At 43.7% G+C, this 60,948-nt stretch overlaps 5 protein-coding genes across 14 annotated transcripts in view; 4 read left to right on the top strand and 1 right to left on the bottom strand.

The window, feature by feature from the left end:
• si:zfos-80g12.1 (sestrin-3) overlaps positions 1-13,765 on the top strand; it is a 17,281-nt gene extending 3,516 nt beyond the window's left edge. The window contains exons 1-9 of one of the 4 annotated variants that reach the window (XM_029119438.2): positions 4,695-5,311; positions 8,877-9,077; positions 9,375-9,557; positions 9,647-9,877; positions 9,968-10,055; positions 10,211-10,335; positions 10,537-10,703; positions 10,897-11,041; positions 11,580-13,765. In XM_029119438.2, coding sequence (XP_028975271.2) covers positions 8,880-9,077; positions 9,375-9,557; positions 9,647-9,877; positions 9,968-10,055; positions 10,211-10,335; positions 10,537-10,703; positions 10,897-11,041; positions 11,580-11,669 — 1,227 coding nt within the window. In that variant the 5' untranslated portion in view covers positions 4,695-5,311; positions 8,877-8,879 and the 3' untranslated portion in view covers positions 11,670-13,765. Of the gene's footprint in view, positions 1-4,694; positions 5,312-5,379; positions 6,694-8,876; positions 9,078-9,374; positions 9,558-9,646; positions 9,878-9,967; positions 10,056-10,210; positions 10,336-10,536; positions 10,704-10,896; positions 11,042-11,579 lie in introns of those variants that run through there. The other 3 variants (XM_029119434.2, XM_029119436.2, XM_029119437.2) reach the window with 3 other exon arrangements.
• A 1,038-nt stretch (positions 13,766-14,803) lies between these two features.
• Positions 14,804-23,109, bottom strand: foxo4 (forkhead box O4). The gene is made up of 2 exons (XM_010902525.4): positions 20,830-23,109; positions 14,804-20,652 (listed from the first exon to the last, which is right to left on the bottom strand). Exons 1-2 carry the CDS (start codon positions 21,259-21,261, stop codon positions 19,231-19,233), a joined length of 1,854 nt encoding a protein of 617 aa, XP_010900827.2. The 5' UTR covers positions 21,262-23,109; the 3' UTR covers positions 14,804-19,230.
• A 2,363-nt stretch (positions 23,110-25,472) lies between these two features.
• snx12 (sorting nexin 12) lies at positions 25,473-34,347 on the top strand. 5 transcript variants are annotated; one of them, XM_010902571.3, is made up of 6 exons: positions 25,473-25,716; positions 26,557-26,652; positions 28,348-28,472; positions 28,633-28,723; positions 32,691-32,701; positions 33,676-34,344. In XM_010902571.3, exons 1-5 carry the CDS (start codon positions 25,552-25,554, stop codon positions 32,694-32,696), a joined length of 483 nt encoding a protein of 160 aa, XP_010900873.1. In that variant the 5' UTR covers positions 25,473-25,551; the 3' UTR covers positions 32,697-32,701; positions 33,676-34,344.
• A 1,306-nt stretch (positions 34,348-35,653) lies between these two features.
• slc7a3b (solute carrier family 7 member 3b) lies at positions 35,654-48,708 on the top strand. 3 transcript variants are annotated; one of them, XM_010902608.4, is made up of 12 exons: positions 35,654-35,903; positions 41,497-41,947; positions 42,327-42,488; positions 42,803-42,974; positions 44,812-44,930; positions 45,028-45,250; positions 45,577-45,716; positions 45,836-45,938; positions 46,145-46,353; positions 46,624-46,790; positions 47,226-47,334; positions 47,600-48,708. In XM_010902608.4, exons 2-12 carry the CDS (start codon positions 41,578-41,580, stop codon positions 47,737-47,739), a joined length of 1,914 nt encoding a protein of 637 aa, XP_010900910.1. In that variant the 5' UTR covers positions 35,654-35,903; positions 41,497-41,577; the 3' UTR covers positions 47,740-48,708. The 3 variants fall into 3 exon arrangements, with proteins under 3 accessions (XP_010900910.1, XP_010900929.1, XP_010900886.1); XM_010902627.3 differs by having other exon boundaries at positions 41,557-41,947; XM_010902584.4 differs by lacking the exon at positions 35,654-35,903 and having other exon boundaries at positions 40,772-41,947.
• A 1,569-nt stretch (positions 48,709-50,277) lies between these two features.
• Positions 50,278-58,706, top strand: ubl3b (ubiquitin-like 3b). The gene is made up of 5 exons (XM_010902639.5): positions 50,278-51,378; positions 53,983-54,091; positions 55,931-56,017; positions 56,598-56,675; positions 56,895-58,706. The coding sequence occupies exons 1-5, from the start codon at positions 51,352-51,354 to the stop codon at positions 56,945-56,947; spliced, it is 354 nt and encodes a 117-aa protein (XP_010900941.1). The 5' UTR covers positions 50,278-51,351; the 3' UTR covers positions 56,948-58,706.
• The last annotated feature ends 2,242 nt before the right edge of the window (positions 58,707-60,948 follow it).

Below are 60,948 nucleotides of genomic sequence, written 5' to 3' on the forward strand. Positions count from 1 at the left end.
CCTGTTTCAATTCGGCCTGATATTTATTTTTATTGGAACATGTCCAGGCATGTCGTAGAGGAATCTCCCTATTAGAATACCAACATGTCTGTCTGGATGAATGTATGTATTAATTGAAACTCTAGGCCCAACATGATGCCGTTGTGATCAATTTGAAGTGCGGCAGCAACACACTTTGCATACGGGATTAACTCCGCGAGAAGGATTACTGACAGGTCGACACACAGGGCGAAATGGTGCCTGGCCCGATGAGGTGCTGAACCTATTTTTCTTCACCGTGGCTCTGAGAGCCTGTTTTTCTGGGTCAGTCTTGCAGTGGGGTGTCGTCAGGCTTGGTTATCGGGCCCCGCTGAAATGTGATATATATTTACAGGGGCAGGGAGTCTTGAAGGCTTGAAGCGTCCTGGGGGGGAACAGTGTTCTGTCCTGACATGGTGGGAAGTGTTGTCCTTTCAGCTCAGACGGTTCGACGCATGCGAGACCTACCTACTATGGTTTCATGGGCACAGCAGGGTGTTAGTTAGTTTTGGAGAAGCCGGCCGCCACACAACTCAGCGTTTCGTTAAATTTTGTTCTCAAGAAGTTCCTCCAAATTCCTTTGGAGGCTTGGCTGAACTGAGTTCCTGAAGATGGAATCGGTAGTAAAGAGAATGATGCTACCCGTATAGAGCAATATGATGTTTAGTTGATTCAAGCAGAGCTTCTTAGACTGCTGTTCTTTCGCGCATGTGGTGGTGTGAGAGCGTTGGTGTATGACTGGAAAACCGTTTTGGCTGTTTGCATTAACATTGTTGTTTTATAGCTAACAGATGTAACAGATTCATCAGTAAGGAATCAGTTTTAGAGAGACTGTCCTTGTCTCTTTGTCTCTCTCTCTCTCTCTTTGTGTCTCTCTCTCTTTGTCTGTTTGTGTGTGTGTATCTCTCTCTCTCTTTGTCCCTCTCTGTCTCTGTGTCTCTCTGTCTCCCTCTCATGTTTTGCCTATTAAAGCCTGGTGGAACTCTGCCACATAGAGTTGGGTCAGATCCACAGACGTGCTGTCAGACACAGAGCATGTCGCTCTCTCATTTCTATTAGAGTATCTTCTATTAGAGCCCCAAACAGATAAATAAGAGTATTTAAATATGTATTTATTATTTGTAATTATTTAAAATAAATCTTATTTTTGAAAGTGTTTTCCAATGCTTTTCAAAGAAAAATTGGAATCTTTCCATATATGTGTATGAATAGATATTCTATGTATTTGTTAGATCATTGAACAAATAACTAAAGGGGCTGGACCTGCACCCCTCTAAACCGCTGAGGGTTGGGGCTTGTGTTGCCGCCCCACAGTTCCTGGACAGAGAGATGGATGTGATGACAGAAAATGAGACACAGAAGCCAAGTAAGACCGTCCAGATCACACCCCAGGAAAACACAGCCACTGATTGGTTCAGGAGGCCTCTTTACCAGTCAGCCTGCTATATAAGATAGTATCCACGCATCAGGGGGCTGACTCAACACCTTGCCTCTCGCTATATCCAGGAACAATAGAAAGCTTGTTAAAAACCTTGAAGCAGTTGACGGTGTGGCAATGAGCCGTAGATGCCACACCGTCTCGAGTCCCGGCCTGAAACTAGCCGGGTGCGCGTGTCTGAGATGGCTGTCCGGACTGCCGTCATCCATGGGATGTCCTCCACCCTGAGCCCCCACCAACAGCAGGCATGAGCCCCCACCAACAGCAGCTCTAGCCAACACAGAGCTGTTGATAAGTACAACAACGTGTCCCGGCGTCCTCTGCTGTCCCGGAGGGACGTTTTGGCATTTGAGGGCAAATATTTTCAGTTGTTTGAAATGTGACATTGTCCTCTTTAGTGAGCCTCTTATTCTGTAAATGAAGTGAAGTGTGACTTAGCTGGACATACGTTTTTATTTAAAACAAGTACTAAGTACAGTCGCCCCCCCCCCCCCCAGACACTTTACAATTTGACAGGGCCCCCCCCCGACACTTTACTATTTGACAGGCCCCCCCCCCCCCCCCAGACACTTTACTATTTGACAGGCCCCCCCCCCCCTCCAGACACTTTACTATTTGACAGGGCCCCCCCCCCCTCCAGACACTTTACTATTTGACAGGGCCCCCCCCCCAGACACTTTACTATTTGACAGGGCCCCCCCCCCCCCAGACACTTTACAATTTGACAGGGCCCCCCCCCAGACACTTTACTATTTGACAGGGCCCCCCCCCCAGACACTTTACTATTTGACAGGGCCCCCCCCCCCAGACACTTTACTATTTGACAGGGCCCCCCTCCCCCTCCAGACACTTTACTATTTGACAGCCCCCCCCCCCCAGACACTTTACTATTTGACAGGGGCCCCCCCAGACACTTTACTATTTGACAGCCCCCCCCTCCAGACACTTTACTATTTGACAGCCCCCCCCTCCAGACACTTTACTATTTGACAGCCCCCCCCTCCAGACACTTTACTATTTGACAGGCCCCCCCCCCCCTCCAGACACTTTACTATTTGACAGCCCCCCCCCCCAGACACTTTACTATTTGACAGGGGCCCCCCCAGACACTTTACTATTTGACAGCCCCCCCCTCCAGACACTTTACTATTTGACAGCCCCCCCCCCAGACACTTTACTATTTGACAGGGGCCCCCCCAGACACTTTACTATTTGACAGCCCCCCCCTCCAGACACTTTACTATTTGACAGCCCCCCCCTCCAGACACTTTACTATTTGACAGCCCCCCCCCCCCAGACACTTTACTATTTGACAGGCCCCCCCCCCCCCTCCAGACACTTTACTATTTGCCCCCCCCCCCCCCCCAGACACTTTACTATTTGACAGGGGCCCCCCCAGACACTTTACTATTTGACAGCCCCCCCCTCCAGACACTTTACTATTTGACAGCCCCCCCCCCCAGACACTTTACTATTTGACAGGGGCCCCCCCAGACACTTTACTATTTGACAGCCCCCCCCTCCAGACACTTTACTATTTGACAGCCCCCCCCTCCAGACACTTTACTATTTGACACCCCCCCCCCCCCCAGACACTTTACTATTTGACAGGGGCCCCCCCAGACACTTTACTATTTGACAGGGGCCCCCCCCAGACACTTTACTATTTGACAGGGGCCCCCCCAGACACTTTACTATTTGACAGCCCCCCCCCTCCAGACACTTTACTATTTGACAGCCCCCCCTCCAGACACTTTACTATTTGGCAGCCTCCCCTCCAGACACTTTACTATTTGACAGGGCCCCCCCCCCCCCAGACACTTTACTATTTGACAGGGCCCCCCCCAGACACTTTACTATTTGACAGGGCCCCCCCCAGACACTTTACTATTTGACAGCCACCCCTCCAGACACTTTACTATTTGACAGGGCCCTCCCCCCCTCCAGACACTTTACTATTTGACAGGGGAGCCCCCCCCATCAGGGGGTTGAGTTCCTTGAAAGTAAGTAAGTGGGTCAGGGTCTGTGCGCTACGGTCGTTTAAATAATCATGTGGAGAAAATTTGTGCACCCCTAACTTTACCATCACATAAACTGGACAAAATTAGAATTGGGTGCCAGAAGACAGATACAAATGTTCAAAACGGAGTACCTTGGGAGGGTCCAGCCCACCACAAATATAAGAAACTTGGCTCTTTCCAGTGGGAGTTTTTATGTTTTCAAATGACTGCCTGCTCACTGTCATGGCACCTCTTAGGGTTAACCCCGTTCAGTTGACTAGTCGTCGTTTGATCTAGATTATCTTGCTCGACTTCGATATATATATATTATTTTTTTTGTCAGCGGTTGCATGGCAACGCAACACCTGTCCGATTCCCGGCTTCGCAGAGTCGCGTCAGCCAGTCCAGATGGCTTAGTCCATCACAAAAAAAGATGTGCTGCTGAAATTCTATATGGTTGTGTTATGTAACACCAATGGTGTGACACTAATAAAAATAATCTAATTTTATAACTTGTTTTCTAGGGATACTCAATAACATGATTGGCCGATACCAATATTCATATAGCACAATCTGCCAGTAGCAGTGTTTTGTCATTTCTGTACCTGTGCTCTGGCAAAAATGGAAAAAGAATTTGCTTCTAATGATGCTTTGAATTTCAACAAATGGGAAAGTTATGTCGGGCGACAAGGTGGCCTAGTGGTTAATATCCAAAAGGTCCAAGATTCAAATCCCCCTAACGCCAAGGTGTCCCTGAGCACGACCGCTAACGTGATTTGCTTTTCAGGTTGTCACTGTAGATAGGAAATGGTAACAACACCTACCAGGTTAAATAATGGTGAAGTCTAAAATATTTTTCTATATGTTATAATAGCAAATGACTGTCACAATGATATTCAATTAATAGAACAATTATAATAAAATGCATACTCATTCTGTAATTGTACGTTTTACAGTACCTGAATATAAATGTAGTAAATAAGGTATTAGATTTCCTCAACCAAACTGCATCAGAAAATAACTATAAAACAACAGGACACACAACAATTTTTTTGTAATAAAATGACTGGAGCAGATTACTAGAGGTCTACACAGACAAAAGCACAATCTTTTGGAAATAATCAGCGATTTTAAAGCAAATGGTCGATATTGATTGTAATGCTTTGGACTATATTGCCCGATACAGATTGTTATCCGATACATCGTCCTTAGTGGTTTTCTGTATTGGTATTTATAATGAGGCTAATTACAAATATCCCTTTTATTTAACCACTTTCAATTTTTGCGCTTAAACAAGATGGCAACAAGATGGCAACGATTTTGCCTACCTACTCATGTAGCGTTTGTAAATGTTGTTTTTATTTCAAATACTTCAGTCTAAATATCAAGGAAATCTGTAGCACAGAAGCATTTTAATTACAGTCGCGAGCAACACAATAGAGGTTTAATGCAAACTCTACAAACGGTGGTTTATGATGAGCTTGAAAACAGTGAGTTAGCCGGCTTTATTTTCCATTACTGAGGCCTGGGAACTGCAGACTCTTGTGCCGGAGACAAAACAAATGGAAGAGAATCACACCGCGGACAATGATGCAAATCGGTTTGGAGGAGTTGTTTACAAATACTAAATGCCTAGGTGCCTGTACGCGGTAGTCTTAAAAAAGACTTTACTGTTCAGTGTTAGATAAGCTACTGTTTGACAAACTCTGCCTGCCTACGTTTGAACCTAATTTTCATTTGTACTTGGATTTCACTTTTCATACAGTTCAGTTACAACCAGGAACTTTTTGTACCGTATCAGCGTTTGGCAACTTCAGGAGGAAGATTGCTAGTGACATTATGGAAACTGAATCTGGTAAGGCCAGCAGCTGCAGTGACTGAGGTTGGGAACCGGTTTTGCATTACAATACCTTGCTCATAGCCTTCTGTAGCCTCTTGTTTAAAATAGTATTGTGAATGTCTATGTTGTTTAGCATCTGACTTATTACTTACAATTGCTAAATGACTGCTTTATTTAATCTTGATTTTAGCTTCCCCAAACTAGCAACCTAGCCTTTGTTAAATCGTAGCTGTAACCGCACTAGCTAGCTTGGTCAGTTGATTAGAAGTGAGGTCCAGGATCAATGAGAGCCAAGCTCCTGACTTCAACACCTAGCCCGTCCCATTCATGTGGTCGGTTTCCTTGTCTCCATGGGGGAGACGCATTTCTGAAATCCTGTGTGACCATAAGCACAATTTTTAGCTGGTAACGCAGTTCAGGATGGTGTTGTTGAAGCGTAAGAATGTGTAAGATAACCCGTGTCTGTACCCAAGGCTGTTCATGTAATCCTGTGTCATCTATGACAAACACTCAATCTTGTATTCCAGTTAGGAGCATGACACATTTTATTTATATGTCGCAGATGAACAGTGTTTAGTCACTACAGTCAAGAATGAGGGCTGTTTGGATTTTAACATGGATATTACCAATTTAATTTAGTAGGTAGTAAAATTCAACCTTGTTGTTTTTGTGGCCAGTGATGAAGTAATGGCTTTTGGGGTCTGCTGACGGCACAGTTGCAAGACGTAGTCGTAATGGTGCATCTTCAGGAAAACATGTTTAATGTTCTACAGAAGAAACTGCTATCGAGAGCAAACATCTTTGTTTTCCAGTCCTACACTGGTGTATCCCTCAGTCATCCAAGCATTATTATCCAGTTATAGATACCACAGCAGATGGGAGGTCAGGCTGACTTGTACCCCTTTTGACATGTTTCAGAGGCATGATGTTCAGGCCCTCATTAGGACATCTTCAGGCCTGTCCTACAAGAAGCAACGCATGATACTCAATGCCAGAAGTGACGTCTGTACTGTCTTTTAAAAAGTGTCTCTTGGGAAACAGTTTAAATTAAGTTTGAAGGGTCCCCCCTACCCACAGTAACACTTAAAGGGCGTAACTAGACAATACCATTTTTTTAATGTTCAACTTCACTTGTTGAGTTAATGGGTTCTCAAGAATTAATGGGTACCGCCTTTTTTTGGGTGATAACCTTTCCAGGCATGGTTTTCTGTACAACTGAGCAGGCATCAGTTCAACATTTGAATCCTGGTCAGTGGATGCTGTGTTGTCTGTAAGGTGTGGTACAGAGAAGAGTTTTGTGAATGTCAAAGTTGCAAAACATTTTCAATGGCTCCATTCTACAACAGAGTTGTCTTAATGGTAGACACACGATACCCTCTCTGGGCCTGACCAAACGGGTAAGTTGACCTCCGCTAACGCTCCACTTCTCCACATGTCCCAACATATATATTGTCCTTTTCAGTGTTCGTTTATGAAAACAGACCTAAACTCTTAAATTCAGACCATATGCCTTTCAACAAATGTTTATGAACCCCCTGAAAAATGCATTTGTTGTAATTAATATGCAACTGCATATCAATGAATCTGAATTTGATATTTCCTCATGATGGCCACTGCAGTTTTCCCCATAAATGATAACTTGGTATCACTTATCAATTAAGGAGCGTGTAAATCAAAACTGAACGGGTTAGCTGTATAATATGCCACTAATACTAAGGAATTGCTGTTTCTTCTCTCGTTAATGTTATTGCGCTTGTCCACGAGGAACAACTTTATGGTTTTAAATGACCAACAGTCAATATAATGTATAAAGTTGTCAGTAAACCATGAGAAACTAAATGTCTTGAGCTACTGCAGTGCTAGCTAGCTGAAGGGGTAGTCAGTGGCTACTTACGAGAGACCAGACAGAAGAAATTCAAGACTCTTAATTTTAGCACATGGAAATGTTAGCTTACATCAGTTAGAGGTGACGTAGAGGCACTTACTGGCCGAATTTTAATGTTGCACAATGTCTTTGCTGTTGCTAATTGGCACCACAGCTAGATTGCTGCTGTTGATAAATGTGCTGTCTACAAGTTAATTGGTGGTCGAGTGGCCAATTTAATGTATTTTGTTTATTTATTTACAATGAAATACTGTTAACTTAAGCCTACTTTTTCACTCATTTTGAATGTGCCATATGTAGCTTGGCCTGCTTTCAGTCACTTCTTAAACCTTTTCTGTTTTCTGATGAAAAATGGTTGTTAAATCTTCAAAATTACTGAGGCCGTGACCGCCATCGGCATTGAAACCCCTGGGCCAAAACTGTTCCAGCACATTGGAGAGGTGTTCGTTTTATATTACAGCACCGCCTGCTGGTTAACGTTTGCTTTTATGAAATGCAAAAATGAAACCGTGCTGGGATGCTAACGCGGTGCTCCAATGCCAATGGAGGGTTCCATAGGGTGTTTGAACTCAACAACCCCCGCCAATATAAGTGGGTGTGTTGTACAGATATACCATAACCTTGGTATGAGTGGGGTGTAAGTTTACACCGTGGGGGGGTGGGGTGGGGGGGGTTGGTGGTGGTGGTAACTGAAAACCCGGACTTCGCCCGAGGAGGCTGCCCAAACATTTGGCCCCAGCATGGCATGGCTGCTTGCACTTCACACGCCATGCAACCAGGTTGAGACCCACAATCTGCCTCTCTCTCTGGGCTGACACGTTTTCCTAGAAACTGTTGTATGAAAGTGGGAAAGGTGATGGATGTCTTTAGCCCACGTAGCGCCTCAATCTTTTGGCGTTGTTGCTCTTGGCATGGAGCTTAGCTTTCCCCCAGCCGGTCTCCTCTGTGTCTCTGTGTAGTTTTGGACTTCTCTCCTTCATTACTGTGGTTCTTCCCTGAAAGAGGCCTCATTCAATTCCAGCCTTGGCTTGCAGTTCCCCTTTTTTCTGCTCAGTTCCACTTCCTCTCATATCCCTACATACTTAAACCCGGGGCGCTTTGACCATGTTGTGAATTTGCAGACATCTTAAAATTAAGGTACAATTTAAATTCAAGGTCTCAGATGTTTCTGGACTGGGGAACACTTTGGATTGGCAAGTAGCTATAACGTTTCTGGACCAGTAACCAAAAGGTTGCTAGAGCCGGAAAGGTGTGTGTGTGTGTGTGTGTGTGTGTGTGTGTGTGTGTGTGTGTGTGTGTGTGTGTGTGTGTGTGGGGGGGGGGGGGGGGGCATTTATCCCCAATACAGTGCTGTAAATCAGAACATAACGTCATTGGCCTAGGCTGGACAAGTGGTCTAGTCATTTAAACCACAGCTTTAAATTATTGCAGGCCTCACGTCAAGGCAGCTGGCTTTGCGAGAATTCATAGCAATGTTAGTTCGCAGCGACTAACAACAGTAGCTAGCTAGCTGGCTAACTCCGGTGAAAGATATTTAACTTTGTGTACTGCACTGATTAGTGGACTCCTTTTTACACAAAGTAGCGAAGAGCGGCCGTCTCATCCCCTCCCGCCAGATGCCCTCTGCAACAGGGGCCGTTGAAACGCCCGAATCCCCCGGCGCCTACATCTGACCCTCCTCTTCCTCTGGTCCAGGTGATGAAGGTGAATGCCGAGAAGGAGCGTGCGTCGCTGCGGCTTGTGGCGGTCCTGGCCAACACAGGGTGCGTGGACGCGGTGTGCCAGCAGATGGCGTCCTACCCACAGTACCTGGAGAGCTTCCTCCACCTTCAGCACTACATCCTCCAGATGGACGGGCCCCTCCCCCTCCCTTACCGACACTACATCGCCATCATGGTGAGCGCCGAAACACAGACCGGCGGTGTGCACCGACATGTGGTCCACCCACACGGACACACACATAACTCAACCCACACACACACACACACACACACACCTCAACCCACCCACACACACTGATAAGAGCACAGTGGAGAATTCTGTTGCTGCTGTAGTGTCTCTATTTAGGTCATGTCTCTCACACATCTCCTGTCGCCCCCCCCCCCCCCCCCCCCCCAACACCACTCATACCCCCCCACACACACACCCATACACCCCTCTTTCCCATGTCCCTCCCCCCATGTCTCCCCCAAGGCTGCAGCGCGGCATCACTGTGGTTACCTGGTATCCCTGCACTCAGCCCAGTTTCTCAAGTCAGGGGGGGACCCTCAGTGGCTGAAGGGCCTGGAGGACGCCCCGCTTCGCCTGCGACACCTCGACCAGCTCAACAAGGTCCTGGCCCACCAGCCCTGGCTCACGGCCCACTCACACATCCAGGTAGAGCCCAGGTTCAGCGGGCCGTGATTGGCCGTTAAATCCCTGGTTTAGCAGACCGCCCCACTGTCTTCTCTGTCCCCCCCCCCCAGGCGTTGCTGAAGATGGGGGAGCAGTGCTGGTCTCTGGCTGAGCTGGTCCAGGCTGTGGTGCTGTTAGCCCACTGCCACTCTCTCGCTAGCTTCGTGTTTGGCTCGGGGGCTGACTCTGACCCCGCCCCCCTCCCCAGGGCACCCAATGGCACTCCCCCGGGCTACAGCCTCTCTGACGCTGCCAACGGCAACCTCACCGCGCCCCTGGAACACGGCACGCGTCGCAGACGGGTAGGTGTGTCCTCAGAATAGACCATTGCCTGACCAACGTGTTTCTGTTCTGCTGGACGAGGTCACATGCTGTGTCGTCTCTCGTCCCAGCAGTCTCTGAGCTCCAGCAGCGAGGGGGTGTGTCTGAAGGACCTGAGGGAGGGGGGTCTCGTAAACACAAAGACTGTCCAGCAAACAGGTACACTCTCTCACACACACACACACACACACACACACCCAGACCTAGCTGTCCCCACTCACCTACACCTCAGCTGTGAGGCCCACAGAGCCGAATGAGTGTTGGCCGCCTGGTGCCCGCGTCGATCAATTTTAACCCTCTCCCTGTCATCTCAGAGTTGGAAGACGAAGAGGAGCTGATCAAATCTGCGGACCCCTCTCGTTTCATAACTGACCCAGAGTTTGGCTACCAGGAGTTTGCCCGGAGAGAGGAAGACCACTATCAAGTGTTCTGGGTGCAGGTAAAAACTGTCTGTTGTACGGTGTGATGACCCATTTGACCCTTTCTGTGGGAGGTGACTGGCGCCATCTGCTGTACAGTGAACAGACTGCAGCATGGTTCTGCGCTAGCTACAGTTAGCTGAGCTAATACAGGAACCCCTCTCAGAATGGTTCAGGTCTGTTTTCACGTCTGTCTGATGGGCTGTGTGTTGTCTGTTCAGGACTACTCCTGGGACGACCACGGCTTCTCACTGGTCAACCGGCTCTACTCGGACATTGGGCACAAGCTGGACGAGCGTTTCCGCAGGGTTATGGACCTCCCGTCGACCCACAGTCCAGACCTGAAAAGAGCGATCTGGAACTACATTCACTGCATGTTGGGGATCAGGTGAGGCACACTGCCAGTTTACATACAGGCACCAGCCCCAAAGGTTTGACCTATGGCGGGTTTGACCTATGGCGGGTTTGACCTATGGCGGGTTTGACCTATGGCGGGTTTGACCTATGGCAGGTTTGACCTATGGCCAAGTGTTTATGATTGACTTTTTAAAGGACCCCTTTGAATTTGTGTGTGTGTGTAGATACGACGATTACAACTATGGGGAGATCAACAAGCTGCTGGTGAAGGATCTGAAGCTCTACATTAAATCGGTGGCGTGCTACCCTGATGCCACCAAGGCCCCACGGTTTCCCGCCTCCTGGTCGACCCTTGAACCTGCTGAGAGGGTAGGAGCCACGCCCCAATGCCTGTTAGATCGACGCAGGTTTTAACCCATAGGCTCATAGCTGTTCATGTAGATTTGGTGAAAGAATTAATCAGGGAGAGAGGCTTCTATGACGTTCATCCAGCAGTCATAGTACATGTCTCCAGATGGTACAATCGCAGCTCTCGCCAGTGTTTGCTTCTCTCTTTCTGCTGATTCCCACCATCTAACAATTTCCCTTGGGGTAGTTTGTGTTATAAAGCAACGTCCCAGGATGGTCGTGTCTAGTACCTTATCTGTCTCCATGGAAACGGAGGAATGGATATGGTATGCCTGGACACGGAATGCCAAGCCCCTGGGAATAGTGACAGTTATATCACACATGCACATGGAACATTCCCTGTCTGTGTAGCGACTAGGAGTTCCCACACTCCATAACGCCCGTCACACCCTGCTTGAACCCAATCTACCAGATCCTGATCATCTGTGTTCTCCGTTTCGCCCCCGGCCACGTTCTGCCTCTCTCTGACCTCCTTCTCCGTCTCTCCTCCCCCCCTCAGGTCCACGTGAGCCTCCTGGTAATGGAGGCCCGGCTACAGGCGGAGCTTCTGTATGCCCTGAGAGCCATCACCCAGTACATGATAGCCTAGGTCGGTTGGCGGGCGGGAGGGAGAGCGGCACGGTCCTAGTTGCCGGCGGTACATGGAGGGCTGAGTTGGAGGACCCTGGGTTGGAGCGCGGGAGCAGACGGAGGGGTGCACTGAAACGGCCGACCATTGACGCGGAGCGATGCGGTCGTATCTGGCAGAATTCTTCCGACTGTGTGTGGTAACGCGGGCGTCGGCGCTCTGCTGGTGTAGCTTTCACACTGCAGCAGGAAGCCCGCGACTGAACACACTTTGCGGCCGTTTAATCCCGTCTCTCCACCTGCTGCTCAACTCTGCCAGGGGGGTCTTCCCACTTTTCAGTTGCCATCTTTTCCTCTTATCAAACATCTCTGCTCTTGATGGTTAATGTGCAATTATATTACTATTATTATAATAGGTATTAATTATTTTCATTTTTTTAAATGTATTGTTTGTCTCAATTCTGATGACTGTGATGAAAGCAGATGGACGTTTCTGCAATGTAGCAAGGAGATCTATCCCCCCCCCCCCCCCATGGTTTGTGATCATTTTCGTCTCTTCGACTCTTCGCATTTGTCGTATTTTTTTGGGATTGGAATGTTTTGGGAAGATGACGTCATCATTTGTCAGTTGGTCAGGGTGACGGACAGTTGTTCATTGTAACTCTTTTCACGTTAGGACAGAAAAAGCAAAAAACAAAAAAAAGCAGACACTTTAAGACGATATCACACAACTATAGTTTCTTTTAAAAGCACTTTTTTTTTAGAATATATTTATAAGACAAATCAAGCTCAGTTGGCACGGAGTCCTTTCTGTTCACTGGATGGGGTCTGGTGGAAAAGATTCCACGAGTGTTTCTGGAGTCCCTTCTGCTGTCAGATCAGCTGATCTCCTCTCCTGCAAGCTGCCCTGTAACCCCAGTCTTCTGACATCAAGGCGCGTGGAGCCACACAGGGACAAACAGGCTTTCAATAGAGGCTATGCGCCCCCCACCTGACCTGAGAGAACTCAGTACCTCAGATGGCTGTGCAACCGCCAAGACTATAGAGAGAAAATATATATTTTAACCTAAATGAACACAAAGAGGAGGCCAAAGTAATCCTTAGGTTTTTTTTGGTTTAGTTTTTTTTGAGTCGAGAATAAGCTCTGCCTTGTGACTGTCAGTTCCTATATTGATGTCCTCTGGCATAGATCAAATGTAGGAATCTCCCTTTTGGAGTACCTCAACCATCCCTAAAACTGCACACGTGCATTTCAGTGGTCGTTGAAGGTAATCAGCACTATGAACTGGGACTCTGCAACCGAAACGTTTCCAGAAGTGGCCTGCACTGGGTTGGAACTGCTGTTAAGCATGGGCTTGATGCAGCAAAGGATGTAGATCAAAGGTCACATGTTGTCCATGATCTTATGCATGTGAAAAGTAGGTCTGTCTGTTTCAGTTATTTATTTTGTGAGCTTTATGACCTAAAATTAAATATGCTGATTCGTGGTACAAATTTGCAGAGCAGAACGGTGTGTACTGCTGAATCAATAAAAAAAAATTATACATATTATTTTTCTTTTTTCTTTCTTTTTTTTTTTTTTTTTTACACTTGCATCAGAGTGACTGTGGTCCTCGTTTATGTTGTTTCTGTGTTCGCTGCTATTATCCTGCCTGTTATGCTGCAACCTGAATATTTCAGAGGCAGTGGGGTGGAAGACGCTTATAATGGGCTTGACTTTTTGAAATGATGGCGGAGAAACACAAGCAAAAGAAACCAGAAGCTTTTTAGCACCGGTGCCTTTAGGCCAAACTGCACTGGGGCTGAGTGGACAGACTTGACCACCTTGGGCTTAGTGTGTGGGCTGTAGTCGGGGGAACGTTCCCCGTCTCTGTCCTCTGAAACAGTGTTCTGTGGCCCATCCGGAATGCCCAGTGCCCCCACCACCGGAAACATGTCTGTCGTTCCGGCCGGAGTGTGGGCTGCGTGTCAGCATGTCCGCGTGTTTCCGTCTGGGAGGCTTCCAACTCCCCGGCCGTCTGACCCGATGATGGAGCCATGGACACTGAGATGGATGTTACAGTTTTACAATATTTACCACGTAAATGAATGGACAATGAAATAAACAAAAAAAAAAAAGATATATAATATAACATATGTGAACTCACCCCCCCCCCCCCCAAAAAAAAAAATGTTTTTGGAAATGTGAGACTTATTTTTTCTATAAAGATGTTCTATCAACTGTGTCATTCCTTTATTGACTGGGATTCCATTTGTCAAGCAACCCAGCTGATTCATACCGTTATGTCTTGGAAATATAACTATTGAAAAAGAACTGTGTAGTGAACCATCTGAAGGATGGCTGTCTTGGTTGGTTGACTGGGGTTAGGAAACAGCCTGGGTTTGTTACGGCCTCGGAGATGGGGCAGATGGCATGGTGATTTGCGCATGTCTGATAGCAACTCATCACGGATCCCTGAGCGTGGGCCAAGTTCCCTTCTTATCCCCTGACCCCCGTAGCCACTTTACTGAGAACTCCGCAATTAACCCATCGCGCTGTTGTGCAATGTGGTACGAAGCAGGCCTATCGTGTTTGTAACAGTTGGCACTGAAGTGAGGTCATTTGGGCTAGATGCTTCCAATTCCTTTGAGGATGCCTGCCACTGAAATAGGGCAAAGTCGGCGTGATTTTAGGGGCTAACCCACTCTGTCTTGATAAGAGACAGGACGAGAGATGAATCATCTAGGTTTGGCTTTTGCTTATTCCAACCAACATTCTGCTCCCACCAGATAACCGGCCCACAGGTTGCAGAAGTGGCCTGAATAATTCATAAGACGATGCCCTACATGTATCCATTGTTCATTTCAAAGGGTCCCCTTGTGAAAGCATATGATTAAAACATGGTAGCTGCTATTGGATGGCATCATACCATGTCACCACATTAACAAGTGACTGGCGTCTCTGGAGGAACATTTGAGAATCCTTTTTTTCATACACGCATGCCCTCTAGTGGCAGGTTCTAGGCCTTGCACACTAATGATTGAAACACAGAATGTCTCAGAGGCTGACGTCGCGACTGTATATTCTCTGAAACCATGACGTCCTTGGATCATAGGAATATGAGTCCTGGCCAACCAACGACATGTTAAAACGACAGAAGAATGACTCATGCCAAATGAGTTAAACAGATTACGTTTATTTCCACTTTCCAGAACTGCATTCAATATCATCTCTGGCTGACTTTACAATATGTAAAGTGAGATTGGGAGGAGACAAACTATAAAAATTAATCAAAAGTAATCAACACATATCGGCTATGCACAACTCATCATCCCCAACCAACAACCCCCCCCAACCCCTTAAAAAAAAATGCAAAAAGGTACTCAAACCTGTTTACCTACTAAAATACTGTATCACCAAAGTGGGGGGCATTTTTTTTATTTCAAAATAAGAAAGTATTTATCGTATGAAACAGAGTATTAAAGATATTGAAGAAAACTATAAAGAGAGAAATGACAGGAAATAGGGGACACAAAGCCAAAAGGCCATGATTGCAGTTGAACGTAAAGGGAACACCAGAACAGCATTCAAGACATGGCCTGGCATACATCGCCCATGGAAAAGAATGTCGCGCGTAACCCTCTGCTTTTAAAAACACAGCCGCGAACACTTTCAGTCAACCTAGCGGCTCAGTTACACCGCCACCCGACACACCTGCTTCCATACAGTCACTCTTGTTCAACAGTCACACAATCCCAAGATGCACAGGGGCTGAATACATTTCAAAGACCTGGCCGATGACCATAACAATGCTATGACTCAATCACAGCGGCCAAGTTGATTAGACGTAAATCAAATGGGCCCCCGGTAAAATAATGGCCTTTTGCTTAGATTTCTGGATTAATAAAATACCTCAAATTACATTTAATTTATTTTATTAGCTATTATAAGTGACAACGTTTGGGGGGATCACAATATATATATATATATAAATGAAAAATAAGAATAAAAGGTCTGTTTAACTAACCACAAACTGTACTCAAGACATCCTTGCGCTGCATAAGAATGAATTAAGGCCCTGAATGAATCTACATCCGCACGGTAGCAATATGGCCCTCTTCAGGTGTGTCATGAATGACAACTAGCACCGATCAATAGAAAAATCTGTGAGAAAGAGTGCTTTGTACAAATGAACAGCTATGTATTCACATGGTTACAGTGAAACTATGAATGACGATGTCCGACTATCTCTAGGATGCATTTCAGAGGAAAATCTGGTCAACCAACAGTAAAAAAAATGAAAATTCAAATACAACTCAACAAATAATTAAATACAAACTTCCCGCCTAACACAAAAAAAGGACAACATGAAAAAGGACATCTATGATATGACATGTTTTAGTGTTCCATGTGGGTAGTTAAACAACTTTAAACGAGACTGTCATTATGAAATACATGACTAAAGGTCTCGTATACGTCTGTCTTATGAATTTCTACTTTTCCGTTTTAACGTGTTAATTGAAGGTGGCAGGATTCCAAGTATTCCTTGGTCAAGGAAATGGGCTGTTGGTTTCCAGTCTTGTGTTTTAACAAAGAAAATCACCTTGAATAGCATTGCCACCTGACAGCTGGGAGCGTTAGTTTCTATATGAATGTTTGGACACATTTTTAAATACTAATATTACTTTCAATTCTTGAAGAATATAACATGGTTTTTGAGTTCAGGTCAACCGCTGTATCAGATCTACAAACATGAGTTTGTTTGTAAACAATGTCAATGTACAAAACCAGGTCAACTTCACACGATCATTTCAGTCCATGCATTGATTGCTCTATGACACTAAGAATAGTCACATTCATCAACCTTTTACCAAAACACAGATTGGATGACCACTTTGTCAGGATTTAGGACCCCAGCTTTAAAGGACATATTTTCCATTATTCTGTTTGAATAACCCAAAGAGTTACTGCAGATTTAAATTACGCAAGCCAACTCAAATAAGTAGTTTTGGGGAAAAATCAAGTTAAACTGGTTCACATATGCAGTTCCCCTCGCCTCACCTGCTTGTCATTTGTTAAAGGAGAATTGTGCTTTTCGACAACCAAACCTCTTTAATGTCAATGGAATGTTGTTGTTTTCTGTAACTGTACTTGTTTTCAAGAAACATACCCCAACCACCAATCGACTTCCTTATCCTGGTGCAAACATAAATATTTTTCCTTTTAGAACCGTAAAGCTCTTCGTAAAGTGATACGGGTCTTCAGACATTCCACACATAAAATTGGGTAACTGCCAATTTGCAACGTTATATTCCACTGGGTTGTGACTGGAGCAATAGTTCAGTCCATTCTAGCAGCAGGCTCCATGGAACATGAAACAGCTGGATGGGGCAAACGGCTTACAACATTTAACGTAACATTGCAAGCAAAAGGGTGTAACGACAATTTAATTAGTAAATCATCGCTATAAATGTGAGTAGTTTCATTTCGTTTTCACATTTGTTAATGTTTTTTTTCGGGAGCTTCCATACTGCACGAAAAAGTGGCTGGTTCGTGTTTAAGTTACTGAAAAACAAATTGCGACCAAAAAGTGTTGGGACCTTTTTATAACATGCCATTTAAATCAAAAAGTGATTTGGTTGTCTGAAAAAATTAAGAATCCTTTAAAATGTCAGATTTCTTTGAACAGGCTCCACTCAGCAAGCTTATCTACACTGAAATACCTGTTCCAAGCACCCTCTTATCTGCCTTGCAATTATTAGTGTTCCTTTGGTTATGTATAAAATCTACATGCATTTCATCTTTTACAAAAATAAAAGAATATATAGAAAATGACCGTTAAAATGATCTAAAATTATTTTCTCCAATTACAAAAAGATTTCTGATTATTAATATATTCATATCTGTTAATATTTCACGTATAACCTCCATCTAAATTGTATATTAAACTATAGTCAAATATAATTTTTCTTTTGTAAATTTTTTTTTTTACTTCTCACACTTTGTACTCATGTATTAAAAAAAGACTGTGTTAGTATGTATAACAAAGTGTAATCAGTGAGAGAAAACATTCCCATCTGAAGCCCTGGGTTCCCTTGTTTGAGGGGATACAACATTTAGCAAAACCCTTCCAGAAGAGATCTTAACTATTTCCTTCAAGATTTCTTTCCGGTTCTCCTGAATGATCTGCATAGCACGCACACAACCCCCCCACCCCGATGAAATTATTCAACTTGGATTTAGTCTCTTCTTTTGCCGAAACCCTCCCAGGTACCGTAGCCAAATCTGGCCCCTCTAAACCTCCCAGCGACCACCACACCAGTAGAGACTCATTGCTTTCAACAACAATAATACTCAGCCAACCAAATCATTGGCTGGAAAATAATATTACCTTTGAATGCCCCCTGTAAGTAAAAAAACAAAAAAACTAAAGTTTGACATTTCTTCATATTGTTAATTGTAAATGTACATTTAAAAACAAAAAGGAGGGGGGGGGGCACCCAAAGTGATATCTACTCTGCTCTTTAGCACACACTGAGCAGATTAATGAATGCCAAATTGTAATTATTGCAAATTATTGAATTACCACTGAAATTAGTTATTCTGCAGCCTCTGTCTCTTCGCTGAAACAGAAACGAGCATCGTACCACCAAACGACCAAACAAACACACTAAACTAAGTTTGGCCAACAGGCGAATTCCAATGTATTGTCATGCACCCTCAACCTGGTCTGGAGCATGTTAACATTTCAGCCTTGGTCAGTGGAAATGTCCAGCTGCATCTTCACAGTCTTTTCCTGTGTGTGAACACTGCTCCCCCATAAAGACACAGAAGCTTAATTTCTTGTCAAAGATGGCGAAGTCGTTAATCATTCACCGCTAACAATAATGTCCAAAAACACTGGCTATCTTCTTTTTCCTTGTACACTCTCCACTCCACCTTCAACATCAAAGACATCAAATAGATGTAACTTATTCATCCTAAAACTACTTTGGTAAAGTCATATTTTTCTGTATTTACCTCAAGTAGTTTATAGATGTTAGTTGTGCTTTGTCATTTTACGTCCCAAAAATTATACCATGCTCTTCCAAAAAAACACTCCAAAAATACCCCCAAAAATTCCAGGTTTTCCAACCCAGGGGAAGCCTCATGCATGGTTGACCCCCTAACTGTCCACTTGGATAGGCACGTGACATGAATGTCAGAGGTCTCCTTGCATCTAAGTCCAAAGGGAAACTCGAAAGTACAAAAAAAAAAAAAGCTAAACATTTTTAAAAAATGAAGAAATTGCCTGCGATCTCCAGCCAGTTGTGAGATGAAGAACATTATGCACCAGGTGATATTCTTACTTTCGGGTTCTCATTTTGTGAGATGGAGATCCTTACTTGCCACAATAAGGCAAATGTGTTCCATGTGTAGCTGCTGATGTTCTAGATTAATCTCCGGCACAAAGCACAAGATACAGGAAGTGAGTTACTAAGAGAGGGAAAACATGGGGGTGGATAAGTGTGGTGTCGCTGTAGAGGACTTGACTTCTAGTAGGCTAGAACCTGAAGGTGTAATTTCAGCACACCTTGCCAACACCGCAGGGGGTGCTGGGAAGTTAGCTGGGTACCCAATTATGGGCGGAGCTCTGTGTGGTCGAAGGGCCAGAGTAGCTTTGCCCGCTTTGCATTATGGGGTCGAAGTTGAAATCGATGCCCTCTCCATCCATGAGGTCGCTGTTGATGATGTAGTCCACGTCGCAGTCCAAGTTCTCCGTGAACATGTCAATGTCCAAGTCGGTGGGCAGGCGGTCTTGACTGGGCAGGAAGCAGCTCTGTGGTCCGAATTGGCCCAAACCCGGCAGACCCACACCGGTGCCCCCGTGATGAGGCCCCAGGACCGGCAGCTGGGCATGCTGGGCATGCTGGGCCTTGAGGGCAGAGAGCTGGGCAGAGTCCTGAGTCATGCCCGACAGGATCATGCCCAGGCCCAGCTGGGAGTGCTGGTGGTGCTGGGACTGCATTCCCATGGGCGCCGCGCTGTTGGGCTCAAGTCCCTTCCCCAGCAGCAGCTGACCGGGCTTGGGCCGCCCGCCCGCCACGGGCCCCCCCATCCCCATCATGCCCCCGCCACCCGGGCTGGGCATCAGTGGGTCCACCTGGGTCATCATGACATCGCTGGGGGGAGGCGAGTCGGAGGTGAGCAGCGCCTCCAGACTGGACGGGACGTGGGTGCCGTAGTGACCCCCGCCCCCCCGTGAGCCCGCCACGGGCACGGGGTTGAACAGGGAGTTGCCATAGTTTGAGGGCTTGTTGTTGCCGCCACACTGGCTGCCCGGCAGCTGCCCCCCGGCCTGGTTCGGCGGGCCTGAGAGGGGTTGGCTCGGCTGCAGCCGCGGAAAGGAGGGGAACCCGGAGGCCCGCGGCAGCAGGGTGGAGGCGGAGGGCAGGGGGGTGGGCGGCGCCGCCGGAGCCGTGCTGGGGCTGGCCCCGCCCTGCTGCCCCGTCATCAGGGTCAGGCCGTCAATCAGGTCAAGCTCCTCCATCAGGGTTTCGGTGAGGGTGGGGGGCAGGTTGCCCGTCGGGTATCCCAACAGGCCCTCTTCGGGCAGATCGTCCTCGTCCTCCTGGCCGGGCGCAATGGGGGAGAGCCGGCCACTCAGGGTGCTGGCGTTGGAGCTGGTGCGTGGGCGGAAGCTGGTCCATATGTCACCGTCGTCCAGGCTGCCGCGGGACGAGGGGCTGCCGCTGTTCACCCCCCACTTGGGGAACTGCTGGGACGAGTTGGGGCTGTCCGCTCCGCCGTCAGCGTCACCCCCCGCGGCACCGCCCAGGCCCGCCGCCGCCTTCTTGGTCTGCTTGGCACGCATGCGGCTCTTCAGCAGCTTGCTGCTGTTGTCCATGGAGGCGGCGCGGCGGCGCGGGGCTTTGCCCGTCTTGCCCCCCTCGGGGTTCAGCATCCACCAGGAGCTCTTGCCCGTCGATTCGTTGTGGACCCTCAGGAACTTGTTGTGCAGCGATAAATTGTGGCGGATTGAATTCTAAGGAAGAGGGCGGGGGGGGGTTAGTTCAACCACTGTATTCGTGTTCTTGTCATTTTTTAAAAGTTTTTACAATATAGGTTAGCACAATGTAAGAATACTACACTGAACAGGTCAGCATGACTTTGTCATTTCTAACAAGGCACAAAACAATAATTGATTTAAATACTGTTTTACCTTCCACCCCGCTGAGCTGTTGCTATCTCCCTTGTCTTTGAAGTAAGGCACAGTTTTCACCATCCAGTCGTAGATCTGTGCCAAGGTCAAGCGCTTCTCCGGCGAGTTCTCAATGGCCTGACTGATCAGGTCTGCGTACGACTGGTTGCCCCACGCGTTGCGTCTGGAAGACCCTTTACGGGGCGCAGCTCCGCCCACTCCGGCTATGGCCCCTCCCTCTGAGACCACAGCTTTCTCAGGCTCTGATATGATTTGCTGCTGCTCCTGTTTGTCTTCGTCCGCGGGCGGGGTTCCCGCGGCGGATTCAGGGCCGTCTGCCCCCTCGGGTTTGACAGCTGAGATGTCGGGTCTGGGGAGCGGCCACGTGCACGACCTAGGTCTGCTTTGTGGCTCGAAATCTGGGTCAATCGCTGGTGCCTTTGGGTCCTCCATTGTAAGGTTTTGTTCAGAGATTTTCCTCAAAAGAAACGTCTGCTAACCCTTCTCACCTATCCCAAATGTACACAACTAAGAGACAACACTTAAAATATAATGACACAAAATAAATAATGGTGAGAAATGTTTGGACATCCCAATGAAAATGTCTACATAAGAGGGTCAGTTGAATAGGAACAGTGAAAATGTACACCTATTATTATACACAAAGAGAAGTTAGGCTGGATTGTCTAAGTGAATGATTGTATAACCAGAGTTAAATGTAAACTTGCTTATCCAAACAAAAAAAATGCTATATTCCTTCACCTACTCAGGGGACTAATAGAAGAGAGACAATAATCTGGATACACCAATATAGCGGCAGTTAATCCCGAGATTGGAGATTAGGGGACCCGAATAATCTCCTTAATAGTAACTATCATAAACCTTCCGATTTACATAGAGTAAAGAGGGCTGGGATGAGGGTTCCTTTGTGTGAAAGAACAAAGGGGAGCAAGGGACTAATGCACGACAACATCTGGATTGCAATTAGAAACCAATGTGATTGATGGCCCACGTTAAGTGTTAAGTGAAAAATTTTGCAGTATAGTAAATTTTAAATTAAAAAAATACATTTGTCTCAATTTAGTATTATTTGTTTGTTCATGTGAATTTAAACAGACGCGATGTTTCTAATAACCTAGCCAAATTAAAAACTAGCTGTAAAAGCATGACAAATTACTACATGAAATTTCAAATGCAGTTTTTCTTTTTTTAAATTGCACCACTGAAAAAAATTAAGGAGTAGCCCTGAAAGACATGTAGCTTTACAAAGAACCAACAAATAAGGATTACCACAGTGGGTCACTATTACAAAATACCGAATAGGTTTACGATGTCCGGTCTGCACTTGTAAACAACGAGCAGTCTCGTTCCTTCGCATGGAAAAATAATTATTATTTAATAGAATACTAGAGCCAATATAATAATAGTTACAAATGTGTTCATAAATGTGTGATTTCTATATGTGTATATATGTATATATGAATCAGAATTTAGGAAACAAGAGCTAAATGATAACAGAATAAACAATACATAAGTGACTGCTCTCCGTGAAACATCACGGATCTTCTAGCAATAAAAGTATCAATGTTTCAAGTTAATAGTATTATCTAAACATTTACACATTAACTGCTGTAAATAAGTGAAAACAGTACGTGGGATGTTGTTTCTTTGGCTACTGCATTAACGTATGCTACGTTTTTGAGTTGACGGACAAAAATAAATGTTGGGAGCAAAACCTTAATGAACCGTTTGATCATGGTGGTCTGCAAGAAAAAAGCGAGGAGGTAATTCGATCACAAAGTCAGATTTTCTGGTTCAGGTTTTCACGCTACTCCACATTGTGGGTACGCGCGTGTCACCATCTGCCATGTTTCTCCACAAGCAGCTGCGGCGGCAGAAACAGCGGCAGCACGATGCAGGCGCGGACACAAACCTCTAGAATGTCCTTTAACTCCAATCAGTCGGTGTCCCGCTGGAACTTTGACGCACAGTTCGTAATCCAGGGTTTCTCGAAGTTTACCCGTAACGTTTCACCTCGGCTGCACTCTCAAACACACCAAACGTAGTTGTAAAAATAGCGTGATAGCCACCTAGCTGGCTAACTCCAGTTATTTCGGAGTTTACAAATCCTTTAAAAAGTAGAGAAAAATGGTTCCGTAGGTTCCTTTTGGATTTTCACTCTTTCAGTAATTAGTTTTGCTCAACTTGTGGCTGTTCTGGTGGTCGAAATATTCATTCATCGTAGTTCTTTTTTGTTTTGTTTTGACTCGAGGCGAAGACTCCCTTCTGACGTCTGTTTACCACTGCCAGACAATGCGTATTGCGCATGCGTCAAGAGGATTGCCGGGAAATGAAGTCAGTCATGTGACGACCACTAGTGTAAACAGCGAGCGACTTGCGAGCTAAATAGGTACTTGGGTGCTGAAAATCTGGGTTATGTAACGTCTCCTCAAGTGTACACACCAACACACCTAAGCCTTAGATGGAAAGTTACCCAATAAAGATCTTAAATCTGATTTCCGTTGCCCAAGTAGCCTGACGTCTAGGCTATAGTAACTATTCATCTCCAAATCAGTTTCAACCAAATCAAAATATTATACATATAACTATAATATTTTACACTTTTTGCACAGTCAATATATATGTATATTATTTGTAGGCAAGGATTATTATTCTCTGTAAAGATTGATTTCTTAATAGAGCCAAGACATGCCTACATTGTTACTACAATAATGAACAAGAACTACAATTCCCAGTGTATTTTACACAGAAGAACTTTGTTTGGGGAGTGGTTGGCAAATACAGCGAGTGATGCAACAGGGGGCCAGGCTTCTGTTCTGGAAACATGCTTACTGTGCTCAAAGGACACTCATTAGAGTCCCGAAAGAACGGTACCCAAGTGTTGCTCCCTGGAAGGAGCACATCCCTATAAGACCGGAATTGATTTCCTTAAGCTGTTTTTTTTCACGGGCTCCATTATACACACATTATGATAGTTAAAATAAAGCCTACATTAACTGTCAATCACTTTTTAATGTGGCATGAACATAACCAATATGTTTTTCTCTTGTTGGTAAATAATTCAGTTGAAAAGTTGATGGTGCTCCAAAACATCCTCATTCCAAAACATCAACAAATTACGTACAGCGCCAGTGATGGTAAAATTAAGTACTGTTAAGTAGGCTATATTGTACGCCAGTATTCGGACAACCGCATCATAACATTAACAATTAGCATTTACTTATATCGCCAACAAGGTTTCGTTGGGTTGCAGTAAGCCCACTAGCCATCTACGGACATTTTTAAGTTAACTTTAAAACCATAACTGAAATTTAGCACATAAATATTTTTTTATGTATTGATTTACCAGAATTGATTGGGGTTCCTCAATTTTGTGTTTTCACTGTGACAGAACATTTGTTTTTTTCACCTATATAATCGTTATTTCACAAAGTTCTATCATAAAGCTAAAGGAAAAATTTGAAATAGTCGATGCGTCATAACCCCCATAAGACCATGCAACAAAATCGGAAAGGGGGTCTTTGGGTTATTTCACCATACATTTTTCCATTGGGAATCTACTTCAAATAAGATTTTTTACGTTCAGGCTTACGCTTAGTGTGAATCTTGTCATCACAAGGTGTCTTTTGTCAACATATGTGCGTCAATTCACTCTACAAAAAAGTACTGGCTAAATATGGGCAAAGATGTTGATACAATTCAGGTTGTCATATAGATGTCTACACAGTTATCAAAACATCGAGGTGGTGTAAGCCTACACGGAATTGTGATGCATTCACTATTTCATCTCACATCTGGACCGTTGCAATTATCCATCTCTGATTGTTTTATTTTTTTGTACTGACATAAGTTTTAGTCTTTGTACGTAATCAACAGCACACCCTGCTGGCAAAAATCAATGTATGCCCTTTGATAGAACATGCAAAACAGCTCCCTAATCTTACAGTATAATTAAATGATGTATATTATGGAGAGACCAGCAGTCACCGGATCTCAACCCTATTGAGCTGTTGTGGGAGCAACTTCACCGTATGGTACGTAAGAAGAGCCCATCAAGCCAATCCAATTTGTGGGAGATGCTTCAGGAAGCGTGGGTTGAAATCTATTCAGATTACCTCAACAAATTGACAATTACAATGCAAAAGGTCTGCATGTTATAATTGCTGCAAATGAATAATTATTTGACGAAAGCAAAAGTTTGAAGGACAATTATTATTTCAATTAAAAAGCATTATTTCTAACCTGGTCAATGACTATATTTCTTATTCATTTTGCTATATTTCCTATTCAAACTCATATCATGTAAGTTTTCATGGAAAACAAAGCCATTTCTAAGTGATCCCATACTTTTGAACGGTAGTTTATTTAACTAGGTAAATCAAAATCAACTGGTCAAAAGCATTTAATTACACGAGGACAGGACATCACACAGAATCATATAAATCATGTTTAAAAAAACGCTATATACTAACATATTCCATAAAACATTTTAAATGCAAAAGCACTTGTATATTTGTAACACTTTGAAATGTATTTACTGTGTAAATAGTTATTCGTTTAGTTAATTTATTTTGACAAGCGTTTCATTCTCTTCTGCAATTGGTGGAAGAAGAATCTTCCGTCTGGCTCGAGAGAAGTTGGGGTTCCTTTGCTTTGATTGGCTGCGGAACAAATACCGTGGCGGTTCATAGTTTTTAGGTTAGCAGCTGCAGAAACAAAAACATGTCGGATCCTACGGTTGCAGACACCCGTCGATTAAACTCTAAACCTCAGGATCTGACAGATGCATATGGCCCCCCAAGCAATTTTCTTGAAATCGACGTTTATGATCCACAAACAGTTGGAGTTGGGCGGAACCGATTCACCACCTATGAAGTGCGAATGCGGGTGAGTGTTGTAGTTGGTACTACTGGCTAGCAGTGTTGAAATCGAGACCGGTGATATTGACTGGGCCTAGATTAGGTGACGCCTCTCGCTTTTCCCCCCGAGATACTTAAGTTTTTGTTGGTTCAAATGTTAAGTCCTTATTTTGACATCTTGAATTGCCCAAATTAGTAATGCAGTTTAATACGACTAGCTGTGCCAATATCAAATTGCCAACGTGTTCGCTCGCTACAATAGCATCGCTGTTGCTGATTACTTTTTGAATGGACTGTCTGGCAACATAGGCTAACAGAGTTTCTGACAGGCAATTTAATGGCCAACAGACTACAGTATACTGCAGTACATTTTGCCCTTTTAAAATATAAATATGTACAGTAGGCTTTTTGTCCAAACCAGAGGAAAGTCCTGCACGGCCTGGGATTGGTACACCTAGGCCTATAACCTGCAAGACAAGTGATTACTGGGCCGGCTAGCATATTCACCTACATGAGTTATCAGTAGCCAGACACCAGTTAATTAAACATTCATGACATGGTGTTATTGAGAGGTGTTTTCACACGAGGAACAGACAGGAGTCCACTACCTTATAAACATGACTACATTACTTAATGTGTAAATGCTAAAGTCTCACAAACACTGTCCTCGGTTTTCAGTCGCTTTCTACATCGTCAGGGAGTATGATGTAACAGTCAACAGACAGACAGACAGACAGACACACACACACGGCAGTCAGAGCTATTTATTGATAAAGGGTTACACAAGTGACTTCAGACCATGTCACGGTTGTGCTGTTAAGGACATGCCTGCTCTCCAGTTTGTTAACTCTTCTGTTTTTACGTGCAGACAAACCTGCCCATCTTCAAACTGAAGGACTCTGTTGTGCGAAGAAGGTACAGTGACTTTGAATGGCTGAAGAACGAGTTGGAGAGAGACAGTAAGGTCAGTTCTAACAGCGTTACAGTTTGCCTATCCATCACACCAGTGTAATAACAATTTCAAGATGCATTCTGTATAATCTTATCCAATACAGTTGTATATATTTATGTACTGGGTGTTTTGAATGCTGATTGGTTGATCTCAGGGGTTTGGTATATTGCCAATATACCCCCGCCTTATTGCTTACATATGTTATATTTTACTAATCCAGTTTATAACACATCCTATGAATTTCATGTGTGTAAGAACCCACAGAAATACTTAATTTTCTCACTAGTTATATTTCCATGCAGGTTTTATAAAATCTGCATGAAGTACAGTGGGGAGAACAAATATTTGATAACCTGCAAAATCGGCAGTGTTTCCCACTTACAGAGCATGTAGAAGTCTGTAATTTTTATCATAGGTACTCTTCAACTGTGAGTGATGTAATCCAGAAAATCACATTGATTTTTAAGTAATTAATTTGCATTTTATTGCATGACATAAGTTTTTGATACATCAGAAAAACAGAATTTAATATTTGGTACAGAAACCTTTGTTTGCAATTACAGAGATCATACGTTTCCTGTAGTTCTTGACCAGGTTTGCACACACTGCAGCAGGGATTTTGGCCCACTCCTCCATACAGACCTTCTCCAGATCCTTCAGGTTTCGATTGCTGGGCAATACAGACTTTCAGCTCCCTCCAAAGATTTTCTATTTGATTCAGATCTGGAGACTGGCTAGACGGCCACTCCAGGACCTTGGGATGGTTCTTACTGAACCACTCCTAAGTTGCCCTGGCTGTGTGTTTCAGGTCGTTGTCATGCTGGAAGACCCAGCCACAACCCATCTTCAATGCTCTTACTGAGGAAAGGAGGTTGTTGGCAAAGATCTAGCGATACATGGCCCCATCCATCCTCCCCTCAATACGGTGCAGTCGTCCTGTCCCCTTTGCAGAAAAGCATCCCCAAAGAATGATGATCTCCAAAGATTTTCTCTTGGGTTCAGGTCTGGAGCAGGGGGATCTTGCGTGCGCTGCAGGATTTTAATTCATGACGGCGTAGTGTTACTAATGGTTTTCTTTGAGACTGTGGTCCCAGCTCTCTTTAGGTAATTGACCAGGTCCTGCTGTGTAGTTCTGGGCTGATCCCTCACCTTCCTCATGATCATTGATGCCCCAGACCGAGGGAGATTGACCGTCTTCATGAACTTCTTCCATTTTCTATTAATTGCGCCAACAGTTGTTGCCTTCTCACCAAGCTGCTTGCCAATTGTCCTGTAGCCCATCCCAGCCTTGTGCAGGTCTACAATTTTGTCCCTGATGTACTTACACAGCTCTCTGGTCTTGGCCATTGTGGAGAGTTTGGAGTCTGTTTGACTGTGTGGACAGGTGTCTTTTATACAGGTAACAAGTTCAAACAGGTGCAGTTAATACAGGTAATGAGTGGAGAACAGGAGGGCTTCTTAAAGAAAACTAACAGGTCTGTGAGAGCTGGAATTCTTACTGGTTGGTAGGTGATCAAATACTTATGTCTTGCAATAAAATGCTAATTAATTATTTAAAAATCATACAATGTGATTTTCTGAATTTTTGTTTTAGATTCCATCTCTCCCAGTTCAAGTGTACCTATGATAAAAATAACAGACCTCTATAAGTTTCGGTTTCTGTGTGTCTAACTAAATTAATTTACTAAAAATGTGCCCATACTACAGATCGTGGTTCCTCCGCTCCCAGGAAAAGCTTTAAAGAGACAGCTGCCCTTCCGAGGAGATGAGGGTATCTTTGAGGAGGCCTTCATTGAGGAGCGGAGGGTGGGCTTGGAGCAGTTCATTAACAGGTTGGAATAATTTCTGGCTAATATTTCAGTCTGTATGGCTGTGTCTTTCTATGTCAGAGCGTTATCAAATCAAGCCCCAGCCATCTGCGTTTTGGCTCCGCTAATATTTAATTATAATTGTTAATTACATGAAACCTGCTTCTCTGTCGTCTGTCTGCAGACTCGCTGGTCATCCCCTGGCCCAAAACGAGCGGTGTCTCCACATGTTCCTCCAGGATGAGTCCATAGACCGGAACTACATTCCTGGAAAAGTACGCCAGTAGGGTTATCTGGGTTGGGCTTGTGACTGGCTGAGTGGGTGGAGGGAGTGGAGAAGGTGGTGGCGATGGGCGAGGCGGACTGTCCATGCCTCTTTCCCAGCAAAGGGAATAGCATTTATTTTTATACAATAAAAATACATTATTCACCGCAATGCCAAAAATAAAGGAAGCACCTTTCGTCTTAATATGGTGTCGGGCCACCAGAACCGCTCTTATGACCCTGGCATAGATTCTATATGTGTCTTGACCTGTTTTGGACTGTTGTAAATCATAGATTCATTAAAGAGGTCTGTGAAATGATGGCCTTTGAGGAAAGAAGTGCTAAGTCAAACTCTGATCAAACAGTGGTTATTCATCAAATCCAATAATGATTCACTTTCTGACAGGCCCACAGTGTGGTTACTCAAGTCTGATTTAGGTATGTTTGGCTGTTGAATATTTAGAAGTGGTCCTTTTCAGGTTCGGAAGTAACATTTCATTGCTAACCCTGTTGTATACCGGTTGCATAGCAAGCATACAGCATTTGTTAGTTGATTTCTGCATCAACAAGTGTCATACTCAATTTCTGTGTGAAAGACAAACACAAACAATAGCCTGAATGTATTTTGCTGTCTTCCCACCAGGAAAGGTTTCCCATCTGATGTTTTCATGTTATTTCAGTTGATTTAGTTGCATTCCGATTACCTTGCCGCTGTATATATTCTTCCATGATAAAGATACATCGTTTTGATGTTTTCACTGTGGTTGTTTTCATGCGACGCTCCTTAATCTCCAGTAGGTGTTAAATGTGTTTGCGGTTTGGTGTCTGAGACAGCCTTGGTGTGTGTGGATTACTGTTTTAGTGGTGGGGTTGCTGGTGGCCTGCGGGTGGAACAGAGCTCCTATCAGGATAGAAATGCCACATCACTATAGGCTGAATGTGATCCCTTAGGATAGTTGTGCCATTTTGTTTTGCCCTCTAAGTGGTTGAGTGGACCTGAATCATGGCAAGGTAAAACTGACCCTGCACACTCCTAGCGCTTCCTTTATTTTGGTAATTACCTGTATGTGTGTGTATACAGTGGATATCAAAAGACTAAACACCCCTGTTAAAATGCCAGGTTTTTGTGATGTAAAAGAATGAGACAAAGATAAATCATGTCAGGACTTTTTCCACTTTTAATGTGACCTATAATGTGAAAAATTGAAGAAAAAGAACTGAAATCTTCAAGGGGGAAAAATGAAAAATAAAAACCTTACAATAACCTGGTTGCATAAGTGTGCACACCCTCTTATAACTGGGGATGTGGCTGTGTTCAGAATTAACCATTTACATTCAAACTCATGTTAAATAGAAGTCCCTACACACTTGCCATCATTTTAAGTGACTCTGACAAATCACAAAGTTCAGCTGTTCTAGTTGGATTTTCCTGACATTTTCTTAGTTGCATCTCAGAGCAAAAGCCATGGTCTGCAGAGAGCTTCCAAAGCATCAGACTGATCTCATTGATGAAAGATCAGGAGAAGGGTACAAAAGCATCAGATATACCATGGAAGACAGTGAAGATAGTCATCATCAAGTGGAGAAAGTATAGCACAACAAAGACATTACCTAAAACTGGCTGTCCCTCCAAAGTTGATGAAAAGACTAGAAGAAAACTGGTCAGGGAGGCTTCCAAGAGGCCTACAGCAACATTAAAAGAACTGTAGGAATTTCTGGCAAGTAGTACATGTGACAACAACAAACTCCCGTATTCTTCATATGAATGGGCTATGGGGTAGGGTGGCAAGATGGAAGCCTTTTCTAACAAAGAAAAACATCCAAGCCCCGGCTGAAGTTTGCTAAAACAAACATCAAGTCCCCCAAAAACGCTTGGGAAAACGTGTTATGGTCTGATGAAACCAAGGTTGAATGTTTTGGCCATAATTTCAAAAGGTATGTTTGTTGCAAAAACAACATTGCACATCACCCAAAGAACACCATACCCACAGTGAAGCTTGGTGGTGGCAGCATCATGCTTTGTGGCTTTTTTTCCTTCAGCTGGAACTGGGGCCTTAGTCAGGGTGGAGGGAATTATGAATAGTTCCAAATACCAGGCAATTTTGGCACAAAACCTTCAGGTGTACGTTAGAAAGATGAAGAGGAAGTTCACCTTTCAGCACGACAATGACCCAAAGCAAAGCACACATCCAAATCCACAAAAGCATGGCTTAACCAGAAGAAGATTATTGTTTTGGAATGGCCCAGCCAGAACCCAAACTTTAATTCAATTGAACAAATGTGGGGTGATCTGAAGAGGGCTGTGCACAGGAGATGTCCTCACAGTCTGACAGATTTGGAGCGCTTTTGTAAAGAAGAGTGCAAATATTGCCACGTCAAAATGTGCCATGCTAATAGACTCCTACCCAAAAAGACTGAGGGCTGTAATAAAATCTAAAGGTCCTTCCACAAAGTATTAGTTTAAGGGTGTGCACACTTATGCAACCAGGTTATTGTGAGTTTTTCAATTTAATTGTTCACATTATAGGTCACATTATAGGTGGAAACATTTCTGACATGATTTATCTTTGTCTCATTCTTTTACATCACAAGAACCTGGCAATTTAACAGTGGTGTGTAGACTTTTTATATCCTCTGTATACAGCTGTGAAAAAGGAGTACACTGTCTGGTACATATTTGGACATGGATATGTAGTCTTCGGTACTATTGATGGATGCAGGTGACCTAATTCACCAAATTACAACGAAAGCTTATTCTTGGAAATAATGTATTCATCAAAAGTCATCAGCAAGGACATTGCATAGTGCAGGAAAAGTACACCTTTTGCTTCAATAGCTTATTTTGCCCCGTTTGGCTGAAATGATTTAATGTAGCTTTTTCTTATAACAGTCTATCAGTCTCTTATATCGACTGGGAGGAATGTTCTCCCAATTTTCTTTCTGGTCCTTCTTCAGCTGTGTCATGTTTGCAGGCTTTACATGCATGGCCTACTTCAGGTCACCCCCATATCATTTTGATATTATTGAGATCTGGACTTTGACTGTTTTTGAGTCGTTCTGTCATTTGCGTGTGTCTTTTGGATCATTGTCCTGTTCCAAAATCCATGTTAGGTTCCGTTTCAGCTTTTTGACTTGTGTCAACAGTTCTCCAGTACAATATGCCCTGAAGCAGAAATGCAGCCACAATCCTTGGCCTGAATTTGGTTTGATGACCTGTCCTATGTAGATTGCCAATGACATATAAATGTTCTCCACTTGTAGGTGATCCGTCAGACAGTGGAATGAAATACTCCAAATTGCTTGGAAATGGCTTTGAAATCCCGACTCATGAACATCAATGTGTTACCAAACACCCATATGGTTGAAACCAAATCCGACCAAGTTTCTAATCTTTAAGGAAGAATGGACACACCCTCCCAAATCACACACTAATCATTTTCAAATCATTTGCACCTGTTTTTGTGCAACAAACTCATTGTATGTGATGGTAAAGGGGTGTACTAACTATTTCTACGTAAGGAAATGGCATTTCAGTGCATTTCAATTGCCTAAAAGGTTTGTGGTACTTTGTTAAATTGGGTGGGTTGCCTTTATCAGTGAATTTGTTTTGGATAGCTTCGATATCCATGTGTCCAAATATGTATTAAAAGCCAAAGATAACCAGGGTGTGTACTAACTTTTCACATGAACGTATAGACATATACCACATGCACGCACAAATATGACCTCAGCATTCAAGACTCGGGCACTTATCTATATTTTACAAATGTTGTGTTTACTAAAAGCATAATTGAGTGGAATTAAGATAATCATGCACAATGTACATGCATAATATTTGTGTAAAAATGTTCTCATCAATTTAATTGTGTAATTTGGGAAGATACTGTACATTTCTGTTGTAGTTTAAGGAACCTGGGTAGATACTGTTCTTTGTATCACAGGTTTTTGTGTCTTACAATGTTTTTCCCCTTTTTTTAGGTGTGAATAAAGTAAGTTTGGTTATGCTTTTTATTCGTATTAATGCTAATGCTCTCACTGCTCCCATCCCGCATGTAGTACTGTGTAACATGCTAAATACTGAATTTTTATAGTGGGTTACAATGACACATTTCATTTAACCACAAATGTCTCTAGCTTGGCTGTCCATCTTCCCAGTTACAATCTTTCAGAAACTAACGCCATCGTTGATAATTTTTCTTGAGTAAATGTTAGTGACATAATGAGGTTACACCCTGTGCATTTCTAATATACTGTGTGAAATTAATTTTCAGGATGTATGACATTGTTGACTTCCCCTTTTAACTCAAACTATCCATTCAGGCTTTTCAGAGGGACCGTGAAGGCAGTATCTAACATTTTACATTTCATGTAGGCTTTTTCACTGTAATGCAAACCTTCTTCATTCATCTAAACCCCCTTTATGACCAATTACATGTACAGAGAACATAAAAAAATAATTAACTAAATTCACCCAAACGCTCTAATCTCCAGCACCCTCAAATATGTTCCTGATATTGTACAGTTATACTGTATCACAATGGATCTATAAATCATTTGGTGTTGTTTTTCATTTGGGACGAAAATATCCTTTATTTTTGTAATGGCTTTGGCAGTAGTTGGTGAAATTATACCTCTGACATCTTGTCAGTTTTTTGTTTATTTTCTATGAAAGACTGTTAACCTAATCATAAAATCAGAGCACGGAACCTTTACACGTCACAGAATCAGAGCGTTAATCTGTTAAACGTCAAAGTCAGAGCATAGGACTAACCTTTGCACATCTGCCCTTTTTACGTAACCATGTTAGGACAATGTCGTTCTAGAGGTTAACCCTGTGTTTTCAATGTTAAAGCCTAGTTTTGGTCCACATCAAGTGGAGAAGTACTGTAGATGTGCCAGCACGAATGTTCAGGTGCCATGGAGACCATGAATTACCTGTGATTTGTTTTCTTTTCTAAAGCAGCCCCAGAGGTGAAACTGGTGAGGTCTCCACAGCTCGGCCGCCCAACCCTACACCCTTCAACTGTTTTGCTTTATCACTAGGGCCCACACTGCCTCTTCCACAGGTGGCCGACATTCCCATGCTCCTCAACAACTGTATCTCTGTCACTGTAAATAGTATGTACATATATACATATATTATTTGTAACCTATGTAAGGGGAAGCTGCTGGGATGTTCACATGCAGTGCATTTAACTTGTAGCTGAAGTTAAGCAGGAGGGGGAAAGTGAATTCAGAAAACGAGTGAGTTAGCAAGCTATCTGGTGTAAGGATTTTTGAAACAAGGATTTTTCTAGAGATTTTTTTTTCCCTCCCCTATCTCGTTATAATAATACATGAAAGCAGTTACATTCCTGCCGTTGCTTTTTTCCGAAGCAGCAAACTGAAAAAATATGCAGTTTTGTCTTCTGCTGCATGGCTTAGACCTGGCCATTGAATCCTATTGTCATTGGTGGAAAAACAGGAAATCAACATATACAATGGGGCAATAAAGATTTTTTGCGTGGCCGAAATAAACTTTTATATATAAAAGTTTACATAATATATAACGACCATGTTTTATTTGTTAATCTTTGCCTGTTTGGTCTGTTTTCCTATTGGCCTACAATATTGCAATAAATACTCAAAAACATCTGGAAAATGTTGTCTGCATAATAACCAAAAGGTTGTGTCTCAATGATCAGCATTGTTGTTTACATCTACAGACGGGTGACAAATTAAAAGAAAAAACTTGCCGCCAGAACAGCTTCAATGTGTTTTGGCATAGATTCTACGAGTATCTGGAACTTGACTGGAGAGATGGAACACCATTCTTCCAAAGCATATTTACTCATTTGGTGTTTTCATGGTGGTGTTGGTGAGTGCTGTCAACCACGATGGGCCAAGATCTTTCATAGGTGTTCAGTTATGTAAAAGCCTGTTATGTAAAAGTATGATTCACATCATTTTCATACTCGTCAAACCTTTCAGTGACCCCTGGTGCCCTGTAGATGAGGGCATTGTCGTCCTGGAAAAGGATGATTTCATCAGGATAGAAATGTTTCACTAGAGGACCCAAAACCAGGCCAGGAATCTGCCCTTCATCACATAAAAGAGCCCCTGGACCCCCCCACTGTAGGGGTCAAGAATTCAGAATTTTCCCCTTGATTTATCACCCATCTGTAGGTTAGTAATCCAAAAGCAGCTGCTTCGTTTTCTCCGGAGTTTAGCTTTTTTCTTGTCGATGAGGAAATCCACCAAGGATGCATTGTTGCCAGGCCAATAATTATTCCATCACCTTCCTGGAAATGTAATTGATCATTTTCAATAGTAATTGGACTCGTTTGGGTGGCTACTGTCTCAATACACCATATCAGTAAAATCACACTGCGTTCTAATATGGGTTGGAGATGCAATTCCAGGGAATTGGTTAGGACGTTTCTAACCTGCATCCTAGGCTGTATGATATGCTGCCTGCCCTGGACCTCAAACATAACACTGTTCTCATTTAATATTAGCCGCAAATCTAAGCTAATATGCGTAAGTCAAATGCAGCTTAATTATGTATCCTTAACTTTCGTTATATTGGCCCTATTTTACACACTTGATTTCCTTAAAATCTGTTGTCAAAAACTGTTTTAAAGAACTTTGATTCCCATTTAGCTCATTTTCATTCAGTTGATTGTGCTCTGAATGCATATATGAAACACCTGTGCTACTGAGGCCGTGCTGATATGAAGCAGCATTAGAGAAATGAGTCAGTAAGGGTTATAAAAACACTAGAAAATGCTGCTCCGTAACAAGTTAGCTTCCCTAACCATTCATTCTGCTTGGTTAAGCAGTTTGAAGTACATTTTCCCATGTGAAAATGAGAAAGGCGCTGAGAGGGGGGGGGCACTTCACCCTGACCAACCAGTTTCTCAGTTAAGGAGATTTGACTTCTAAAACTGAGCAAGGTAAACCTGAACGAGCATGAACGAGTTACTTAACATCTCAAATTATTTTGTTTTTATAAATCTAAGGCAATAAACACACTCGCTACGCAGTGGCCTTCACCAGAGTTACGTCAGAGATTACGGTAATGTGGTTGTATCAGGTTTGTAGACAGTTGAGCGATTTCAGTCAGCAGTCTAGGCAGTAGGTCAGTCGGTAGCCCAGCAGCTCTCATCCTGCTAATCGCAGAAGTTATTTGGAGGTCCATCTATTCCACAGGTAGGTGGTGGTTAATCTGGTAGGTGGTGGTTAATCGAATCTAGATTAGATTTTGTCAGCGGTGTTCCAAGTGTGAAACCAAAATGCGACTAGTCATATGATTTCATTTAGCTTCCGTTAGCTCTGGAAATACCGAGTGGTGTTGTATTTTCTACCATAGGAGTCATTGGAATGTCAAGAATAAAATTTACTCTGGAAAGTCACTGAAGGTGGGGAGAATTATAGAGGATAACAGCGATCGGAATGCAGTGTGACAGCAGTTTATGGACGGCCAATTTGAAAAAGATGAATGCTTTTATGTTATTAAAACAGTATGCATGATCGAGCAGTTACATTATTTGGTACATTATACAGTATGCTTTTGTAATGTGAAAATTGGTCACTTAAATTAATAAATGCGGAGTTTGAACTTCAGGTTATTTTCATTCTGTAATTTCCTTTCAATATTCTTTCCCCTTTTTATTGACGAGTATGTCAAGGGAGACCAAATATTTTGGGACCGAAAATCTAACAATAAATAAGATACAAAGTGATACTAAATGAGAATATACGCTTATCCAGAACCACAGCACTTTCATTAACACTAATCATACTGCAACCTCTAAATATTAAGGGCCGGTTTCGCAGACAGATTAAACTTAGTCTAACACAAAAAAAACAAGCTCAATGGAGTTTGCTGTTGAACTAGATTATTATTTATTTTTTTAATCCTAGACTACGCTTAATCCGTGTCTGAGAAAGCGACTCAAAATATGCCCCAAAACATTTTGGCCCGGTTGCGCAGACTCGCCTAGGCTAGGACTAAAACAACAATCTCAATTGAGTTTTCTGTTTAACATGATTTTCTTATCCTAGACTGGTCTTAAATTATCTGTGCGAAACCGACTCTTAAAGGTGTAAATGCATGCACAGTAAACGAACTTGCTCTCAACTGCCTTTGGATCACATCCATTTTCTGGTTTAATCATATAGGCAACATATGGGCAACAACACAAGCAATAAAAAATACGGTGTTCTCTAGTGTTCAGACACATGTGCTGAACATTCTTATATCAACTGCAGTTAATGCGAGATGAAAATGTATATCACACCTGGAGGATTAATTTACAGTTGTTTCATTCAATTAATTTGTAATGTAACTATGTTAGCAAAATGTTAGCAATATTTGTATGGCTATACGATTATATATTTAGCGTTCACACAACAACATTTGGTGTCATATGCAAACAGCTGACAAGCATTAGCTAGACTTGTTGGTAACCGTGATGATTCTAGCGCGTATGGATTTACAGTAGTTGCGCATCGTTCCATAGGCCGAGATGAGTGATTTTACACTATGATAGTTTGATTCATATGAACAAGACTTGTTGGCAAATGTGTATCGGTTATACCTTCCGAGGTAGTGTGAAACAATTCCGAAAAAAGGCTACTCTGTGTTTACTGAAATCTAAAGACGTTATTTCTCAATTAAATGAGCCGTAATGTCTGCTTCATGCTCCATTTATGAACAGAATATAAAAAAAAACTGGCATTGGGAAGCAACTAAAACATTCACACCGGGAGCTCAAAAAATAGCACTTGTTCATTTGAGAGCGCCATGTTAGTTACCAGGTAAACGTGTGGTGAGTCTTAAAACGTGGGGCCGCATGTGGCTAGTTTACAGTCCTGGTATTTTGGCACAGAATGTTTCCTGTTGCAAGTGTGAAGCCTTAATTCTAGCTAACTCGGGTGTTACTTTAAGGAAATATTTGCTAATTAGCCATAAGTGGAAGCATTTTACATAACTAGTTAGTCTTAAACCATATATCAAAAATATTTAAACATTTTTGACCACCATCTCTCTATAAGTGCTTCAAGCCCCCGAAAATGTGGGTATTAAATAACTCAGCCCTGATTTGATCCCCCCTGCTAATACCTGTTTCAAGCTACCCCAATGGAATGTGTCAACTTGTCCACAATACCACCTCTTTACTACCCACATATTTGATCAATTAAACAATAGGTCCTAGGGACAGACTTGAAACACAGATGCTCTCAATTTGTCTGGAAGCCAAAATGTTATGTAATTCTATTGTTAGCCCATTACACAATGTTGAAATACTACAAATGCATCAAAGCTTCCTTCCTTGAACACAGCAAACTTGTTTTTCCTGTAAAACGTTTCCTGGAAGGTACTTCTGTTAATTGAAATGCGTTCTAGGTGTCTACAGCCACTGAGCTTCAACTCCATATTTAACTGTGGGTATCGGGTGTTTTTTCCAAGTATGCTGCCCCATTTTGTCCAGTCATGGTCCCAATTACACATGGCAAAGTTTAGGCGCAGCAATTGGTAGGGTGGTTCAGTAAGGGCTTCTGTTGTGCAAACCTTCCAAAGACTGTGTTGACATGGAGGTGGTGCCAAACAACCACCTGTCTTGTTTTACCCATGATGATGGGTGACAATAGGATTTTACATGCGTGCCACCTCATATTTATACCCCAGGGAAACTGAAACAGGTGGTAGGCATCAATACAGTTCCTAGATACTGAGGCCAACTAAAAAGACTAGAATTTCACAACAGATGCCACTTTGTTTTAATTTTATGTTTTTTAAGGGTGCTTATTCCTTTGAAACCCCAAAAAAATACTGCTCAATAAAATCGATTGTGTTTGAGAAAGTATTGTGTTCCATTCAAAATATACGGCCAAAATATGACACATTGTTTGTCTTGCTTATTTTTTGCTTTCAGTTTTGCTTATTTTCATGAAAGATGTCAATACTTCTTCAGTTGACTGTATGTGTTTAGTGTGTTAGGTTTTACTACTTTTAGTGGTTTAGCCTGGTCCACAGGGGCAAGTCGGTTGAGAGAATTGGTACAGATCAGTGGTAAGATTGTAAGGAGGAGGCCAGGAAAAGCAATTTTCCATGTTGGATTTTTAGATTGCAATAGCAGAGGTAGAGTCACCCGAGTAGACACTCTGAGCTCCTAGGCTGGGAAGAAAATGTGTGCATAGAATGGGCAGATCGATGAAGTGCGTTGTGGTTCGGGTACTACATAATAAACGGTCTTAGTTAACATGAGTCGGCGGCTGTGCTGAAGCTCTGTTGTCATCCCGACCCGTAATTAGGTTGCCCTTTGGAGGAGAGGATCTGATGAATTGCAAATTTAGCGTGCGACAACACACTGGCATAATTTCAGAAGCTGAAGCGAGGTAACCATGGAAACGTCCGTCCTGGAGTCACAGACCTGTAGGTTGAGTAACGTGCCCTTCCTTGGCCAACACTGGCAGTGATGAAATGGTCAGTTGATAACGGGTGCGTCCGAATTTCCCTGTTTCCTTGAATTGTTCGGACTGAGTCGTGCACTACTCAATCCCCAACTCCCCGATCCACCGTCCGTTTGATTCTAGTTGTGTTCCGTTGGCAGGACAACCACGTTGCATTGTTGCTCTGGCAACCAGGACAGATTTCCTGTGTCACAAGTTCTGCTTTTCAGCTGTGTTCTTGTGTTAATTTTGCACTGTCGTCGTGGCCAGAAGTTGTGATGTCTTCAGCGTACACAACATGTTGAGACATTGTAGTGCAGTGTAGCCCACAGTTTACACCATGTACATTGCTAAGCTGCACTTGTCGGTAATTATTTCTTCACCTCTGAGAACTTTAGCAGACTTATGTAACACAATTGGTTATCCTCTGAATAGAGAAGAAATGCCAACTATGTGCTTGATTTTCTTGATCCCAGAAACTGGTTTTCCCCAAATCCCCTCGCTAGTACCGTCCTCTTGTAAGCCTAGAAGGAGGAAGAAAATATGTGGCGAAGTGCTCAGACGCAGTCATCCGATTGAAGACTGATATCATGGACAGGGTCAGTCACATTGGTCAAACGCTTGGGAAGCGGTTTGTGAGATGGCTGTGGTAACAGCTGAATGAGATATGTATATTTATTGAGCTAATAGCCTTTAGTGTTTACACTACATATTGAGGAAGAGGGCCAGAGGAATGTGTGCTCTGGGTGTATGACTTGCCGTCGCTGGTGTTTCCTGCAGGCATTGTCTCAAGACACGGAAACACAGTTGACACGGATGCTCTGTTACTCTCAATGGGGCGTGTTGCCCAGACTGGGCCTTATTAATCTTGCATGGCATCTCTGGTGTGTGAGCCGGGACCAGCTAGTTGACCTCGGCTCGTGCTCAGACAGGAGTTGTGGCGTGCCCACGGTGGGCCTGAGCAGCTTTTTCTTCCAGTTGAACAGTGGTTTTTGGGGCACAATTATGATGAATCTATAATATATATATTAATTAATGTATTTTAGTTTTACCCGGCTTTGTTTTGGGATCATCTGTCTGCTTTGTTAAATTTTAATTACTGTGCTGTGTCAAGTCAGAAGCCTTTCAGCAAGTTTTTCCGTTCCCATTTCTCTCTCGCTCTCTCTCTCTCTCTCTCGCTCTCCCATGTTTCTTTGCCAACTACGCTATCACCCCCCCCCCCCCGGCTCCCTGTCCTCCTCTCTTTTCTTAGGTCTTCACTTCATTCTCCCAGCTTAGTTTCTTTATGCTGCAAATGAACAGGGTTCTTGACCTCCTCTCTAAGCCAGTCTTTCAGATTCCCCGTTCCCTGCCAAGGTGAGTTTACGGTTTGGCATTGCATGGCTTCTCTCCTCTGAGGGATTACCAGCCAGTGATCTGGTTCAGTTGACACATTCTGGGCCTAAATTGCCATCTGACATTTTTCACTTTTCCTCCAGACGGCCTGTTGAAGCCCCGCTGTCCCCGCTTCAGTGTGACACCCGCCGAGAGAACAGGGTTTGACGCCAGCTGGATAGGTCTGAGGTTGTCCTCAGAGCTACCTGGCCCATGCGTCTCCTTGTTTTGTGATTAGGCCTGTGAGTGTAGCGGGGGGGGGGCCACGGTTCATGCTGAGGCGTTTTGCCCAGGGGGTGTCTCTGAGAAACGACGTGTGCGTGTGAAGTGCTTGATACTGTTGTGTTTACCACCGCGTCCGTCTAAATACACACTGGTTGGCAGAGCGGTACACGTCCTTTCATAAGAACGCCATGAACCTGCACTGAATTCCAAGATTAGAACTAGTTTGATTATTTTTTTTTAAGTGTTTCGCACATTTTCTGAGGATTGTTACTTCATGTTTCAAGCCTAAATTCAAATTCCTTGTCTCAGAGTAAAGTGTTTTGGCACATACCGTATGAGATTAAAATGACTTAACTGTAGAGGGCTTTTTAGACTTTCGCCTTTGACCTGTACCGAAAACAAAACTCTTATTTGGAAAAAGGAAAAAAAAAAGGTATTTCACGTACAATTAGAAATGTACTGTGTATACCATGCATTACAAAACATTCAAAATATATGAAAAATACAATACCAGGAGGTTTCAGAAGTTTTGCATTGACAAATCATTTTGTTGTTTCCTTGTTCATGGATTTTAAAACCTGTCAGTCATGAAGTCTGCATTCTTCTGTGTAAAGAGTTGTATTGTCTGTCAATCTTACTGACATGTTCTTCCCCTTTAGATTAAGTCACCATGACAAGTTTCTGACTATAGAATAGCATGTTATACACAACCGACTGAATGATGTGACTATCTGGAATTTCCCTCCAGAACTCCTCCCTCACAGTATTCAAATATCCCTTCCTCGCACAATTTTCACATTTGACTCAGCAACCTCCCGGTTGTCCCAGTATGGCGCAGAAGAAGCTAGCGTCCTTTTGCAAGAAGCTGCTCCGGCGGCGGGCTCTGGAATGCGACCAGCAGGAGACCCACTTTGCCCGATGCCTGGGCACCCTGGACCTGATTGCCCTAGGGGTGGGCGCCACGCTGGGGGCTGGCGTCTATGTGCTGGCTGGGGAGGTGGCCAGGGAGAAAGCCGGTCCGGCCATCGTGCTCTGCTTCCTCATCGCGGCCCTCTCCTCTGTCCTCGCCGGCCTTTGCTACGCAGAGTTTGGTGCTCGTGTGCCCAGGACCGGCTCGGCGTACATGTACAGCTACGTGACGGTGGGGGAGATTTGGGCCTTCATCACCGGCTGGAATCTCATTCTCTCCTATGTCATTGGTGAGCAGAATATAGGGAGTGGCTGAAATTGGGTAATTTCAGATTAACCAGCGGGAAAGTGATTCCGTCGGGAGCCAGGAGGGTTTATCTGTGATTATTTTATTAGGTTGCAAGAAACACGCTTGAGATAGAAGCTGGTCATGTGAGGTGCATTGATAACAGCCATGTACGTGACAGGGTATTAGTCTAAGCTGTTTAGGCAGCAATGATTTTATTGCAAGACCCAGTCCCTTGAGATGATTAGCAATTCTGAGTTTCTGGATAACTTGAGCTGAAGAGATTTTTCTGGCAGTTTCATGTCCTGGTTGGCCTCTTGACAGAAAGCAGAGGCCCCTTGTAATGCTTGACTCTCATTGGATGTCCTCATCCCGTCCTTCAGGCACAGCCAGTGTTGCTCGCGCTTGGAGCTCCACCTTCGACAACCTGGTTGAACAGAAGATCTCAGACTTCTTCAGAGCCTCCATGTCCATCAGGGTACCTGGGAAAATTCTGGCTGAATACCCAGACCTCTTTGCCCTCATCTTGGTCATGCTGCTGACTGGTAAGTCTCTCATTCACCTGTCTAAAAACACATTTGTAGCCATGGCATGTCCCCTCAGCCATGGCACGCCCCCTCAGCCACTGTAAAGCTAAAAAGCGATATATCCCTGACTGCATTTACATTGTTGCCCTAGAGCAGGGGTATTCAAATCTGTCTGTCAAAGCCAGGTCCTCTCCTGGCTATGGACCTTGTAGTGTAAGATCTGTACACCCCTGCCCTAGAGCATGGGAAGAGTGCCTGTACAGTTTGGCATAATGACTGCCTTTGCTCGATCACCGCCCACGGATCTGACACTTTGGCTAACACCCACGCAGGCCTGCTGGCGTTCGGCGTGAACGAGTCGGCGGTGGTGAACAAGATCTTCACGGGCATCAACCTGGTGGTGCTGAGTTTTGTCATCGCTTCGGGCCTGGTGAAGGGAGACCATGCCAACTGGAGCCTCACTGTCGAGGACTTTGTAAACGCAACCAACATCACTGATCCTGGGTGAGTCACCAACCTGCTGGCAGATTTGGGGGGGGGGGGGGGGTCCAGGGGGTGTTTTAAGTCTCAAGGCAGTAGTTAGTCAAAATCAAAGCCTTCAGAGAAATGAATCTTTTGCGGTATCAGCCATTAGAGATATATGTTCCGACTGAGATATCAGATACAGTGGATATAAAAAGTCTACACACCCGTGTTAAAATGCCAGGTTCTTGTTATGTAAAAGAATGAGACAAAGAGAAATCATGTCAGAACCTTTTCCACCTTAAATGTGACCTATAACATGAACAATTCAATTGAACAACAAACTGAACTCTTTGAGGGCAAAAATAAAAGATACAAACTCACAATAACCTGTTTGCTTAAGTGTGCACACCCTTAAACTAACACACCTTTTGATTTTATTAGTCAGTCTTTTTGGGTAGGAGTCTATTAGCATGGCACATCTTGACGTGGCAATATTTGCCCACTCTTCTTTGCAAAAGCGCTCCAAATCTGTCAGATTGTGAGGACATCTTCTGTGCACAGCCCTCTTCAGATCACCCCACAGATGTTCAATTGGATTCAGGTCTGGGCTCTGGCTGGGTCATTCCAAAACGCTAATATTCCTTTGGTGAAGCCATGCTTTTGTGGAATTAGATGTGCTTTGGGTCATTTTTTTGCTGAAAGGTTAAGTTCCTCTTCATCTTCTGTTTCTAACAGACACCTGAAGGTTTTGTGCCAAAATTGCCTGGTATTTGGAACTGTTCATAATTCCCTCCACCCTGACTAAGGCCCTGGTTCCAGCTGAAGAAAAACAGCCCCAAAGCATGATGCTGCCACCACCATGCTTCACTGTTGGTATGGTGTTCTTTGGGTGATTTGCAGTGTGGTTTTTGTGCCAAACATACCTTTTGGAATTATGGCCAAAAAGTTCAACCATGGTTTCATCAGACCATAAAACATTTTCCCACGTGCATTTGGGGGACTTCATGTTTGTTTTTGCAAACTTCAGCCAGGCTCTGATGTTTTTCTTTGTAAGGAAAGGCTTCAGTCTTGCTACCCTACCCCATAGCCCATTCACATGAAGAATACGGGAGATTGTTGTCAGATGTAGCACACAGCCAGTACTTGCCAGAAATTCCTGCAGTTCCTTTAATGTTGCTGTAGGCCTCTTGGAAGCCTCCCATACCAGTTTTCTTCTCGTCTTTTCATCAATTTTGGAAGGACGTCCAGTTCTTGGTAATGTCTCTGTGGTGCCATATTTTCTCCACTTGATGATGACTGTGTTCCATGGTATATCTAATGCTTTGGAAATTCTTTTGTACCCTTCTCCTGACTGATATCTTTCAACAATGAGATCCGTCTGATGCTTTGGAAGCTCTCTGCGGACTATGGCTTTTGCTCTGACATGCAACTAAGAAAAATCCTACTAGAACAGCTGAACTTTATTTGTGATTAATCAGAGTCACTTTAAATGATGTCAGGTGTGTAATGATTTCTATTTAACATGAGTTTGAATGTGAATGGTTAATTCTGAACACAGCCACATCCCCAGTTATAAGAGGGTGTGCACACTTATGCAACCAGGTTAATGTAAGGTTTTTATTTTTCATTTTTCCCCCTCGAAGATTTGTTTGTTTTTGAATTGTTCGCATTATAGGTCACATTAAAAGTGGAAAATGTTTTGACATGATTTGTCTTTATCTCATTCTTTTACATCACAAAAACCTGGCATTTTAACAGGGGTGTGTAGAATTTTTGAAGTCTCAGTTTGAAACAAGTAGTCTTTACCATGTTTCTGTATTTTCAAAGCTATTGCTATAACCAGTCTCCTGCTCTATTTTATTTTCTGTCCATCCAGTATAATTAAAAAGACATTTGGAGATGGGGGTTTTGCTCCATTTGGCTTCAGCGGAGTCCTGTCTGGTGCAGCCACCTGCTTCTATGCCTTCGTGGGTTTTGACTGCATTGCAACAACAAGTATGTCATTTCTTCTTGTTGCTTCACACCAGGGTAACATTTCTGTTCCCGTCATTGATCAAACATATAAAGACCTCTGAACTTTCTTTCCCCACAGGTGAAGAAGCCAAGAACCCCATGCGCTCTATCCCAATTGGGATCGTGGCCTCTCTGCTTATCTGCTTCTTTGCCTACTTCGGGGTGTCTGCGGCCCTCACTCTCATGATGCCCTACTACCTGCTGAACACACAGAGCCCCCTGCCAGAGGCCTTCAGTTATGTGCATTGGGGCCCCGCCCGCTACATTGTTGCCGTGGGGTCTCTGTGTGCCCTCTCCACCAGGTGACTGTCACACACCAGTTTCCGTGAAATGATCACAGCGCTAGGTGGAAAGCTGTCCAGATGGCCGGCTATTTTTAGTTTTATGTTTATTTTGGGGCCTTGAACAGATCTTTCTGTTTCGTATAATTTGCATTAGGATCCTTTTTTTCGTTTGTTTTCATTGGCCTGCAAGGAACGAAGATTCATTTTCAATATATTAACAACATTAATGTTGTTTCATGTTGTTATTTCAGGATCACTCCGGACATGGCTAGCCTCAGTGCAGTGCCTATAAAATTTAAGTCTTTGTTTAAGTTTGCCTGGTTTCTCCTGTTCTCCCTGTCCAGTTTATTAGGCTCAATGTTCCCCATGCCCCGAGTGATCTACGCCATGGCTGAGGACGGCCTGCTCTTTCGCTTCCTGTCAAAGATCAACATAAAAACCAAGACGCCCCTTCTAGCCACCATTGTGTCCGGTGTTGTGGCAGGTACGCCGAGCCCTCAACAGGCATCTGCTGAAGTCTGCGCCAATGTCTCGGTTTCTCCATGATGTTCTCACGGGCGCGGTGTGCCGCCTGCAGTTCATAAGTGCTATTTGTCTGTGCAGCCCTGATGGCGTTACTGTTTGACCTGGCGGCCCTGGTGGACCTGATGTCCATAGGAACGCTTCTAGCGTACACACTGGTGGCTGTGTGTGTGCTCATCCTCAGGTCAGTGCTGGCGATCTTGGCTGACAGGATTGTCAGACGTTGTTTTTTGGGGGGTTTTCCAACACGCATTCACATTTTAATTTCTTAAATAATCGGTTCCTCCCGGGTATGCTGCTCTTCACTGTAAAAACAACAGTGTTCCCAGTCGAGCTACCCGGTTAACTAGGGGTTAACTGAATCCTGCCTGTTTGTGTGCACGTTTTCAGATACCAGCCGGGCACCCTGGGTGTTAGTGAGAAGTTGGTGGACCTCGGGGGTCGAGGGGGGGACAGCGGGGACGAGCTAGGCCACGAGAGTGCGGGGGAGACCAAGCCGCTCCGGGAGAGGTTCACCGTGAAGATGTTGCTGGTGCCCAGCTGTGATGTTCCCACTGTGACCTCTGGACTCATCGTATATGTCATCACCACTGTCATCTGTGAGTGTCCTCTCTGGGCACAGGGAACATTGTTTTGATTAACACTCCTTGGGTTTATTAGAATAAAACACAGTATGCATAGTTGTTTTGGGGGATCGGCTATGAGGATATAAGGACTGAAAATAATGCCAAATTTAATGATGGGTGAACTTCTTGGAGAGGCTTGGCATATTAGTTAAAGAGGGAAGCAGCTGTTTGATAATTCAAAGAGAACCGTAAGGTACCATTAACAGGTTTCCATTGTGACCAATCTCTGGCCTCTCTCTTCAGCTGTGCTGTTCACGCTGCTGTGTGTGGTTCTGGCTGTTTGGGGCGCAGAGGTGATGAATGGCCATCCTGTCTGGCTCACCGTTTCCATGACACTGGTATTCCTGTCTGCGGTGTGTGTGGCCATCCTCTGGAGACAGCCCCCAAGCAGACAAGCACTCACATTCAAGGTATGATTGCTCGTGTTGTTGTTCACTCGTCAGTCCACTCCACATTTATTTTATAAACCTTTTTTTACATCAGGAGTTGTCACAAGGTGTTTATATGGTTACCCCTGAAGCCTAAAATATGAAAGAGCAAGCAACAACAAGAAATTGATGCACAGGCTGGGAAAACACCCAAGTGTGGTCAGAACCTAGGAAGAAACCTAGAGAGGAGCCAGGCTCTGAGGTTCTTCTGGATCAGTAGTTTTTTCACTTTCAAATGACTAGCAGTTCAATAACAACACTTAAATACGGGACAATGGTGTGACTTCACTTTTTTCAGTTTTGTGGACAGGGCATTTTCTGTTCACCTGTGGTTTCCTCATTCTGGCAGTGCCAATGCCTTGTGTCCATATTTGGTTTGTTGCCTCATCCTCGCTAAACATTTTGAACCCCCTCTAGGTGCCTCTACTCCCGTTTTTGCCACTGGTCAGCATCTTCGTCAACATCTACCTCATGATGCAGCTGGACGGCCCAACTTGGTGTCGGTTTGCTGTATGGATGGCTATTGGTTAGTGACATCCCTAGCTGCACAATTGCATCTTGGTCTTGGTCTCTCTGAGCAGGCCCTGTTAGCCGGAATGACACACAACAGTAGAGGGTGCACACGTTTTCACAGGGTGGTTGAACCTGCAACCCTCATGTTGCAAGCACCACACCCTGCCACCTGATCTCCATGTGTCCAGTCTGTGTTTTAATGCATCAGTGTGTTTTGCTAGTGCAGGTTCCTTTAGAACTGTTTTTCATGTTTTCTTTCCTCCCTTCTGGTTCTACAGGTTTTCTCATCTACTTCGGTTATGGGATGAGGAACAGTTCAGAGGCCTCTCCCAACCGCGGTAAATTAGAACCTGTCCTGAATAAAAGACCCATCTATCTGACCGTGGATGACAGCGAGTTGGAAGAGACAACGCCATAGAAGGTAACGCTGATGAAGTGGGCGTCCCTCGCCCCCGACAACATACCGCGAACGGGGGGGGTATTTTCACAGCTGAGCGTTGTGCTACATCAGACTGTCTTTATTTTTTCTGTTGTTAATTCAAGTCTTAACATGTAGAGATGACACCAAGTGCTACGTACATTTTGGTTGTACTGTGTGTTCGCCGAGAGACAGTCTACCAAAATCAACTTGCCAAACTTCTCTGTATCTAAGCATTTAACTGTCCCAATTATTATGCCATTTTGGTGTTGAAAATGGTAATGGGGGAAATTGTTCCAGCATTTCAACCTGTTATTTTAGTGCCTCGTTTTTTTCTGCCGGAATTTCCCCAAAATGGCATCTGATCTCTCTCTAATGTATTTGTTCGTACTGAGTGCCGTATGTGGTATCCACCCAGCTCAATCACTATGAATGTATTGGTTTTCTCTGAGGAAAGGCAAAACCACCATGCTTGAACTCACTGAATGTACTCTCGAGGGATGGTTGATCATGAAATGAATTTGTTTTACTTGACTCTCCTTACTAAAAAAAAAAGAAATATTTCTCATTTTGAGAAAACCTTTTTTTTTTCATAGAGAATATTTTTTTAGCAATTATGAATTGATGTTGGTTTCGATATTTCTACAGAACCATGCATAAATATATTTTTCATAGGCCTACATACAGTAGATATTTATGTATGCTACACTTTATTTAGTGTTACATGAATTACATGAATATATTATTAATTCAGTAAGAATATTTTGGCTCTGTTCACTAATTTGTGTTTTGACCCATCTGAGTATAGATTACAGAACTTGAAAAAGACTAGATACACTAGGATGGGGTAATGAACAAGAGGTAAAATGACTAGTTGATAACATTACTACTTGTTGATATTACTAGGTGCAGCCTAAGTATAAATTCTGGAGTTACAGGAGTTACACATAAAGGCTTTCAGACTTGAAATATGATTGATTCCATGTTTTATTTTGTACATAACTATTTGTATATATGCTTCATAATTGTATGACTTAAATATGGGCATGGGTATTAATCTCTTGTCTTAAATCAAGGTAGTTATAACATGAACTGAAAATTCTATTTTACACTGTCAGGTTTTGTTATTAGAAAATGTGTTGTGTTTTTGTTTGAATCAAGTTTGTCCTACCTGTTTAACAGTGTGTCAGTCTAAATTGTCAGTTGCTCACCTAATATAAAACTGTTTTAATATTTTATGTCTGTTTAGGTGTTGTGGAAATGTTCACATCATCAGATAGATTATACATAACAATTTGTATCTTGTGGTATCATTGATATACAATTAATATTGGAAGGTCAAGACTGGACAAATAGTTTAGAAAACACTACAAATAGCAATCAGTCTACAGTGTGTGGAAATTGTCAAAGGCTGTCATTGTTTTAAAAAATCTGTGAAGAAGTTATGATTCCATTTACAATAGGTTGTGCTTGATCTTTCCCCAATATCTCAGTTGATTTCTTTGATTTATATTTAATCAGTTGAATTGTTTACATTGAAGTACCAAGAGATGTGTAAAGTGGTTTGCTAATGTGTAATTCCTAAGACATTGCACATTGTTTTGTTATTGTTCTTTAACCATATACATGGTTTTAAAGGGCTTAAAGCTTGTTACAGCATCATGTGCAATGTGTTACATAGTGTCTCAGTAAAATGTTTTGTGAAGTTACAACAGTAGGATGTTTACAAACATTGCTTAAAGATGCATTCCGGGATTTTTGGCCACTGGTCGTAACAGTGGCGCTGTCGAGTCAAAATGGGTCCCTGAAAATGGTGTAGTACAGGGGTGTCAAACCGGTTCCACAGAGGGCCGAGTGTCTGCAGGTTTTGGGTTTTTCCTATAAATTGGTTCCCAGTTCAGACCTACACAACCAGGTGAGGGTAGAAACGAACCAATTAGTGACCTAATTAATCAATCAAGTACAAGGTGAGAGTGAAAACCTGCAGACACTCGGCCCTCCGTGGAACCGGTTTGACACCTCTGGTGTAGTATGATATTTAAGTGCTGATATGTCATCAAAACATGAGAATGTGTTCTTAGTTATAACGGTCGTTAATATACATAGCTAATTATATTTTTCAAAACAGTAATGTGAAAATAACCAGACAATAATATACAACCAGTAATATCCATTTGTACTCTAAACATGAGTACATTAAATGTTGTACATATGAGTAATTTAGCAGTTGTACATGTACCTCTATGTTTTATATCTGTAAATGTGTGATAAAGTGATTGTATAATAATATTTTTTGTAAGTAAATCTAAATCTGAAATGAAAACGAATTTGTCATATCACTTCAATCGATTAGATTTTTAGGCTTTCTTGACAAGGTGGCTTAAAACAAACATCCATCCCAATTTATGTTGATTAGTGACAGTGTTCAACGTTCATGGCTAGTTCAGTCAAAATGGAATCTTACGGCAAGACTGCAAAACCCAGACACTTTGTTGTGGTGTAGATTTTCGTTTCCTATGTTGACAACCAGCTGATTTCCGGTGTCTTTAAATGTCCTGCCATTATTCGTCGAAAAGCAGCAGTTGCAGATAGTAGTGTAGGTTGGTTGTTTTTCTGACGGAAATAAATAATCGAACATTGGATACGTTTAACCATTTGGGATGGTTACATCTTTAAGTATTTATTTGAAACCGGTACCGTTTTTTTTTTCCATTTTAAGGATTTAAGTAAGATGAACGCCGATAGATAAATCGCGGCTTGTCTCTCTTCCCACAGACAGTTGCTATTTTCTGCCGCAGTCAGATATTTTCAGCTAACCTTTGCATCTAGCCAGCCTCAGTTAGTTTTTAGCCAGGTAGCTACAGTGTAGCTACATACGTTATATTTTGTGTTTTCGTAATTATCTTAGTACATGCCTGATATTTAGTGAAGTACTGTATTTGTTTTCTTCAGTCAACCAGTACGTAACGGTTGTTAGCTAGCAGCTTACTTAACTCACTGCTAGCTACACTAGCCATGATACTAGTTACAAGCTAAAACTATCGCTAGTAATACTAGCTAATCATATTTTCAGGTAGCACCGAGTGTTTGACGTTTAGATCTACCGTTTAGGCAACGGATTCTGATGTACCAGGCTAGCTACCGTAATAATGTATTTGTGTGACTGTTGATATTCTGTATTACAGTTAGCGCAGGTAGCTATTTAGCTAAGAATTAAGTGGTGTCGAACTACTGGAGCTAGTTAGCACATTAGCTAATTTCTAGCCAAATGCTAGCTAGCTAACCATAGCTTGCTGAATAGCTGCTGTCTGACAGTGTATTATTTTTGCTAGGAAGTGGTTTATTGACTAGAATAGGTCGTCACCGTGTTAACGTTGCATACGAGTTAGCTAGACTCTATCCTTCGCAAGGATCATATAGTCGAATCTTGCAACCAATTTGTTTCACGTTGGTCAGAGCCCTTGAGATTGTGCCAGGCTGTGTAAAGTGAAGGAGTGGGGGTAAAAGACTAGTGAAACGCACACAGTGCCCTTTGTGCCAGTGGCCCTGTCTCTACCAGCGAAGCACAACACTTCCTGCCTGCTCGGCTCTGTTCAGAGTAGTTCCAGAGCCATGACGAGTCAAAGGGATCTCGATATGGTGAGTAGTCATTGCAAATGAACACAGTCCTTACTGCGTAAGAGCCAGCGTTGTACCTCTTGCGTCAACATGGCTACAATGTGTGATGTTTTTCAAGTCAACGTGTTTGTGGTTTGGGAGCCCGTGGCCAGGGATTAAAGTGAACATAATCAGAAGCTATTTGAGACCACCATCTGTCAAAATGTTGATTGCCCCACATTTTTTCTCCTCCTGTAGGTGCGCCTTAACGATTTGCTTCCTATCCCGAAATCACAGCTCATCCTGGCTTTGGATATTTTTAATCTCTGCCCCCAAAAAACTGTTCATCTGGTCCTTGCCTGTTATAAATTAGGGATGTAAAGAACTGAGGAGAACCAGGAGAACCAGTCCATCTAAAATCGTATCTGTGCAAATCTGCTAGGTAACTCTGGACTTCCTGCAATACCTAAACCTGTTTTAGGTAAACTGGGGTCAGTAAATATTTCCCAATAATAGAGACTGCTTCAGCTCTCTGCATTTCCTTCGGAAAAAGCCATTGGATTAGGCCAACATCCCTCCCCTTTATCCTCCTCCAGTCAGTTTTTTAGAAAGCAAGGACTAAGGAATTTACAATAGGCCTACGCTTGCTTACCAATGTATTTTTTAGAATCCCATGTCAGCTTTGTTGCCAGTGCAGAGCATACAGACCTTTCTCTTCAATTATTAGTTTTTTGTCTCTCGATTCAATAGTCTAAGAGGATCTCCTTGATTTATAAAAAAGTAAGCCTTTGAAAGGGCAGCTGGGCCTGTTTGTGTTTGTTTTGTTTGTTGGCTGATAAGAGGGATGTTGGGGTTGGGGTGGGGGTGGGGGGGGGGTTAAAGCTTGCTAAACGATGGCATGTGTATATAACATCACAGAGAGGTTATGCAGTTCATTAGGGGAGTGGGGATGGTTCTTCCACTGCTTGGGGAAGCTGCCTTGTTTGTAAACAGATAGTTATGGTGTTGGCCTGATGTCACACTCAGTGACACTTTGTTCTGGCTTCCTTGATATCCAGCAGAACACGTAAGGTCAAACCAACATTGTGATATAATTTTTACTCTAGTTGGTTGTTACCTGCTCAGAGACACCAGCATGGTGTTTTTTTTTTTTGTAGTGTGCTTTGCTACCTTTTAACTGTGAGCCGATTGGTTTTCAAGCCTTTTTCCACATGGCTCTCTCCTGTGTCCTTCCGCAGCAGAATTGTTTTAAAACAGAATCTCAAATTGGTGCCGACTGGCAATGTATATGGTTTTGGGATATCATGTTCTGAGGTTCCTGGAAAAATCCATCCCTGTCTCAAATGTGATGACATTACCATCTTATCTTAACGGTATTGTATTGGTCTCTGAACTAATACTGAGTCATGTATTGGAATCAGGTTGAATACAAATATCTGCTGGGATGAATTATTTACACCAAGCCCTGGCTGTGCATGTCCTATTAGAACCTGTCAGATGGTTGAGAGATGGAAGGGGAGTGTGTCTTCCGGCCAGAACAATCCTTCAGAGCTTTCTCTTCTCCGAGCAGAGGTCCTGACCCGGGGCTGGTGCCGTCTCACAGGGAAGGGCTTGGAGCCTGGCTTTCAGATGGTGCCGGAGATGGTAGACTAGCTGTCTGTCGTTTTCAGACACGGCTGTGCGTTAGACTAGCTGTCTGTCGTTTTCAGACACGGCTGTGCGTTAGACTAGCTGTCTGTCGTTTTCTTGAGTGTGGAACTGGGAAGTTGTTGGTAGATGCCGTTGACATTGTCTGCTGAGGCCGTTTGACCGGAAACCTCTTTGTTGCACTACCTTATTCTACTTCCTAAATCATGTTCATTCTCCCCACTGGCACAGTACTCTTGATGTCTGGGCAACTTGATTTACTGAGTTGGTGGTTTAATTAATAATTGATGCATTCTCTGTGGCATTTAAGTTTTGATGCAGTAACCTGGACCAGCTGCTCCTTTGTTCTCAAGGGTAGCATTTATTCCCAGACAGACTCACACATACAGTAGCATGTGCATGATGGCATTATTATACCAAGGAGTGATTGAAATCTATGTTTTTATCCAGGTTTCCTAAAAATCTTATTGCTTTAGGGAGAAATGTCAAATCATTTTCTTTTTTTTTTTGTTTTCTTAGTGGACTGGGTGGGCACAGATAGCAGGGGAAGCCCTCAGTCCAGCCTCCTTCACAGACACCGCTACCCCCCAGGGTTACGCATTGGCCATGTAAATTTAATGCCGTGGCCCAAGGCTGTCTGGGACACCTGGGGTTATCGCATTAGTCCGATGGGCCGTAGAGAGCTCCTCCCCGTTGTGGCCTTGCGTGGTGTAGCCACCCGCTTCACGACGTGTGCCGTCTTATCCTAAGGAAGCGGTCCGGTCAAAAGGGGGGGGCTGAGATCTCCACCGAAGAAATCGAATTAGACAGGAATGCCTATTTTGGTGCAGGTTCTTGGCGGTCATCTCATGTCACCTGAGGTGAGGACGGAACGATTCCGTGTGGTTAACGTACATGCTTCTCTGCCCCGCGGGGTGGAGACGAGGACTTCTGGGATTCTGAAGGGGTTTCGTGAAGAATGTGTGGGGTTATTAAGGTGTTTTGTTTGGGCTGTTCCAGGTGAGCCTGCGTCTAATCCTGGTGAGTGGGAAGACACAGGACTTCGTGTTCTCCCCCAACGACTCAGCCACAGACATCGCTAAGCACGTCTTCGATAACTGGCCCTTGGGTGAGTTTGTGCATGTTGGAAGGGGATCCAAGGTAGTGATATGACCCGTGGCTGTGTGTGCAGGAACAAGGAGCATCCATTTTTCAGGGATACTTACTTCAACCTAGTTTCCTTTTGTTCATTGGGAAACAGTGGTGAGGACCCCTCCCTGGGGTTATTTTTCTTTGTTGGTTTACAACACCGTCTTGTTTCATATGGAGGAATGAATCTTGCCGCCTTCTGAATGATTCTATGGCTGATTTAGAAAACTGTCATGCATCTAATTGACTCCAGGACCGCTTTTGAAGTCCTTAAGTGCAATTATATTTATTTTAGAAAATATTATTTTCCATGCGTTTTGCACTTTATTGGAAAGTCTGGTGAAAGATAGTGGGGAGAGTTTTTGCTAGACGAGCAGTGTATTGGATTCGAACCCACATTTCGGCAGTCCATATGCACCGGAGGCAGTGGGTTAGCCCATGGGACCTCCACAGGACCCCTTTACTGTCATGTTTAAAACAAGAAACCAGGCAAGCCTGGTTCAGCCGGCCCGCGATTAGAAGGAATGTTGCTGCCCAGGCTGGATTCGATCTGCGGTGTCCTATGTGACAGACTGTCTTGAACCACTACGTTGTTTAAACGAAAAGTGTTTTTTCACGTTATACGTGTGTAGAGAAGTGTTGTCTGTTTACTTCTTGCATTGTTAAACCAATCAGTCGTGGGACTCACTCACTCAGTAACAGACATTGGCTCTTCTTGGCCAGCTCCGCTTACGTTCTGCCAATTATAACCAGAGCGGTCACATCTTCACCACGGACCTGGTGAGAACATCACCTGGTGAGATGTTCGTCTTGACCATGGACCTGGTGAGATGTTCGTCTTGACTATGGGCCTGGTAAGATGTTCGTCTGGTGAGAACATCACCTGGTGAGATGTTCGTCTTGACCACGGAAGTTGCATGCATGGTGAACCCAAGACAGAACTCTACAACAGTATGAGAAGGAAAAACATGTATAGGAGAGTTAAAGAACTGTTTTTTTTTATTTTTTTTATTAACAATTCTAATGAAGTGATATAATTTCAGGTCCTTCTGCAAAATCTTCCCAAAGTATGGTGCAGCAAAAATAAAAGCACTCTTACCCGACTGTTGTGTGTTGGGGAAATCAAATAAAATACAGTTTTGAGGTCTTAGACTGTAATGTACATGTAATGGGAATAATTACAGGAATTATAGATGGTGCCTTTTCCCATGGATCTGTTTCACCTTGAAAACCCCTGATTTGCCTCGCTCTTCAAAGTCTGCGTTCTGGCCAAATGCTACAAAGGCCAAACCCACAGATGATAGTTTCTCCTTCAACATCAGTTTGGGTTCAAGCTCTTCCCTGATTTCTTTGAAGTCAAAGCCTCCAAGACTGTCTGGTAGTTCCCAGAGACCCATGGGTTGGGCCGGAGCTAGAACACAAGTAGGTAAATTAGCGTTTAAATTCTGATTGGATGGAACACATCTAATTTCGGCGGGTCCTGACACCACCTCAGTGGAAGCTGCTGCCGACCTGCGCATGCAAAACACTGTGCTGCTGCAGGAGAATTCTGTTTGGACTGTCAGGAAGCCTGACAATGTCAGCAATGTTAATGTGTGTTTGTTGAAGAGAGATGACACCTCCGCTTGAATGTTCATAGAAAGGCTATATATATTATTTATTTATATATATATATATTTATTTATTATATTTATATATTTGTAGCAGTTTTGGCGCGTCTGCTGGCTTTGACCTCTGCTGCTATGAAATGTGTGGGTTCAGCCACGGCAGGAAGTGTGTCACGGGGGTGGTTCTGAGTGCTGCTCTGTTGTCCAATCAGGATGGGAGGAGGAGCAGGTCAGCAGCCCCAATATCCTGCGCCTCATCTTCCAGGGACGCTTCCTGCATGGCAACGTCACTTTGGGAGGTACGTGTCTGTCACTCACATGACATCACGCTACAGTACACGTCTCCGTCATACAGACGTGACATCACGCTACAGTACACGTCTCCGTCATACAGACGTGACATCACGCTACAGTACACGTCTCCGTCATACAGACGTGACATCACGCTACAGTACACGTCTCCGTCATACAGACGTGACATCACGCTACAGTACACGTCTCCGTCATACAGACGTGACATCACGCTACAGTACACGTCTCCGTCATAGACGTGACATCACGCTACAGTACACGTCTCCGTCATACAGACGTGACACCACGCTACATTTCTCAATTATACAAACTGAAATCATACTGTGGATTATGGGTTGATCTGTTTTCTTGTTTACTTTTATTGAAGGGTTCTTTTTCAATGTCACCCTTAAGGACATTCAGTAACAGATGACTCGTCAAACATGCTACAGGTGTACTGGGCATGTGCACTAATACAAGTGAATGCCTAATTTAGCGGTTCTTATCAAGAGCAGCTTACACAAGCAATCATCTTGTGATTGTGTTCCGCACGCTAGTTGTTTATAGGTTCTGTCCTTTTTTTCTCAGCTTTAAAGCTGCCACCCGGCCGAACAACTGTCATGCACCTGGTTGCCAGAGAAACCTTGCCAGAGCCAAACTCGCATGGTGAGTCTTGCCCCCCCCCCCCCCCCCCCCCCCCCACTCTATCCCTTCCTGAAATGGTGCTCAACTCAACCGCTCTGTATCCTGGACCACACTGACCTGTAATGACCGCCCGGTCTGGCCTGTTTGCCCCAGGAGAAGTGAAACTCCAGTGTGATGTTTGCTGTCTGTGGTCATTGTGTCAATGTTGCCTCTGTGTTTTGTGTTACCTCATCTCCATAGGTCAGCGCAACAGGGAGAAGACCACAGAGAGCAACTGTTGTCTGCTCTTGTAAAGAGGACCACCACCAACAACAACAACAACAACCCCCCCCCCCCCCCCCCCCCCAACACACATTCAACCCCCTGGTCGTCTTCTACCTGCCTGTCATCCATGGATTTTGGGAGATCACAGAGGGTCGGGTCAATGGGCTGTCAGTGTGCCGTCTGTCACACATGTTGATTGCATTCTGGCCCAATATGTGGATTAGGAATTTTTGTTTTTTGTGCCAATTGATTAAAATCAATAGTGTTTTTTTTTTTCCTTTTCATTTTGTTCACCCTTCTGCCAAATTCTGCCTTTTCTTCTCTGTGTTGTAAAACCGTGTTAACAATTTGTACATATAATCTGAGTGAGCCCTGGCTGGGCTGGCTGAGTGACCAGACTCCCTTTGCAGAGTAACGCTGGCGCAACGTTGGAACTCTGACCCGCTCTGTGGCGGCTGTTCCGTTTGCCTGTGAAGACGGTCCTCTCAACGTGCTCTTCCGCCGATCACACAAACGTTTCCACGGGTCTTTGTAGAATAATGTCAAACCTCTCATTGCACTTAACTGGCTGGTTTCTTGTACCTCTTATGTATAGTCCTATTTTTTCCATCCCCTCACAGTTTTGGGGGGAAAGAGGATACTGTCCTACTGTTAGAGGGACGGCCGTGCTCTTCAGGTGTCGGCGATGTACAATAGAGTAGTTATCCTGTGGGCAGAGTTTAGTCTGCTGTGACACCAGTGCGCTGGAGTGCTGTGTCTGTCTGGGCTGTGGGGTGTGACTCGGCCTGTCCCTGGGCTAGGACCAACGCAGCCGGGGAGTTCAAACTTAGAAAGGGACAGTTGTGTCAAATACCTGGTTATGGTTGGGGGGGGGGGGGGGTTGTTGTCACACTGGGTCACCACCTCAAGGATGAAATTGTCTCGCTAGATGAAGAACCCTATACCCTTACTCATCCCTAAAGTTTATTTTTTTTCTTTGTTCTTTTATTTTCTTCTTTATTTACTGAGCGTAAAGATATATGAAGGATTAATTCCGAGGGACCGTTTTGAGCGTGGTGTTCGGTTTGGCGTGCGCCACTGATCACCCTGACCGTTCAGACATCGTCTGTCCCCCAGGGAAACCCCTCCTCACCATGCCCTGTCTGACCTGAGTGAGCCGTAAGAGAATCGAGATCAGCCAGTCTATGCAGAGTGTACATGACAGGACGTCTGGACTCGAGGCTGGGGGGGGGGCCCTCCTAGGAGCAAGTTAGGGGCTGGGGTGTGGTCTTAGGAGCAGGTTCCCCTCTGGAGGAAATGAAGACGGTGGTATTTGACCTCCTTTTATGCTGTTGGTTTTTGCCTTTTATTGTGGAATTATTCAGTAACACCATTAATATTGGAATTTGAAAATGTCAATTCTTATGTGTTGATATTGTTTGTTCTGTTTTTATTGCTTGAATCCTGGTAATTGAATATTTCTTTGTCCCAGGGGTTAGTATGTGTATGTCTTGGAGTGCGTGCGTGCGTGTGTGTGTGTGTGTGTGTGTGTGTGTGTGTGTGTGTGTGTGTGTGTGTCTGGGGGTTTGTGAAGCAGGTGTTAGAGTGCAGATTGGTCTTGGATGGCTGTGGTTTCCATGGAAACAGTGAGGATCCTTCCTTTTGAGTGACTGTCCTTTGGTTTGTGTTTGTCAACCAATGTCACTGCTATGAAACTTTGCTCAATATGAATAAATGTACAAAAAAAATTAAGGAAATGTGGTATGCTTAAAGCTTGTATTATAAATTAATAAAACCTCTTTAAATAATGCTGTGAATCATTTTTGGTAAGGGGAAAAAAATAAATGATGACTTGTAACAATCTTCAAGTTGATGAATTTACTAGTTGTGTCTGGGTCATACAGGGATGTCTACATAGTTAGGCAGGTGTGCTGCCTCTAGATGGCAGTGTTGTGTCCACTCCTTGTTTTCTCGTCCTTGCTCTCGGGGCCTCATCAAAAACATTACTGTTCAAGACCTGGTTACTATAAAGACAAATATCCTGTTTGTGTGATCCTTGGACAAAAATACTTATTGTAAAGTGTCATTCTTATTCAAAACTCAACACGAGAAGGCGAGCTTAGCCGTAATCCTCTGACCTGTGCTATAACCCACTGCTCTTTTCAGTCTTTTAAAATCAAACTACTGGTCCATCCGTGCATCTGCTCTTCTGCCGCCGTCAGCTCGTCTGGTGTCTGTGTTCGCAACCGAGTGCTGCTGTGAACCGAGGCCTGAGCGGAGAGAGCCTGTCCTAGGCTGTCGACCCAGGCTTATTGCATCTGTTGAACGCCTTGTGTCCCTTCAACACAGTTGCTGCTGTTCCAGGATGAATAACAACTTGGAGGTCGCACGTGCGTGGTGATCAGGGCACGTTTGGTCTGTTGGTCGGGTGTGTAAGCCTGGAACCTTGTCAAAGGGTTACACCCAAAAGGCCACCTTCCCTGTCGTCGTCTGGCCTGGACTGGAGACTGTCCTCTACCGAAAGGAGGGCTGCGCGTGATGTGGCGACACAGAGGACTGTTTGTCTTTCTGAGGCCCTGGGAGAACCGTCCCTCCTTTTCAGCGTCGGCCTGGGTCTCTATTTCCCATACTCCTCCCGCCTCCCACTCTCTGTCATTCTTTCTCACAGGCACTCTGGGTAATAGGTGTGTCAACATCATAAAATTAATAGATGTGTGAGGCTCTGCTCCAGCAGGAGGGTTGTGACTTGATAAATGTTTTTCCCCTGTTTTTGAAGCCTACCAGAATTCCATTTACCGTTCCTGCTTCTGGCTAGTCAAGAGTCATCTTGCCTTGTCAGTCCCACTTATATCAAACCCAGGTGTGAGTATATGTGCATACGCAGAGAGCACATTGATGAGATGATATCAGTCTTGTCATTTTACACTGAATTATTATTTTTTGCCTCAGCTGCTGTTTTGATGGACAAAATCATAGAACTATGCATTTCTGCATATTTATGTGCACTTTCTGCAATCTTTTATTGCCACTCATGGAACATGAGACCAAAAGTTAAAATGTTGCTTTATGCTTTTCATCAGTATAAAATAATCAGCCTAGTCTAGACAGCAGCGTAATAATCTGATTAGAAGGCAGCATAATAGTCTGATTAGAAGGCAGCATAATAGTCTGGTTAGAAGGCAGCATAATAGTCTGATTAGAAGGCAGCATAATAGTCTGGTTAGAAGGCAGCATAATAGTCTGATTAGAAGGCAGCATAATAGTCTGGTTAGAAGGCAGCGTAATAGTCTGGTTAGAAGGCAGCATAATAGTCTGATTAGAAGGCAGCGTAATAGTCTGGTTAGAAGGCAGCATAATAGTCTGGTTAGAAGGCAGCGTAATAGTCTGGTTAGAAGGCAGCATAATAGTCTGGTTAGAAGGCAGCATAATAGTCTGGTTAGAAGGCAGCATAATAGTCTGGTTAGACAGTAGTGTAATAGTCTGGTTAGAAGGCAGCGTAATAGTCTGATTAGAAGGCAGCATAATAGTCTGGTTAGAAGGCAGCGTAATAGTCTGGTTATACAGTAGTGTAATAGTTCTTTTTGAAAGTACAGTGGTGTGGAAGAGGGACAATCGGGATGTGTGAGAATGTTGTTTCAGTGTGTGTCGCTGTCTGTGTGAATGTGTGTATGTTAATGTCTGTGAGATTGTATATGTAATTGTCTGTGTGAGTGTGTGTCACTGTTTGTCTGTGTGAGTGTGTGTCCCTGTCTGTGTCAATGTGTGGATGTTAATGTCTGTTTGACAGTGTGTGTGTGTGTGTGGGTGTTGATGCGTGTGTGTGTGTGGGTGTGTGTACAGTTGGGTCTGTTTGGTATGGGGTGTGCATTCCTTTGTCTCTGTTGTTTCTGCACCAAAGCCCCACTGAGGGTGGGGTGATAAAAGAGTTCAGTAGGCTAGTATTAAAACACATGACAGAGTTCAGTAGGCTAGTATTAAAACACATGACAGAGTTCAGTAGGCTAGTATGAAAACACATGACAGAGTTCAGTAGGCTAGTATTAAAACACAT

This window comes from Esox lucius, chromosome 4, assembly GCF_011004845.1.
Source record: "Esox lucius isolate fEsoLuc1 chromosome 4, fEsoLuc1.pri, whole genome shotgun sequence".
In the NCBI taxonomy this organism is placed as follows: Eukaryota; Metazoa; Chordata; class Actinopteri; order Esociformes; family Esocidae; genus Esox; species Esox lucius.

Excerpts from the sequence above, each read along its gene's own strand:
- ubl3b (XM_010902639.5), top strand. The coding sequence starts at position 51,352 with ATGACGAGTCAAAGGGATCTCGATATG. Across the intron at positions 56,018-56,597 it reads TGGCAACGTCACTTTGGGAG|CTTTAAAGCTGCCACCCGGC; the intron begins GTACGTGTCTGT and ends TTTTTTTCTCAG. Across the intron at positions 56,676-56,894 it reads GCCAGAGCCAAACTCGCATG|GTCAGCGCAACAGGGAGAAG; the intron begins GTGAGTCTTGCC and ends TCATCTCCATAG.
- slc7a3b (XM_010902608.4), top strand. The coding sequence starts at position 41,578 with ATGGCGCAGAAGAAGCTAGCGTCCTTTTGCAAGAAGCTGCTCCGGCGG. Across the intron at positions 45,717-45,835 it reads TGTGTCCGGTGTTGTGGCAG|CCCTGATGGCGTTACTGTTT; the intron begins GTACGCCGAGCC and ends TTGTCTGTGCAG. Across the intron at positions 46,791-47,225 it reads GACAAGCACTCACATTCAAG|GTGCCTCTACTCCCGTTTTT; the intron begins GTATGATTGCTC and ends AACCCCCTCTAG.
- snx12 (XM_010902536.4), top strand. The coding sequence starts at position 25,552 with ATGTCGGATCCTACGGTTGCAGACACCCGTCGATTAAACTCTAAACCT. Across the intron at positions 28,473-28,632 it reads TTGGAGCAGTTCATTAACAG|ACTCGCTGGTCATCCCCTGG; the intron begins GTTGGAATAATT and ends GTCTGTCTGCAG. Across the intron at positions 28,724-31,973 it reads GGAACTACATTCCTGGAAAA|GTGATCCGTCAGACAGTGGA; the intron begins GTACGCCAGTAG and ends CTCCACTTGTAG.
- foxo4 (XM_010902525.4), bottom strand. The coding sequence starts at position 21,261 with ATGGAGGACCCAAAGGCACCAGCGATTGACCCAGATTTCGAGCCACAA. Across the intron at positions 20,653-20,829 it reads ACAGCTCAGCGGGGTGGAAG|AATTCAATCCGCCACAATTT; the intron begins GTAAAACAGTAT and ends CCTCTTCCTTAG.